The sequence below is a fragment of the Aristolochia californica genome, unplaced genomic scaffold (genome assembly GCF_029961685.1).
Source record: "Aristolochia californica isolate CCGP_79_NKW_82.1479 unplaced genomic scaffold, dmAriCali1.0.hap1 SCAF_15, whole genome shotgun sequence".
Classification (NCBI taxonomy): Eukaryota; Viridiplantae; Streptophyta; class Magnoliopsida; order Piperales; family Aristolochiaceae; genus Aristolochia; species Aristolochia californica.
Genome location: NW_027181826.1, coordinates 25,782,312 through 25,854,400, shown reverse-complemented (window position 1 = coordinate 25,854,400; position 72,089 = coordinate 25,782,312). Strand labels below are relative to the sequence as shown.

Below are 72,089 nucleotides of genomic sequence, written 5' to 3'. Positions count from 1 at the left end.
ATATAGCTTGATTACATAAAGGTCAGTAAATCTGTATGGCTCGACTACATGATGTACTATAAAATATTTTTTATGTTTTCCACGTTAGTATAACTCTATTCCAAGACGTCTAAATGATGTTTTATTTGTGTAGGAGCATAAAGATGCTGAGAAGTACAGACGTGAAGGCTGCCCCTTGTATGACAAATTAGTTGTGGTGGTGGGAAACACAATAGCGGTAGGGTCAGGAGCTGCAACCTTTATAGATCAGGGCGATGATGTGATCCGTGAATCGGAACATGTCCTGATAGATGAGCCAGAGGATGTTGATATAGTTAGGGATACTCTATCACCATTGTTAAGCATGGATGAGTCTCTAGGAAATCAATCTGAAAGAAGTAAACGGTCATCTTCAAGTCGTCGTAGAAAGAGAACCGAAATGCCCGATAATGACACTAGTAGAGGAATCTTTGATGCAATAGATCGAATTGCTAAGACATTTGAGAATTTCATGATGAAAGACGATATTGTAAGAGAATGGGTCAAAGCCCTCAGGGAAATCCCAAACTTGCCTACAGAATTGAAGTATCGTGCTCCTTCATGGTTGGATACACCAACTAAGAAGGTCATGTTTACGGAAATGACAGTGGAAGAGCGGGTCGAGTGGCTTAGATTTTGTTTTGAAAACTAATTGTAATGCGTTATAAATACACTATTTTTTGGAATATTATTATGTAGTAGGCTTGATATTTGAATTATGACGTTGCAAGACTTATTAGTATAGTTTGTATTTAAATTTCATATGTTGTTGTGTTTATATATTGCATAGATGAATATGGTGTTTTGAGTATGGATGTGGAATGTGGATGAATGTAGGATGTGATTGAATGTAGGATGTGGAATGTAGATGAATGTAGGATGCGGAATGTGGATGAATGTAGGATGAGATTGAATGTAGGATGTGGGAATGTGGATGAATGTAGGATGTGATTGAATGTAGGATGTGGATGAATGTAGGATGTGGAATGTGGATGAATGTAGGATGTGATTGAATGTAGGATGTGGGAATGTGGATGAATGTAGGATGTGGGAATATGGATGAATATGGTTGTTTATAGGTGTGATTGCAAATAGGTTATGATTGAAGATTGATGTTTACTTGTGTTTATGAATTTTAGGCGATTGAATTTGTGGATTTCCATGGATACTATGAAAGACGATGAAAAGGTTGCAACTATGGTTGCATTCATAACTTTGTTGATCGCCATGGAAAGATACTATTTGTACCATTGCAACAGACGTGTACCATGTTCTTGTGGGATGAATGGTCCATTGTATTTGCAAAAGGCACTAGACAAATCTCCAGTTAAATTTCGGAAAGTTTACAGGATGAACCAATTGGTATTTCACAAATTCGCAGATATACTTACTAGTAAAGGGTTTTTATCAGCCACAAAGACCATCTCAGTTGAAGAACAACTTGCATATTTCCTCCTAACTGTTGGTCAAGGACGAGTGTATAGTGTCACAACAGAGATGTTTGATAGATCAAACTGGACGATAAGTAAGTATTTCAACAAAGTGTTGGATGCAATCCTGAAACTTCACTCTGAATACGTCAAACGGCCTTCGGAACACACACACTCGAAGATTTTAACAAATTCAATGTTTTATCCCTACTTCAAGGTAATCACTTCCTATAACTAAATAATTTTAGATTAATATACAAAGTTAGTAAATAATAATTAAAAAAGTATAATTAATGGAGCTATTGATGAAACTCATATCAAAGCCAACATTCCACTTGAAGATCAACCAAGGTTTTAGAATAGAAAAGGTTATCTCCCACAAAATGTGATGGCAGCATGTTCATTTGATATGCAATTCACTTATGTACTTGCTGGATGCGAGGGGTCAGCAGCCGATTCCCGTGTACTGAAGGATGCATTGACTCGTCGAGAAAAAATCTTTGTACCTAAAGGTAAGTAATATATTTTTATGCAGTAATTTTTTATCTATTTTATCTTCAATTATTTTATGTGGTATATAATTTTTATTATAGGAAAATATCATCTAGTCGATGCTGGTTATGCAAATCTTCCAGGATTTTTGGCTCCATATCGAGGAACCCGATATCATCTGCAAGAATTTGGAGATAATATTCCTAGAAATGAAAAAAAATTATTCAACCGAAGACAATCATCTTTACGGAATATTATTGAACGAACTTTGGTGCTTTAAAAGCTCAATTTCAAATGTTAAAAGGCACTCCTCCATTTTCTTTTAAGATCCAGGTGAAAATTGTACATGCTTGTTGCATATTGCACAATTACATACGTGCAGAAGATTATGATGATATATTTGAAGATGATGATTCGGGTGGCGAGCTCGGTGGAGGAGGTGATGTGGTCCAATTAGGTGCAATGGATGATACAGACAGTGACGATTGCAATGATCTTGAGGATGTGGGTAGCCAAGTAACAAGCATTCGGAGGCAGAGTGCATTAGAATCCACATGAGCCGCACAATTTCGAGATGCCATATCGACTTCCATGTGGAACGATAAATGATAGTTTACTCTTATTACTTTTGAACATGCGTAATTTATATTTTATAAACTTGTAACTCGTTGATTGTAATATTAAAGGTACGAACTCGTTATTTGAATAATTTTTTTTAGGTTATTTTCAAAGTCGTATATGTATTTATTTATTATTATTTTTAATTTTATTACTATATTAAACTTCATATTTAAGTCTCTGGTAAAAAAAATATAATTAAAGTAATCATTTGATTAATTATTACTTTTAATTTTGTCAAAATATATTATTAATTAATACAATGCAAATCTATCTTATGTTATTAATATAATACTTTTTATTCATTAATCATAATTTTTTTTATTTACTCTATTGTATTAGTGATTTAATAGTGGTAATTAAAATATTGTTAATTCAAACACTTGGTTTAATTAGCTTATTTTTATAATTAATAAAATCAATGATTTTAAATTTCTAAGATGAAGTTGTCCACACTAACACCCTATTTCAAAGATTTCGAAGATGAAGTTGTCCACACTAACACCCATTTCGAAGATAAAGATCCTGTAGATACATAAGATGAAGATGAAGATCAAATTTTCATTTTGTTGACTAACCCCCCCAAGTGCGAAGAGGATCTTCATGTACATGACTGACATGATCTTCATGTTGGACATGAACTTGAACTTCAAAAATCCATTTGGGGGACTAACCCCCCCTAAAGGTTAATTGTATAAAGACTTTATCACTTCATCTACTATAAATAGAGGTGTTGTAATTCGGAATTAATCAAGTTCTACAATTCATTCTTGAGTAAATCTCTCTCTCTCTCTCTTTGTTTGGCGCACACCTTTCTTCTCGTCTTTTCTTCTCTCTACCCGAGAGCTTTCTTCCCATTTTCTTCTTCTTCTTTCTCTCTTCTCTTACTCAGAATATTGGAAAAGGGATCCTAAATTCAACATGGTATCAAAACATTAAATTTAGGATCCCCACGTCAAAAGGAATGCTCTAAGAAGATATGATCAACACCACTCATAGAAAACTCCTAGTGAAGAAAGATCCTAAATTCTTTCAAAAGTGCTTTAGAGTGAAGGAAAGTCACATTCTTTGAAAATTCCACATTTCTTTCATCCCATCTTTGCATTCATATAGTCTAACTCCTTCAATCATTTCACATTGTGCTGCTAAGGAAGAGGAAGTTTGAATCTCTCAGGGAGAAAAATATCTGCAAGTAAGGGTGTACTTTTTTTCTTTCTTTTTAATTAATTTTTTTTGTAAGGTTCATCTAGAACAATTAGAATCTAGATAGAAAGGGTCAGCTGGAGATAAAATCTAGCAGCAATCTCTTAGAGAGATTAGTGTTAAGAAAAGTGTGCATTGAGCTACACATGGCTTAAAGAGAGTGAAAATCTATTTAAGTAATTTTAATTATTAGAGGTTTTTTAAATAGTGGAATTTCCCAAGCAAAGGTTCTCGGGTGGTAGATACCACTAGCGAAACGTCGATAACAAAAATTCTTTGTCTCATTTGATATGTGCATGTTTTAATTTACTTTGAATAACTTTTATGCATGATTTTTTATTACAAGCACAACTCAATTTTAACTTGATAATCTCAATTCACCACCCTCTTGAGAAGCCACATGGGCCAACATCATTACCTTCTTTATTTATTATTATCACTATTTTGTTTGAAATTCTTTGAGGTTGGTTTCGACTCCTACTTTATCACCCATGTTTTTAATTTTTGAGAGTTTGTGTCCAATTGAGTACTTATCCTTGGGACACCTTGATGGAGGAGATAACTGCTACAACTATTATTTTTTCAAGGTAGGACCATTAGCACTATCTTCCAACTTGAGGGGTAGAATAAAAGGAGAAGTATGACGGATGGGGTTGGTGACAAAATCTAAAATGAAGGATTTTACAAGCTGAATCAAGTCAGGTCATATTCATTACTCTATTGATTTGATATACATTTTCTTCTTATTTTATTTTCGTGTCAGAATTCATATTAGAAGTTGAGTGTTGCAGTAGTTGTGCCTCCTTCCGAAATTCACGTTTAGAAGAACAAATACATGAAAGAGGTTACCAAACATGAAGAATTCCACATGTTGTGCTATTCAAATTTTATGTGAGTAGAATATTCAAGTTAATGGAAGAGAATATTAGAACAAGATAAAGACTACAAGCAAGATGCGAACAAGAAGATGAATCCAACCAAGGCAATCAAGTTTTTTTAAGCCACACAAGATAGGAATATTTTTTCAATCACACAAGTTTCTTGACCAAAATTATTTTCAAAGTGGAATTACAAACACCAGCTTGAGGGGGAGTGTTAAAAAACACTCACGTGTGTACATGTGGCATGACTAGTAACTAGGGAGAACTTTTATAGAGACGGAATAGACTTTTAATTATGCAAATTGGTGTATATCCTCTTATGTCTTTTTCCTTTTGAAGGATGAGAAAGTTTGCCAGAAAATACCGATTAGCAAACTTCTTTTTGAGTGGGAAAGTAGACTCAGAGGGTTTTCCATCAATATATAATGTTCAATATGAAAAGTTTAGTATGGAGGTGCAAACACAAATAAAAAAATGGGTACTAGGATAGGAAAAAAAGAAAGAAAAGTAGAATACGAACCAAAAGTATTAGAGATGATAAATCAGAAAAGGATCACATTTTCTTTGTGAGTTGACCGAGTCTACTCAAAGAACTCGCTCTAATACGATGCTGATTTTATTAAAAAAGATAAATATTTCACTAACTTGATATAATTTGAGTACATAAGCGATTATTTATAATTGAGGAAATAAGAAAAATTGAATTACTATCAAAGAGAAGTGAGTGGTTGATCACTCTCCTCAATTGAACATCAAGAAGTTGCTAGATCCCTTTCATAAAGAGGGATGTTCCTTTTTTAAGGACACAAGTTGAATTTTCTCACCCCAAATCAACTTGAGGAGGATGTTACGAATAATATTGGCTTTGTGTTTATAACTAAATTTGTAATTATTCAATTTATAAAATAAGAAAATCTAATGATACAATGATTGCATGAAAAATCTCTTGTTTTTCCCATTCAACTTCGATCAATGAATTAATTACATAAAATCAACAAAATTTGGATCCTTGAATAAAGATGTGAATTTAGCCCTTCCTTACCTTATAAATAGATATATGATTGATGTAAAACTTACTCTAGATCAATAAAAAATTCTCCTTCCCCCTTCCCATTTGTGGAATAAGCTTCTTCATATTATTCATCTTGCACTTAATTTCATTTCCACATATTTTCTTCAGCAAATGGCCTACACTAGATATGAAATAAGAGAAAAGTATAAATGAAATTAGAAACGGATATTTAAAACTTCTTCTAATCTAACGGTATAGGGCTTCCATCCGTTAAAAAAGTGAGAACGCAGCCTATCCAGGATCCCTTGCTTGTGCGAAGTTAAATAAATGTTTCCCTGTATTGCTATTCATTTGCTCTCATTTAATAGTTGAATCTTTATAGGCAGGCAATTACCTGGCTTGACAAGGTGCAGTAACTATTCGTCTTGTCGTGGGTTTAAATTTGGAAATCCAGCTAAGTGCATGAGGTGCAGTAACTATTCGTCTTGTCGTGGGTTTAAATTTGGAAATCCACCTATGTGCATGCTGAGTTTTAAGGCCAGAGAAGATTCATTCTGAATCAGCTATAAATCAGACCTCTGTAGTCAGTCGATTCATTCTGAATCTGCTACTTTTGCCTTTTGTGTTGGGGGAGATGGGATTGAACCCGTGACCTTGACTTTGTTTGTTCGTTCTCGACGTCAAGGTCAGGGTTGTTTCCCATCTTGCCAAACACAAAAACGATGAAACGATCTCAGCCTGCTGGGAAGGCCATTTAGTTACCAAAGAGGCGTTTCCATCACTTCTCCTACAGTCCTATTTCTTCATCAACAGGCCATTCTTCACCAGCTTTCATCCCTTGCCGGATGCGCTCTTGTTTGCGAGAAGATAGGCGGAACAAAAAAGGCCATCTTCTTCTCCCTCATTCTTTAGCTGTGGTAAAGAATTCGAATATTCTTTCAATATGTACAATATATACAACTATTTTCATTGCCTCTTTACAAGAGAGTTTTTTAAGATTTTTGGCTTAACAAACATAACAAGATAATATCCTAGAATTCTTCTAGATCCATCTTGAAGTGGAATATGGCAAGATTACAAGTTTCACGTTTTAAAAAAAATCATATTGTAAGAGAGTACTTAAATCAGGAAATTAGGGAGAACTATTATCGGTAAGGATTATATCACCCATATAAACAAGTAAATAGATTGATCCTAAAGGAATAGTAAGTAAATGATTCTACTTACTATGAAAACCAATGTAAATAGAAAAGAACATAATCATTCAAACCAAGATCTTGGAGCTTGCTTAAGACCGTAGGGAGCCTTTTTTAACTGACAAACATGAATGAAAAAAGATGAATTTTCATAATCTAGTGGATTTTTTTACAGAAACATTTTCTTGAATAAAACTATTATTAATGTCAAAATGAAGGAGAGGCAAGTCCGTTACTATGGGCAAGGTGAAAACAACCCAAATAGTTTGGAACGGTAGACTATAGAATTGAATGATTTCTCTTAGTTTAAACCTGCAAGTTGATGAAAACTTTAAGCTACCAATCTAGCTTTAAGCTTATCATGGGTTCTGTCTAATTTTGATTTAGATTGGAATACTCATTTACAGCCTACTACTTCATGAAACAGGTTTAGGAACAAGTTCCCAAGTTTCATTCAGGAGGCATTGTATTTTTCAAACGTGGCTTGTTTGCAACGAGGTATGGAGAGGGCGTTTTTATAGCTTTTGAGGTTCCTAAAGTGGTAAAGCATGCAAGGCAAGTGGAGACGATTGCCTACTCGTTGCCCTAGTAAACATTGGATGGATCTACTTCAAATTTGTCATGAGGCCCAATAAGACAGTTGGGTGGAACGTTAGAATCTGTCATGAGGAGAAGGGGCGGATGTAGAGGAACAAGTAGCCAAGGGAGTGGAGGAGAGGGAGTGGGTTCATTTGACAAAGAAACGATAGATTGGGTAGGGTTGGGTAGGGCTGGGTAGGGCTGTTTTGAGATGTATTTTCTTGAGATTCCCATGGTAGGGTAATAATAAAGCAGAAAGGGCTTTGCTATGGAACAATACAGAAAGATTAATGTGTTTGTGTTTTCTTATGTCACGTCATTTTGTTGTGGAGTATAAGGAGAAGAAACACAGTGTTTAACGCCACACTCATCTAGAAAATGAGGAATTTTATGAGACATAAACTCCCACCATTACTGCAATGCAAGGATTTAACCTTGAAAGAAAACTAAAGTTCTTCCATATATTTAAAGGATACAAAAACATGCAACACTTCAAAAAAAAAAAAAAAAAAACAAATATTAAGAGCTAAGGCCATGTATATTGAGAATATTCATTTGTAAGAAGATATAATATTTATAACCATGAATAGATGAAACTTGGATTTGACACCAAACATGACTTTGATTAATTCAAGAGGATGTTTGGCATCTCTACTACTATGAAGTGTTTATTTCTAGGGCATTCTTCAAATAATTATAAGGGAAGAGAGAAGTGGTCAAAAGAGGGGAGAAAAAGGATATTGATTGAGTGTTGACTCCCTTCTTGATTTTGATGATAACAAAACTTAATTGAGTTAACAATTACAATGCTAGCATTTCAAACATATTTCCTTCAAGAGGCACAAAACTCAAAAGACTAAACAATGAATCAATACAATCTTCTCAAAGACCTTGAGCTCCACGGAATGTCAAAGTGTTCTTGAAGAAGCACCCTCATAAAGAAGAGGTAAATTAAAGACTAGGAAGTATTGAAAAATGTCAAAACTCATTCTATGTAAGAGAGCAGACCAATCTTTCCAAAACTTGAGGCACAATTTAAATTTTGGAGGTTTAGGACAAATTTGCATTCAAACATGTTTTTACCAAAGCATATAAATATTTCACAAAAATTAGAATCATTAGGATCACAAAATTCCATGCTTTAAAATTCATATAGTGAACAAGCACTTCAATGATTGATCAACCAGAAGTACATTGGTTGAAAATATAAAACATGATCGATCAACCAAGGTCGATTGTTCGTGAGAAAATTTAAGCCACCAAGAATGAGTGAACGAGTGAGTGTAGGAATGATAGAGCTTCAAGACATTCAAGACCAAAACCCACGAGAGAGAGACAACCACGGCAAGGGGTGAATTTTTTATGTGTATTGAATGAATTATAGAATGATTAAAGGGGTAATCTAGGTTTTTCAAAAAGCTTAAAGGAGAAATAAATCACAAGGACTTCCTCTTACAAGTCGTAATCTAGGTGTCTTTACATAATTACATGAATCAATCCAAAATAGAATTCAACCATTTCTTTCCTCTTCCTTTGATTTTGGATCTTGCTTTCCATGATTGATTTTTCCTTGTTCTTCTTCATTTGATTGAGTAATTTGTCTCCTTGATTGGTTTGATCATGATTTGTAGAAGATCCTTGAGTTGGATGTAGTGGGACCCACATTGAGATATTGAGGGGATTGAATTCTCTAGAACAATGCACCAGGGTGTCCTCTTTTGAGTGGATGAGGTGGACTTCACCCTTGCATGGTTTTGCATGGGTGATTTGTCCCTCTTTGCCTCTTATGCCATCTTTAACTGAGCATGGTTTTCCTTTGTAGTGAAGGGCTTTGGTATATCTTAGAATAAATCATATTCTTTTAGTTGTCTTTGTATGTTCATATTTCTTTGTTGCTTTTCATTAACCCTCATGATGAACTGAGAGGTTGACCAAACATTCAACTTGGTGATAATTTGTCAAAGTCGGTTATAAGAGACCGGTTTGGTGAAAATGTTTGCAAGCTAGTGGACAGATGGAATATGGCAAACTTCAAGACATCCCATTACAACTCTCTCACAAAAAATGATAGTCTATAACAATATGTTTACTACGAGAGTGAAAAGCAGGGTTGTGAGCCAAGTAAGCAGCACTCAAGTTGTCACAAAGAAGAGAAGGAGGTCGACTTGAGTATGTGTAAATCTTTTAGAAGATGCTGAAGCGAAGTGATTTCAGCACTTGTAGAAGCCATGGCTCTGTATTCGGGTTCAGTAGTGGAGTGAGATATTGTTTGTTGTTTCTTTGCAAACCAAGAGACAATTTTGGGACCTATGAAGACTGCATAACCTGTGGTAGATCACCTTGTTAGTAGGCAACTACCCAAATCTGCATAAAAAAAGGTAAGGATATCTAGTGATGAGGGTTTTGAAAAGACTAATCCACAATCTATGGTACCTTTAAGATATCGAATAATTCTTTTAACTAGTGTAAAGTGAAAAGTAGTGGGGGAGTGCATATATCGGGCTACAAGTTTGACCGAGTAAGATATATTAGGTATGTTAATGTTAAATATTAAAGGGCTCTAATAAGACTTCTATAGTGAGTAGAGTTAGAATAAGGAGAACTTTGAAAATAAAGTTTTGTGTTGGTGACAAGAGGAGTTGTCACAAGTGTACAAGATTCTATCACTGCTCAAGTTAATATATCTTTTAGGTATTGAGTTTGATAAAGAAAAAGATTGGTGGGACTTTTATGTACTTGAATGCTTGATAAAATATCTAGAGGGTCTAGACTTTTTATAGAGAAAGTATCACTTAGTGCAATTTCAAAAGTTTGAAGAAGCGAGGTGTTATTCCCAGTGAGAATAATGTCATCCACATAAAGACGTCAGGTATAACTGGTTAGATAAAGAATGATAACAAAATAGTGAGGAATCTACTTTATTGAATTGAAACCTAAAGTGAAGTAGGAAGTTGCTAAATTTAGCATATCAGGCACGAGGGGCTTGTTTGAGGTCATAGATAGCTTTCTTGAGCCTATATACATAGTTTGGAAAGGTGGAACTTTCAAAACAAGGTGGTTATCTCATTAAAAAAAATTCATTGAAAGAGTCATGAAGAAAATCATTATTAACATCAAATTGAACCAATCTCCAATTATAATGAAGAGATAGGATGAGTACTACTCAAATTGTTTGAGGCTGGATAACAAGATTGAATGTTTGATCATAGTCGATCCCATGAAGTTGACGATGTTCTTGAGCAACAAGATGAACTTTGTATTTTTGGATAGATCCATCAGTTTTGAACTTGGTTCTAAAAAAACCATTGAGACCCTACGAAATGCATATAGGGTCAAGTTCCCTGGTATTGTTTTGTTGAAGTGCATTGTACTCATCTTGTATAACATCATACCATTGAGGAAGTGTAAGAGCTAGTTTATAGGACGTAGGCTCAAATATATGTGTATTGAGTCAATTGACTTATTCTTTGCTCTAATCATCATAGGATTGGTATTAATGGGAGAAGGTGGAATAGATCAAATTTGACCATTATCTTAAGGAAGATTGTGAGGAAGTATAGAACTTGATTGGAGGTGTTGTGGCAAAATCGATGGATAAGATTGGAGGATTTTGATATAAATGTCATCAAAGGTTGAAAGAGAAGGTGAAGTTGTAGGTGTTTTTTGTAATTTGTCAAAAAACATTGTACACAGAGTAAGTGGAGGCATAATTTTAATATTTTTTTATCATGAATAAGGGAAACGTGAATAGTCTAACACAACATGCCTAGTGATAAAGACTTTGTTTAAAGATGGAAAAAAATATTGATAACCTTAATAAGAATCATGAAATCCTAGAAAAACATAGTGTGTAGATTGTGGTTCAAACTTGGTTTTGTTGTGAGGTCGTAAACAGGGAAAACATAGACATCCAAAAACGTGAATATGATTGTAAGTACGATAGGCATTTAGAAGTAAAGTGTAAGGAGCTTTACTCTGTAAGGTAACAATAGGAACCCAATTAATCAAATATAGTGCAGTTTGAAAAACTACAACCCAAAAACTAGTTGGAATATTACTCTTATAAAACAATGGTAATCCCGTTTCAACTACGTGTCTATGTTTTCTTTCAACTATTACATTTTGTTTTGGAGTATAAGGACAAAAGAGATGATGAAGAATTCCATATTGAATCAAATAATTTTTAAAAAGAGAGTTTATGTACTCACCTCTTCCATCTGAATGAAATAAATTGATCCTACAAGAAAATTGATTTTCCACCATATTTCAAAAAATTTTAAATGTTCCAAAGGCTTTGTTATTAGCCTTTAGAGGATACATTGAAACCTATTCTAATCATAAAAAAATAATATAATATTTGAATCCAAATTTTGAAATTAATGGTGAAGGTCCCCACAAATCAGAAAGAACCAGCTCAAGTGGTTTAGTAGCTTTATGTTCAGTACGATCAAAAGGCAATTTAGTTTGGTTTTTCATCCAACAACTAACACAAGTGTCCAATGTTAGATTTAGGATCCCATGAGGTTTGTGGTAAATGAACTAGGTTAAGAGAGAAGAGTGTAGCAAGAGGGATAGACAAGGGAGAGATGCACGAGTAGAAGGAGAAGGAGAGAGTGAAAAGAAGAGGGCTCGGCCAAGAGAGAGTGTGAGAGAAAGAGGGAAAGAGGATTAGGTTAAGTGACTCCTAATCCTCCCCCTCAACATGTATTTATAACATTTTACATCTTAAAAATTACATCAATGCCCTTTTACCCCTAGAGGAGAGGAAAAGGGTCAAGAAATGAAGACATTTTACATCATTGCCACTACAGGTTACATCTTTAACACCCCCCCTCTCTCTCAAGCTGGGAGAGAACATATCATAAATACCGAACTTGTTGCATATAGTTGTCTGTATATTGGATGTGACTTGTTTCATGAGTATATTTGTCGCTTGTCCTTGAAATGAAACATGTTTGAGAGATATAATGCAAGTTTGAAAATTTTCTCTTATGAAATGACAATCTACCTCAATATGTTTTGTTTTCTTGTGAAATACTAGAAGTAATGTGGAAGGCTGCCAGGTTGTCATGATAGAGTTTTGTTGGAAAATGGGCCCAAGCCCATAACACCAAGGAAAGCCCACACATCCAAGAGATGTAGAAGATGGGTTCAAAGCCCATATATCAAAAAGAAGGCCCACAGGCCCATAAAGTAATGGCAGGATGGTAAATAAAGAGTCATCTCATAGAGATGACATTGATATAATTAGATTAAAGTTTTAGGGTTAAAACCCTAAACCCTAAGTTCAAGGGTATTATTATAATATAATAGTTTCATTAATCTATAAATAAAGTTTTAGGGGGAGGGTTAGGAAATCAAGTCCATAACCCTTTTTCCTCTGGTTTTCACCCAATGGGTCTCTCTCCCTTTTTCTCCATGAGCTGAATCCATGGAGTCCTAAATATCAACATGGTATCAGAGTATTGATTTTCAGGACTCACACCTATGGTTTTTTAGGATTCAAAAAACCCGTTATTTTCCTTTTCTCGTGCTGATTTTTTTATAGTTACCGAAATTCATTATTTTAGATTTTGTTGCAATCTCTGGTTCGTCATTGCTCTCTGCTTTACAACACAGCTTATGTGATCAGAAATAATCATCTTCCTTGGTGGACTATTGTGATAGCGGGCCGGCACCCGCCTCATTCGAGCCTCCACTGGTCTGCAAAACCAGTGCATGACAAAACACCCATCTAAGCTCACCGGCGGAGCCCCCATAGTGAGGATCATTAGTGCTTATCCGAGATGAAATCACCAGCAAAATGTGAAAGAGCATATTAAGGGCTTACTTCTGTCAACTTCAATTCCACAACAGACTTTGCAGTTAATCAGAGTCATATAACCATTACAGGTTGGAAAATTTTCTGTTGAAAGAATAGAATGTGTTGTTGTTGGTTCTGCCAAATGAAGTCCTCGAGGTTGGAGAAGAAATTACTCTATCTCCTGAAAGAAACTTTCTCGCGAAAGGGATGAACTAAGGGAGTAGCTGCAGAAGTTACTCACCAAGTTTTGTCAAACAAAGCCATGTAATCTTCTTCTGAATCTCCAGTCCGAATGCCCACCCATCAGATTTTCGAAAGTAACTACCAGCAGCACAGATTCTGACTGATGATCTGCTATGATTCGAGACATTGCTGATTTCTCGGCAGCTTGGATCGCTGCTCCATCACTAGTTCTTCATTGGTTCTTCGTTGGTTCATCGCTAGACCTCTGTTATGAACTCGATAGCGAGCCGTGTAACTTAGCGGCACCGTGGCTGAGTCACTGAGTACAGAGTCCCTTAGTTTTATATTTCTGCATTTTATATCAGTTTAGGAGTAAATATGCCTCATGGGCATTGTTGTAATTTTTGCCCTAAACTATGGTTGGCATCAAGCTTATGTAGGAGGGAAGATGGAAGACGAAGAGGCAAGTATTATTTTGGCAAAAAACAGGATCCCTAGTTCTCCTTGACGAGCTCAGGGTTGGAGTTCCCCATTGAGCTCTAATTATCCCTTTGATCTGTTTTTCTTCCCCCCATCCCTTTTCCGTTTTACAAAGTTCAGCCGATAACAGCAGCACTAACCCGTTCACTGGTTTCAGGTGTTGTTGTTGGGTTTGTAGTCGAGCAGAGTAGGGAGCTTACCATTCCATTCCAACGAGCACAGTGGTGGGTTGTTGTTCAATTTTAGTCGAACAGAGCAAGGAGATTACAACCCCTTCCAGCAAGCAGCATTGTGTTGTTGTTCGTTTTGAACCAGCATAACAGTGGGTGCTGCCTAGTTCCCACCAAGAACAACAGGGTATTGTTGTTCAAATCCTGCCAAGCCCAGCAGTCTATTGTTGTTCTATAATCGAGCATAACAGTGGTGGCTACCCTGTTCCCGCCGAGAGCAACAATGTATTGTTGTCCTGTTATGCATGCAATAACATTATTGAGTTATTTAGAGTCTAATTAATTATTTTTCTTTAATTTACTTTATTTTATTTTAGTTAAAGAACTAATAAGCCACAAGGGTATTTTTGTAATATTTTATTTTAAACCTTGTAAGGGTGAACCCTATTTAAAGGGTAAGAGTAATGAGAAAAAACAAGTATTAATAAGTATGAGCTCCTAGATAAAGAGGGTGCGTAAATCATCATAACAATTGAGTCGATGTAATGTTAATCAGAGACACTATGACAAAACAAGGTAGAGATGATGTGTGAGTGATGAAAGACTAGTTTTGGGTTTTTTGCTTCATTTTTCTCAAAGTTTACTATTAGAGCTATAAAGAGTTTGCGTTTCTATCCTAATTTAACTTTTTTGTGGACAAGATGAATAAAGAAAAAATTTCAATCCCCTACAACCGGTAGAACTGAAACTTTGTATTTGTATTTGTATTTGTGTTTAAACTTTTTTTTTTTTTTTCATTTAGCTTTGAGGTGGATGAAAAGTTTCACAATCATATGGCCTCAAGTGCTTAGGCTACTTATTATAAGGGAAGAGTTGTTTGTTCTAGAAAAATAACCATGCATTTATTATAGTCTTGAGTGATTTGGTTGGAAAAAAGAAGCCTTTAAATTTGGGTCCTAACATTGGGGAAGACTTGAACCTCACTCAACCTGTTATTAGAGTAGGGTAGATCCTAAACTATCTGTCTTTATGTTCTTTCCTCCTCTATTCCTTTCTCTTTCTATTTGTTGTTTTAGATCTGCTATAGACAAATACTAATTTTTGAGAAGTATGCAGAAATCCCACTTCTCTTTTACTTCATTCATGTGAAATATCCTTGCAAGGTTGATGTGGGCGAAATTCTTCCATGACAGGGTCGAATTTTGGAAGAATCTCATGCGCAATCTCGGTGCCACATTTCTCTGGAAGTAGATGAGTCCTTTTTAGCTTTATCTTAGCTCCAGAGACTTAAGTACTTCTGGTGCTGATAATTATGCTACATCTAAGGATGATATTGCTTTGATTGGATTTTCCATTGACCGAGGCCGTCAAGGGAATTTTTAGATAGGCTAAGGTGGAGAATCAGGGAGAGCTAGTGGCCGAGCCAAGGCCAGGGTAAGTTTTGGGGAGTTTCCCACAAATAAAGAAATAAGACTGTTTCCTCATCCAATAAAGAATTCACTAGTTAAATCAATTCAATATTTTAAACAGCCATCTAAAGAAGAACATAATAAAATAACTATAAATAGAAATTCAACAAGAATCAAGAGATCAAGAGTAGAAGAATAGAAAGTACCAGATAGACAGAGCCCAACCTATCCTCCTGGTAAGAGTAACCCATCAAGTAATTAAGGTACAATCTCGGCTTCATGTACAACAAAAACAAATAGAGGTAAGCCAGGAAACAGATTCCTCCTCTATCCTATGTTCTTTTTGTTATCTTAAAGTCGTCGAGCCACTTTTGGCAGAAATGTTAACGATTGGAAAGATCCACTTTTTGGCAGAAATATTTAACGATTGGAAAAATTCCTGCAGCAATTCTCTTCCTCTTTGATTTCTCTTACTGTGGCTCACCCGAAGTCCCAACAACCACGCAGCAGAGTTTGCAACCATAATATTCTCCTTTTCTTTTTCAGGTCTCAATTTTCACTGCAACTACACTCGGCAATCATCATTGAGATAATCAATCATTGATAAACATAAAGATGTCACACAATCCACACCAACAGCACCCCTCTTCTTTATTGAATCCAAACTTGGTCTACACCTTGGTTTTTCAACTGCATTGTTAAGCCATCTAGCAATTCAAAAATAGGCAATCCTTCTAAATGGAATCTATCTTCAACAGTGAACACATGAACCTTGCCATCAACTCGAACAACACTCTGGCCTGGGAGTTTTTTTACTCCCTTATCTTTCATTGTGGACCGAATTCTTGCCATACTTGCCCATTTCCTCTCTGCAGCATAGAGATTAGCCATTGCCACATATGGTACAGCATTGAAAGGATCAAGTTTAGAGAGCTGATCCACAGCATACTCACCTACCTCAACGTTTTTATGGATGCCACAAGCACTAAGCAAAGAGCCCCAAATTCCAGCGTCAGGTTTCATTGGTATGTTCAGCACGAACTCCAGTGCTTCTATTACTTTTCCTCCCCGGCCAAGAAGATCTGCCATACAGGCATAATGTTCAATTCTTGGTTTTAACAGATGCACCTTTTTCATTAAATCAAAGAATTCCCACCCTTTCTCCAATAAACCTGCATGGACACAAGCTTGGAGAACAGCCAAATATGTGAGGTGATTAGGTTCTAAACCCAAATTCAGCATTTTCAAAAACAGGTTTAAAGCTTCTTCTGATTTCCCATTCAATGCATAGCCGGCAATTAAAGTAGTCCAAGAAACTACAGTTCTTGCACGCATGGAGTCAAAAACTATTTGAGCATCATGGACACTCCCACATTTAGCATACATGTCAATTAATGCATTCAAAATCATCATATTCTTCCCAAACCCTTTTTCCATCACATACCTATTAATCCACCTACCAACCTCAAGATCTCCAGCGTGGCTACATGCAGATAGTAATGCAACAACTGTAACTTCATCAGGCTTCTCATTGGTGGTCTCCATCTCATTAAAAAGAGATAATGCCTCATCAAGGTCCCCCTTCTGGGCAAACCCTCCAATCATGGCTGTCCATGAGACAGAAGTCCGATGGCACATGCTATTGAACAAGAGACGAGAAGAGGTAACATCTCCACATTTAGAATACATAGATATTAGAGTGTTCAGTAATGAAATATCAGAATTAAAACCACCTTTGATGACGTGAGAATGGATTTGTTTACCATACGAAAGAGCTTTCTCATTGGCACATGATGGAAGTAAGCAAAGAAATGTGCCCAAATCAGGTTTAGCAGTGTCACGGCGCATCTGGCAGAAACAAGAAATTGCTTCGGTGGGTCTCTCAAAATGGCCATATCCAGAAATTAGAGCATTCCACGATATAACAGTTCTCGTCTCACTAGGAATCCCACTGAAGACATTTTCAGCTGAGACCAAATCATCGCACTTAGCATATGAAGCAACCCACGTATTGGTCACACAGACATCAGCATCAAGTCCTGTTCGAACACCCAAACAATGGACAGATTTTATCATATTCAAGTTTCTAGAGTTAGTGCTTGCATGGGTCAAGCTTATTATTGTGATACAATCAGGGCTGTGATCTTCTAGTCTCATCTGGTGAAGAACAGCTGAAACCTTTTCACTATGACCAAATTGAGAGCAACCCATCAATATCACATTCCACGAAGTGACATCCCGCTGAGGCATTTCATCGAAGAGCTTGTGAGCCAAATTCAAGTGATTGCATTTGATATACATATCGACCATAGCGGTTTGTACAAAGATATCTGATGAGAACGGCAATTTAATGAGGTGGGCGTGGATAATTTGGGAGTTACGGATATTGGCACTCTGCGCACAAGCTTTAGCCACAAAGGGGAAGGTCAAATTGTTGGGCTTGACACCTGATTGTGTCATCTGGAGGAAGAGAAGAAGAGCATCTTGGTAAAAACCACATTGGACGCTCAATCTAATAGCAGAGTTCCAACGGCCAGCGGTTAAGAAATATGAAAAAGAGTTGAAGATTTTGCTACAGACCATTACATAGTAAGAAAATTTGGTCAAGTGATGCAATCAGTGAGAACAGATATAACCGTAGAGTTCCGCGGGAGAGGTCCGCCCGACTCTTGCTGGCTTGCCGCATGTAGAGGGAGCTGAAATAAAGTAGAATATTATGTAATACATTTTCTGTGTTTGACCGAGTACCGCGGGAGAGGTCCGACCGACCCCAAGTATTTGGTTTATGAAAACAATAATACTCTACCAAAAAAATAAAAATTACATGATAAAGAAAAACTAACTCCCTTTAGATTTGTGGAGAGACAACCTTCTCTTGAAATGTCAAACCCTCCAGCCTTTGATACACAGTAGGATGGATAGGAGCTTGACTATAAGGTATGCAAGAAGTGTTATTTGAGAAATGGATGGAATGGATTTGCAAATAATGATCTTTCTTTCTCAAAAAGGACATAGGCAGGAATTTTCAAGAGATGGAGAATAGTATGTAGTAGGTATACCAATAAATACTCATTAACTTCTCAAAATGACGTTTGGTGAGTTATTTATAAGTTCTCCAAGCCAAACAAGTCAGTTTTTACATGTTGGCAAAATGCTGACATTATATTGATCGATCAATCGTATGTAACGACTATATTTTTTTCAGAAAATAACTTATTAACCGATGATATGATAGATCAATATCCTTCAGTTGGGTCTGACAATTAATTTGATCGATCAATATCCAGGGTATGATCAATCAGTTAGAATTTCTAGTAGCAATGCATAACAAGTATGGTCAATCAATGACTTTACTATGATCGATCAAGCTTAGTGTCCGTGGGTGGCAAAGTTATGTATGAACGATCAATCAACATGATTTTATATTGCCTAGACAACATTGATCGATCAATCCTCTTGGGTTGATCGATCATGCTTTATAGCACAATTTGGCCATGTTCAGGTTGTTCAATGAATCGACCATGATTAATCGATGATGCTTTAAATTTTTGGCATGTGCACTTCTTGTAGATGTTGATCGATTAATCCAGTGCCAGTTCACTAAGTGTATTTTTAAAGCATGAATAAAAATGATACTAAGTGACTTTAAAAGTGTTTGAAATGTGTGAATGCTTCGTAAAACATATAAAATACAAAATATGACCCAAAGCTCCAAAAGTTTTCATCCTACCTCAAGTTTGGAATGTTTGGGGCTACTCTCTTACATAGACTAAGTTTTGTGATTTTCATGACATCCTAAATTCTAGTCTTTAATGTTTTGCTTCTTTTTTCTGAAGGTGCTTCTTCAAGAACACTTTGACATTGTTGTGAAGCTTGAGGTCTTAGAGAAATTTGTGCTCGTTCTTTGCATAGACCTCTGATTTTTTTCTCTTGAAAGAAATGCATATGAAATGCTTGAATTTCAATTGTTAGATCAATTAAGTTTTTTTACCTTCAAAATCAAGAAGGAAGTCAATGCTCGATCAACAATTGACTCTTGTAGTAATTAAATGAACCAGTTAAACCCCATTTCCTTTCAAATAATGCCCGAATTACTTCACAAAAAGGTGACTATCAGTGCATGCATTATTGGAAGTCTTAATGAAGTGCACAATGAGTAGTTTAAGATTTCTATCACTGTTGAACCGCTAGATTTTTAGTTAGCGGTACCCAAGGGCATTAGTATACTTAAGATGCCTGCCACTGCTCGGGCTAGATGATTGTTTTGAACAACATTACTTATGATTTCATTAATGGTTTCTAAGGTAATAGAGCGGCTTTCAACTAGTTGGAATCCTCCACACACCCATGCTAATTAGAAAGAGGATTGGTTATGCTTGTAGATGTTTTATGTTTGTCTATTGCATAAGAGGTTTCTCCCATATCAGTTGTCAAATGTTCTAACTTATTCATGAGCTAAGTGATTTAGGCCTCTTTGGTTCGTATCACTCCATCGTTGCATGATGGAGATCATCGATCTGCTCTTGAGGCATTTTTGTCTCTCGTCATAATTGCAATAACTTTGATTAAAAATGATGCAATGGGTTGCAATAACTTTGATTAAAGTGATGCAATGGGTGAAACAACCTTTGAGGGGGATGGAAGACTTTGATTCACTAACTAGAGAAGAAAAATTATTGTGCTTCTCAAAATGTTTGATCATTTCAAGCACTATAGTTGTACTTATATAGAATGAAGTTGCACATTTGACGAACTCATGAGAGGGATTTATGTTGGTGACGGTTCCAATATGCTTGAGTAACTTTGTCATCCTTGAGTCTCTTTTAGAGAGAAGACAATGCTTTGGTTGTTGTCTCTTCTCCTAAAATCAAAGATTCCAAATAAGGTGTAACCTCCAATTTAGTCCTCTGATTTGATCTCCATACATGAATTTGATTCATTCTTTGTTTACTTTAACGTGTTCAAACTTCCTTGGTTGATTACACTTGATTTTTAACTAACGTCCACTCGGTGCTTGACAAGAAGATTTGATCTCTTATTAAATATAGTTGCTTAAAAGATGGTAACAAAATAACAGAATGGAATTTTGTTGCTAAGAATCTTAAAGGCATCAAATTAACTTGAAAGAGACAATTTGAGCTCTTTTTCTCTCACGGCTGAAATTTTGGCGTACTTGAAACTTCAGAAAATTCTCTAGCAAATTCTCTATAAAGTTCTTCCAAGAGTTTCTCCAAGAGATCTCTCAATGCCCCCTAAAGCTTAAGATATAGTTTTATATATAAGGTGGTAGAGGTAGTTAAACCATCCCACTTTTTTCTCTCCATTATCTTCTCTTCACTCCCTTGACTAGGTATACATACAAGGGAACAAAGTCACACGACACCACATGTCGCCTATCTAAAACTTCGATCTCGATAATGTCGATGATTTGGATGATTTATCCAACTTATATTAAAATTTCATGTTTACATAAATAATATCTTATTTCTTAAAAATAAACCTAAAGTATGTATTTACTATATTTGAAAGAGTTCACCTCTTAAAATACACCAAATACTAGTGAGGACTTATTTACACCCTTCATTCATTCGTCATTACTAAAAAATAATGTAGGAGTAAAACATTTACCAAAACTGTACACGCACCCAAAGCTCTCTCGTGGGTAGCTCCTTTTCAAATGAAATAAAAATCAACATCACCTACTCATCCTACATACCCAACATAACCTTGGAACGAAACTGATAATAATCTGTGGCAACGATAAGATGAAACACATATATCCTTCATAGTTAAAAAAAGAAAAAAACATTCTCCATTTTTAGTGCTCACAAGTCTGTAAAGCTTACTACATCCCCAGTTGGTTTTTCTTATTCTCAGCCTCATTGGCTGCTTCCACCTGCATCTTCTCCGCCTCCAGTTCTGCTTTACTCGCTTCCTTCTCGTCTGTCGCTTTTGCTTTCTTCACCTACACTCACAACTCTCCAACAAAATCTTAAGACTTCTTGCTCACATTCATTCGTTCATCATTTCACTTCCAATTGATCTTCCTTATTATTTTTCAAGAAGCCCAAAACCCAAAATCTTCCTCATCGACTTTATTAGCTTTAATTGCAATATTACTCTGAAAGCAAACTATGAAAGACATACCTGGCCGATTACGGTAGCCTTGATGTACTGCAGACGTTCCTGCAAAGAGGTGAAGAAGGAGGTGCATCTCTTCCTGGCTTTGAACCAGAAAGAAAGCTCATCTCCTGGGCTCGCACCCCTTGAGTCCCCTTCTCTTTCCATTCTCCTCTGTCGACAACCTCAACATCTGCATGTAAATGGGGAAGAGGGGTATGAGAGAAGCGAGACAATGAGTCAGAACTATTCAAGTCTAAGGCTCAACCACGTGTCCACAGACTTGATACGTGGTCGATCTTCATCTAAAGGAGTTTCTTGTTCGTCAAAAACTATTTGAACTCAATAATAGAGAATGAACAGTGACATGGTCACGATCATGGTGTGAAGTCGGCTCCGTCAAAGCGGCTCTCACGGGTTTGATCGCAGTTGAGGCTAGGGCTGCCCTCAGACTTGTTTCTGTCCAATCTCGTCGAACCGTCTCAATAGAGTAGATAATGAGGGCCAATTATCGGGTACATGTAAAGGAATTAGGGATTTTGCTAACTTTTATATCTTATAATGCATTTACTAAATCACCTTCACAATTAGAAGCAGTAGCATAGCTCCAAGGATAATATCAAGAAGAAGAACCTGTGTCTCGGTAGATACAGAAGAACACTTTTAGGATAGGCTCTAAGAATCCTGTTCAACGTTAAACAACTACTTTATACATATCTCATTCAGAGTCATGCTAAAATTAGGAGAGTTAAAATTAAATTTTACACAAAAAGAAAAAACTTTTCACAAGTCAAACTGTCATCAATGAAACTAAGAAACTAGTGAGTTTCTATGGATTAAATCTATTCTAACTGAATTCGGATTTTACGAAGAAGGCCTTATGGAACTCTATTGTGATAATATAGGAGCAATCCATATTGCTTCCAACCCAGTATTTCATGAGAGAACTAAGCATATCAAAGTGGACTGCCACTTTGAGAAAAGTGGCAAACAGAAATCATTAGTCTTAAACATGTCTCAACTCATAAACAACTTGTTGATATATTCACGAAGTCAGTTAACTTCAAAATTCTCTCCATTGCATGTACCAAACTGGGGTTATACGATGTTTTTCACCGCCATCTTGAGGAGTGTTGTTTTTCAGGACTCCATGGATTTAGCTCATGGAGAAAAAGAAAGAGGAACTCATTGGGAGAAAACATAAAAAGAAAAGGGTTTTGGACTTATGTCCTAACCCTCCCCTTGAGGCTCAATTTATAGATAAATAAGATTATAATATTACACTAATAGTCATGAAACTTAAATTAATTACATCAATGTCTTCTTTATGAGATGGCTCTTTATTTACTATCATAACACCACATGTAGGTTTCTTCCTTGGTCTGTGAATTTGAGCTCATCTTCCACCTCTCTTGGATGTGTAGACCTTCCTTGGTCTTGAGTCTAGCTTCCACACACTTGGACTTGTGGGTCTTCCTTGGTCGTGTGGACTTGGGCCCATCTTCCAATAAGGGAGAGTATTAAATTTCATAAACAAGTTTAGGTAGCATTATTGTAAATATCTTATATTCTCTCTTTTCTTCAATCTCTCTAGGGTAAAGGGTATACTTATAATTTATGTACTTTTAATATCTATAAGTAAAGGTTAGGGGTGAGGGTTTTGATATCTTCCACAACCCTTATTTTCCCCTTTCTTCTCTCTTTACGTGACCATCTCTCTCTCTCTCTCTCTCTCTCTCTCTCTTTATGTCACATTTGTTCTTCTCTCTCTACCTGCACGTCACTTCACTTCTTCTCCTCCTTTCATCTTACCTCGTACACTCTACATTTAAGACCTTAATATTATGGAATCCTGAAATCAACATTGCTCAATCACACATGGTTTTGCATAGCCAATAGGATCAATACATAATCAATCGGTCTAGATGAACTAATCGGTCAACTTAAAATTTCTAATCTACTAGATAGACATTGATCAATTATTGGATCAACCAATCATCCTAAAGTCTGACAAAAATATAGTTGTTACATATGTTTGATCGATCATTAGTTTTCACTGATCGATGATTGTGTTGTCAACTTCTTGCAAACAACCAAATAACAAATAGTTTAGCTAGGGAAACTTATAAATACCCCCACCGAACATGCCTTAGAGAAGTTACTAAGCATTTATTTGCAAACCTACCATATTCAAAGCATTCAACACTTTAAATTTATTTCAAAGTCCATTTTGACAGAAAAAAAAACTAACTACTTTGTAAGATTTCCATCTCTCTCAAAATTCTCTTTGCACTACATTTAATCAAGCTCCAGATTTATTTTCATTTGTGTTTCAAAGTTGGAGACTTGGAGATTCCAAAGGAGCAGGTTGTCTCTTCACCGAATTCAAAGGGTGTAAGATTTTCTTCTTTTGTAATTTTTACATTTATATTTATAGATTGATCTATGAATTTAATTCTAGATAGAAGAGTTTGCTAGAGCTAAAATCTAACTGAAAATATTAGGAGAGATTGTTGTAGTCATGTATTTAAGCATACACATGGCTTTAAATTTTAGCTAATAGAGCTAATTAGTAGAATTTCTAAAGCAAGGGTTCTTGAGCAGTGAATACCACTAGAGGAACATCCATAATAAAACATTTTTGTGTTGATTGAAGTATGTGCATATTTTACTTTACAATTACTTTAAAATTTAAATTAGTATACTTGCTTTAAAATTATAAAAAACTCAATTCACTGTCCCCATTTTTGAGAAGCCACCCAGGCTAACAAAAGTATACAGAAATGACCACAATGATATGATGATATGGAAGCTTAGGAAGATTCTCGTGAAGGGTCATAGTGTGCATGTTCATGTTGATATGGAATAAAATACAACACCAGGTCATAGGTTCCAAGTAGATCCCCATATGGGAAGACTTCTTTCTTTTGAGTTTTTTATATTTGAATATTGTGATTAGTATTACTGTTCACTAATTGAGTATTGTAACATTATTTTGTTCTTTTGTTCTATTATGGTGTATCTATTATCAAATTGCATACGTTTCAAGTCTTCTTTCTAAAGAATTTTCTTTTCCGTGTTATGTTAACAGAGACTCTTCTTGTTCCAAAATACGGGGACTCAGGCAACGTCTTACAGAACAGAATCTGCACATAAAAACGTTTGAAGATGATGACGAAGAACGAAACTAAGCTAGCTTCAACATGTTCAAGCTTATAATCTATACACATTAAAATGAAGGAAAACGAGGAAAAGGTAATTTCGATGCAAAAATACTGAATTGTGTGTACAAGGTAATAAACTTAGACAAAATAAAAATTTAAAATAGTAAATCCGAAACAGAATGAAGCGTCATTATACAAACACAAACTAGAAAAACATGGATGCAGAAATCAGAACTAATTTTTCTTTTTCTGCTTCCTGGAGTAGACCATGCCCCGGATGCCGTCAGGATCAGTCGCAAAGCCAAGTGGCCTGTAAAATCCCAGAACTTTGGGCTCCGAGTAAAGAGCGATATTAGTGATACCCTTTTGTAGCAGCTCGGCCACGAGCCTCTCCATTATGACCTTACCCAATCCGATCCCCTGATACGATGGGTCCACGACAACGTCCCAGATGATGGCGTTGAAGACTCCATCGCCGGTGGCGCGCGCAAAGGCCACCGGCTTCTGCGTCTTGGTGTGCTCAATCCAGAGGAGGCTGGGGGTGTGGTCAAGCGCGACGCGGATCTTCTCCGGGTCCCGCCGTGGGAAGCCGACGGCGACGAAGATAGAATTGAGGTGGTCAAGGTCGAGGCCGGTGGCGGAGCGGTGGAGGTTGAATCCCCGGGAAGCGAGGACGTCGTCGGAGAAGGAGAATTTGGGATTCGGGTTGGGGCTTTGGGAGACCATGGAGAGAACCTGACGACTCGCGGGTCGTCGCAAGCGCGTGGTCGGAGTCGGAGGAGATTTGAAAGTAGGGAGTGAAGAAGATGTAGCATAAACGGCGGCGGTGCCGTGGAACTGCATTCTTTTTCACTTTTCAGAAGGAAAGAAAATGGGATAATAGTGGAAGAAAAGAGGAGGACATGATCGCTGATTTAGATCAGCTCTTTAGAAGTAGATGAAGAGAATACGTATTCTTAAAACTTCATTTTAAGATGTATATAAAAAGTGTACCGTATTTTAAAATATTCCCAACCTAATTGCTTACTTGAGTTAGGGGAACCCTTCTTAAATACCGTATTTTTAAATGTAGTTAAACTTTAAATACAAAAATTGAAATCCATTAATATTTTAACTTTCTATTATATATATTAGAAAAACATGGAGAGAAATACTCCCTCAACTGCTCTCCCGCTACTCCATTACATAGAGCAAAGAGGAGGGATCTCGATTCTCTTTATTAAGGAAGCCACTCCCTTCAGAAACAAGAATAAGGGCCACACCCACACCCTCACAAGCAATATTCTCTCTATTTGAGCAAAATAGAGAGAACGAGAGGGGAGGTTACCCTTCTCTTCCGTTTTTTCTTTTCCTCCTAAGTGACCGCACCTTCTTACAATCTTATTAAAAAGTTTATTTAGACAGAAAATAAATTCTTACTGGACCTGGAATAGCTTCTTCAGATCGAACAAGCCTAATCGGCTCACTAGTGTATTCAGGCTCATTTGCAAAGAAAGAGACAAGCTCATCATGAGCGTCATTTGATTGAACCAGCACAATAAATGCAAGAAGGCAAATTCTGCTGTACATCTGGCAGATTTAGGAGAGGAACGAATGAGAAAACCTTATTCGGGTCAACAAGGAGAATCTATGCTCTGGAGGTACATTATATTAGTCAACAAACCGTTTCAAAAAGAGTCAAGTCATCTTCCTTTTGGAGATGCAGATCTGAGACATGCAAGACCTGCAAGTTGGAAAGTTTCTTCTCATCTTCACTATTTTTCTCAGAACAGAATTCCAAGTGAAGAGTAGAACCAAGGCGAAACAGAAATTTCTCACATTCCATTTATACATCAGATGGAAACAAAGACAAGCCATACTCTTGACTTCTCTCATTTGCCACCACACACAAATATAAGCCCAAGCCTTCTTCTTTACTTCCCCATCCCTGTGCTAGAGACAGAAGACAGCTATTCAGTGAGCCACATCCCACTAATTTCCCACTGACATGTAGCTTGGAAGGGTTTATTTTCATCAAAGTTGTAAACGTTTCCAATGTAGCTAGGAGAATTTCTGGGTCAGTGGAAGCCAGCAGTAGCTTGAAATGCTATATGTGTGACACAGAGAGAGAGAGAGAGAGAGAGAGAGAGGTCAGGCAAACACAAAGAATACAGAAGTACATGAAGCCAAGAAGCTCGGAGCAAGTAATAATAAAAACAGTGCAAACCATAGGTGCATACCTCAAGACCACCAAATGCACTCTTGTTGTGACGATTCTCTAAGATTGTCTGCATTACCCTAAGAATTTGAAGTACAGCATGGCTCGGAAAGGAACCACTATCATCAGTAAAGTTATCTGTCAAGAGAAGATCTTTTCTACAAGAAAGGTACGTCTTGAAGTATGTATCAAAATGTAAAAACAGAGGTCTCCAGTGATGAAAATTTCCCTGAAACATGAGGGTCACAAATTTAAATTGAAAAAAAAAAAGTTGGCAGCATAAAAGATAATTTCTTAGTCAATTAATATCATGCCACACACCTTATTATACTCCCAACGAAAATCTGAGAGCGGTATTGATGTATCTTGTATAGGGCTCTTGATCACCCTATCGATGAAGGCTTTAATCTCTGGAGGCTGCAGAATCCAACAAGTCAGAAATACTCTTCTTCCCAATTTTTTTGCAAGGAAAATTGCAAGAAAAAGAAGAAGTTGACGATGGAATAGCACACATCAGCCTGCACCTCTATGCCAAGGAAGCAAGACCCTCAACCAATGTCTGACAGAAGAACATAGATTATTACGGTACCCATATCCAAGGTAAAGAATTTGGCCTAGTAAATCCATCTTGAAACACCAGTCAGTAGTTATATTTAGTACACCAGCAGACTGATGGCAGAGAGCTAGCCTTGCTACAATCTTTCTCCCAATTTCAATACCATGCATTGGATTTGACAGTTTAGACCATATTGAAATACTTAATATCCTTAAAGAGCATATCAAATCATGCATAGTAGCAGCTAGGATCTTTCTTTGGTTACTAACGTGAGCTCCCTTAAAGCGAAAGCACACTTCCATGTTGTCACTAAGTGGAGAGAATGTGACATCTCAATGAAATTGAGCGAAGGAGGCCTGCAACTCCAGGTTACCACATTATATTAAGGATCATTAGAATGACCATTCCATCCCTCCAAACAGTGATCTACAAGGCAGACTCCTCCCTAGTTTCCACCAAAATATGTTTCAAGTAAATCTTATTTTTTTCTGGAATATTAAGAGTCATCTGAAAATAGGTATACTTCTTCTAGTTTAAGCTGCCACACAAGAAAACATCATCTTCACCACTTAGTTCATGTAAAATGTCTTTCTAGACTTAATGGAGCACTAAAATGGCACCAAACTTGTCTGTTCGTTCATTCTAAGTGGTTAAGAGTATCATCTTGCTTCTTCAACTAAGATATCAGAAAATAACTAGCTGGATTTTGGCAACATGAAAAAAAAGGACTACACTGTAAAACACTACACTGTCTACAGCAACGTCATCAGTGTGAACTAACATATCAAGCAGAATTAATTAAAAAAGAGTTAAGAACTCACATAATTTGCAATTAACTTAAAAGAGATGAATTATGCCGAAAAACAAAACAAAAACAAAAAAAAAGACTCCATCTTAACAATTACAAAGTAGCTGAACTTCAATCAAATTGTTTCCATTAATATTAACAAAAAATTCAGAAAACCACAACAGTCTATGACAATGAACATATATTAAAAACCTTCAAAAATTGTAAACATATTAGAAAGCACAAAACAAACAAAAACAAACAATAAAAAGTAAACTCAAAATACAAGAAGACACCCCAATAAATACTTAACAGTTTCAGACTCCAACTTGAGAGAGGGCCCAATGGCTTCATCACCAGATAAAAGCTGCCAGAGCCGCAGTGGCAAGCTCAGTCTTAGGGCAGCCATTCCACTCGAACCAGCTTTCCTACTTGCTCAAACTAGATACATCGAAACAGAAGAAAGAAAAAAACACTCAATAGATAAAAAGATTGATACGTTAAAGAAATAAAAAAAAAAAAAAGCAATGTGATACCTATTGATTAGGGTTTCCGATGGCGAGAACAAAGGGCTGAAGATGATGTGTATTCATCGAAAGTTCGACCGCACACACAAAACCCCAAAATAAAAGAAAAGCTAATGGTAGCTTCTCTATTTCCTTTTCTTGTTATTTTCTTCTTTTAAACTCTGCAAAGGAGAAGAACAAAGATGCTGGAAAGCAGAGCCAAGAAAATTATACAGGTGCCGAGAGTTGTGAGTGAAGGGATCTCACTAAACTACGTAATACGCACATCCGGTGGCCTTTGCTAAATTTCACGAGCGGCCTCCTAGAGATTTAACAGGATCCGTGTTCTCCTGCGCACAAAGAACTGCGGTTTTTGAGAAGTTTGATTTGTTTTTCTTAGTCTAAACTTCTTTTCAAAGTCTATCATGCAATAGCTTGTCTGGACTTTGTATCGAGGCATTTGCTACATAGCTTTTGTTAGCCTCGTTCAAGACAACAAACTCTTTCTTGAGCATTATAATTTTGTGCAATTGAGTATTGCATTTTTCTTTGTAGTTGTTTAGATTATGAATAGACTTTTGTAATTCAAGCTCAGTTTCATAATCCGACTCACTTACCTCTTCAAAAGTAGTAGACTCGTTATCATTGTCTTTAATTTCCATTAGTCCAACATCATTTTCTTCTTCTTCCGAATAACTAGACTCTTCATTCATTGTATCCTAAGTTGAGATCAAGACCTCCTTCTAGGTCTTGTTGTAGAAGTTAGGACCCCATGAGAATGACTCTAGGTTAACGTGGAAGAAGAAGGAGAGGACAGAGAAGAGGGAGAAAGGAGAAGGACGTTAAAGAGGAGAGTTTGGATTTAAGGGAAGGAGAGAATGCGTCAAGAGAGGAGAGGGTGGCTGGACGTTTTTCGAAAGAGAGGAAAAGGCTTGAATGCCTTACCTCTGAGCCAATGCTCTTATTTATAGTGTTACAAAGCCCTTAGGGTTACAACTCAATAGATTAAAAGACATACTAAGACAATGTATTTACATCTTCATGCCATCCTTATGGAACATACCATAAATAACCACTTTGCCACTCCTTTGACGTGTGGGCTTCTAGCCTTGAGCTTGTGAGGTTGAGCCCATCTTCCAACACTCCCCCTCAAGCTGGAGGAGAAAATATATCATAAATACCCAGCTTGCCACCTATATAAGATAGAATTTTGGATGTTACCGGTTTGGTGAGGATATCAGCCAATTGCTCTTGAGATGAAACATGCTTAAGAGAAATTATTCCTACTTGAAACTTTTCCCGTATAAAATGACAATCCACTTCAATATGTTTAGTTCTTTCATGAAAGACTGGATTTGACGTAATGTGAATAGCTGTTTGATTATCCCAATGTAGGCCCATACTGCCTCCTTTATAAAATCCCAATTCAGTAAGAAGAGTCTTTATCCATAAAAGTTCACTTACAGTATGGGTCATAGCTCGGTATTCTGCTTCAGCACTAGATCTTGCAACCACGTTTTGATTTTTGCTTTTCCATGTGACCAAGTTTCCCTCAACAAGGGTACAATAAACAGACGTAGATTTTCTATCATCGGGTGATCCAGCCCAATCTGCATCTGAGAAGCCTTCTATATTGAAATGACCATGTTGTTTATATAGCAATCCTCTTCCTGGAGCACCTTTTAAGTATTGTAGTATTCTCTCCAACGCTTGCCAGTGAGTAATTTGTGGTTTGTGCATGAATTGACTTACCACACTCACAGCATATGATATATTTGGCCTGGTTACCGTGAGATAGATCAATTTTCCCACAAGTCTTTGATATTTGCCGGTGTCAACATCTTCTCCTGTTGTGGCACACAATTTTTCATTCGCATCCATGGGTGTATCAACTGGTCTACAACCCTTCATTCTTGTTTCTTCAAGAAGATCCAAGACGTATTTTCTTTGCGACAATACTATTCCATGATTTGACTGAAGGACTTCTATACCCAAAAAATATTTGAGCTTACCCAAATCTTTAGTCTGGAACTCTTTACATATCATATTCTTCATTTCTTGTATACTATGAGCATCATTTCCAGTCAAGATAATATCATCAACATACACGGCCAATAATATCTTCCCTTTGATAGTATCTTTAACATAGATCAACCGAGCACCAATGAAAGCCAAATCGTAAAAGCGCTTGACTGAATTTATCAAACTAGGCCGGAGGAGACAGTTTAAGCCCATATAAAAATTTCTTTAACCGGCATACAGACTCCCCCTCAACCACATATCCTGGTGGTTGGACCATATAAATTTCTTCGCGTATATCACCATTTAAAAATGCATTTTTTACATCGAGCTGATATACTGGCCAAGATGAGTTAGCAGCAATAGAGAGGATGATACATATCGAGTTCAGTTTTGCAACTGGAGAGAAAGTTTCTTCATAATCTATCCCATAACACTGAATATAACCTTTTGCAACCAGACGACCCATCTGGGTTGTGTTTCACCGAAAAAACCCATGCAACCAACCAATCTTTTCCCTTTTGGGAGCGATGCCAATGTCCATGTTTGATTTTCATATAATGCATGCATTTCTTCATCCATAACCGCCTTCCATCCTTGATGCTTCAATGGCCTCCTGATAGGATTGTGGTATGGAAACAGACGAATGGGCATATCATCCAACAAATCTACTCCAAAGGTGCGGAAGATAGTGGTGATCTCTTTGGAAAATTGGAGGTCTTTAGCTCGAGTACTAGTAGCTATGTCCAACATACACCTTCCCATAATGTAGCCATAATCCAGTGGAATCCTCTTGATAATGGACCAAATACATAAGATGTCGGCTAAGGCCAGAGAATGTGCCTTTCCTCGGATTGAGGAAATGGGTCACAATCTACATGCTTAAGTCTTTTATCTTAACCTCGTAGGAGCTACCACAAGTTTGCCCAAGTGATATTTGAATTGCATCTCGGAGATTTTGAGGGCAGTCTGGATGAAGATCCGTAGGCCAGCTCTCTTTGACAAATTTGGTAAGTCTCATAGACGTCATCTTAACCTAAGTGCTAAGGTCACTAGTCTCAATAGATATGCAAGGATTCTTGACATAGCTCGTGAGGCAGAGGTTGCTCAAGGAGAGTTCTTCTACCTGCACATTGGTGTAGAAGACCTTCACAAGATTGGGTAAATGTCTTCTTCACATTCCAATGTGCTTGTGTAAGCATTAAAGATATTCTCAAAATCAGCAATCTCTCGTGTGCAGAAGGAGAGACCGAGCTTACTAGGCTCAACTATACTCTTTAAGGCGAAGTGTTGGACATACTTATCTCGTTGAGTTTGTGTGAGGAAATGCTCCTTTCAATTTGGTATTTCCTCATAAGTATGTTTCTCCTTGCTCGGTGTCTTCTTCTTTACAATGAACTTGGTTCACCTCATGTTGCTCGGTTCAGTTTATAGAGAGAAAGTGATGACATGAGAGTTTATAACCACGGATTTGAAGAGGAATCTCCCAAAAACAAAAGTGAAGTAGGGATTTCAGGTTATTGGAGCTCTAGAAAATCGTTGGAATGGGTTTTGGAATAATTTGTGATGAAGAGATGGGTTAAAAATTCAAATGTGGCTCTTCATCTTCTCTGTTTGTGCCATAAATGATCGATCATTTTGTTTTGATTAATCAATCAATCACTTAAAGTTGATTAATCAACCGACATGCATTGATCGATCAATGACCTTAACAGAGTGACTGAAATGTGATCTTTTGACTTCCATTTCACTCTTTTGACACAATAACCATGTGATGTGTTCATTAAGCTCAAATTTTTCAGCCAAAGTGAATCAAGGTGGGTTCCTCATGCCTAGCTCTCCTCGAAGCTTAGAGAAATGGTCAAGTCCGTGTTGGATTTAGGATCCCATGACAAGGTCTTCAACCAAGGTAGCAAGAGAGGAGAGGAAGAAGAAGAGGAGAAGAAAAGAGAGGAAGAGATGGAATGAGGTAAAGAGGAGAGACTACTAGAGAGATGGAGAGAGACAGCTTGGGAGAAGAGAAAAAGCTAGGGACGATTTTGAGAGAAGAGTAGAGATTTAATGCTCTAACCCAAGCCTTGAGCCTCTATTCCATATAAGCACCTTTATTGAAACCCAATTCAGTAATGTTGGAAGATGGGCTCAAGCCCACACGACCAAGGAAGTCCCACACGTTCAAGAGTGGTGGCCTCATTGTAAATAAGAAGATTTCTCATATAGATGGCACAAAGATATAATTAGTCAAGGAGGAACATGTCTACTTATGTCTTTTCCTATGTAAAGCTTGTAGCCCTAAGGGCATTATGGACATTGTAAAATTCTCTCAAAAACTATAAATAGTGGCCCTTGTCTTGGGGTTGAGCATTCAAGCTCTCTCTCTCCCTTTCTCTCTTCTCTTCTCCTTTTATTTTCTTCTCCTCTCCCTCTCTTACTTTGCTCGAGGTTGTAGATCGGATCCTAAATTCAACATGGCATCAAGGTGAGGAAAGATCTAAGATGGGACAGGAGAAGAAGACGGAGAAGAAACGGAGGAAGAAGAAGAAGAAGACAAAGAAAAAGAAACAAGAGGAGTTTCTCATTTTTTCTTTAGACTTCTTTCCCAATTCATTTATTTCATTGGATTTTTAACTCTCTTAACATATGTTTAATATAGAAAATTATATATCATTGGAAATATATTTGAGTCTAGTTTCCAACTCAAAATGAATCGTTGAGATCAGATTTTTTTGGAAAGAGAAATCAACATCTAAAGCAACAAGGTTAAAGAGCAGAGAAGTTTCGTGCAGCTGAAGAGAACTTCAACTTTCAAGCCATTTTATGCCATCAAGAACGAGACTTTACATGAAGAATTATCTATAAAATGAAAGATTTGTAAGTCTATTTTCTTACTTTTACAACCAATTCTCATTCTGAGTATTTTTATATGGAGATATCGATCTAGGAACAGTCAATAGTCATGCTAACCAAAGGAGAAAGAGTACCTAGTTCAGACAGATTACTTAGATAACACATATCCAAACTTTATGTTTTATAATCATGAGAACATAAATAGTTTAAAATAAAGAAGAGATATTAAGAGTTTCTAAAAGAAATTACGGAAGTCCTTCAAGACACATGCGTCCAACAAGTGACCTACCTACCCAAGTATTTGGTGGCATTGGATGGCACAATAACTTAAATTCCATGACCATGGGTCACGACATAGTACTACAATGCATACTTAACTAAGAACTTCACCATGTAACATCAACCAGGTAGTATTGGTGATTGATTTGACATCTAGAATCACAAAGAAGATGCAAATAGATTGAGATTCTGAAGAATAAATGGATTTTCCAGTTGGGATCTTTGTCATTGTTTGTCCAAGAATTCATTGTATCTAGCGGCATTGATCAAACGGATGTAAGCATCACAAACTTGGAAGGGATAACATCCCATGCAACTGTACAGATCTCCACCCAACTAGTAAATCCATTCCCTTCTTCAAAACCTCAATCCATATTTCAATCTCCTATGCACCCACAAGTCTTCCATAACCACATTGCCTTGTTGAAATTGCATCGTTTCCAATAAGAAAATGTCTGAAAAAATCTAACCTCGTAGTAAAGCTTGCAAGACGAATACGCTGCAAAGTTTGCACATTGCCTCCACCTGGATGACATCCGAGTTAACGTCCATAAGCCTATGAATCAGACTACGTTTAATCAAGCTCTTTTGTAATATATATTGATCCAAATTAATCTCCTAAAGTGAAAAACTACTTACACTCACCCCTTTGATGTTACGGTTTTGAAGTTTGCACAGATTCACCACGCCCAAGAGCTCGCTTACCTTGATAACACAATTCCTAACTTCATGTTTCATAATCACGAGAACATAAATAGTTTAAAATAAAGAAGATATATTCATAGTTTCTAAAAGGAATTTCAGAAGTCCTTCAAGACGCATGTGTTTGACTAGTAACCTACCTAGCCATAACTTAAATTCCATGACCATGGGCCATGATAGAGTACTACAATGCATAACTAACTAAGCACTTCACCATGCAACTTCGACCAGGTAGTAAAGGTGATTGATTTGACGTCTAGAAACACAAAGAAGATGCAAATAGATTGAGATTTTGATGAACAAGTGATTTCCAGTTGGTCTTTGTCAGAGTTTCTATTAGAATTCAGTGTATATACCGGCACTGATCAAATGGATGTAACCATCACGAACTGAGTAGGGATAACGTCCGATGCAACTATCCAGATCTTCGCCCAACTATTAAATTCATTTATTTCTTAAGAACCTCAATCCTTATTTCAATCTCCTAAGCACCCTCAAGTCTTCCATAACCACATTGCCTTGTCAAAATTGAATCGTTTCCAAGAAGAAAATGTCTGAAAAAATCTAACCTTGTAGTAAAGCTTGGAAGTTGAGTACGATGCAAAGTTTGCACAATGCCTCCACTAGGATGACATCCGAGCAGAGGTCTATAAGCCTATGAATGACACTACGTTTAATCAAGCTCTTTTGTAATTTCTAATGATCCAAATTAAACTCCTAAAGTCAAAAACTACTTACACTCACCTTTGGTGTTACGGTTTTGAAGTTTGCACAGATTCACCACACCTAAGAGCACGCTTACCTAGATAACACAAATCCAAACTTCATGTTCTATAATCATGAGAACATAAATAGTTTAAAATAAAGAAGATATATTCAGAGTTTGTAAAAAAAATTACAGTAAGTCCTTCAAGACGCATGCGTCCGACAAATGACCTACCTAGCCAAGTATCTAGTGGCAATAGATGGCACAATAACTTAAATTCCTCGACCATGGGTCACAACAGAGTACTACAATGCATAATTAACTAAGCACTTCACGAAGCAACATCAACCAGGTAGTAATGATGATTGATTTGACATCTAGAAACCTAAGAAGTTGCAAATAGATTGAGATTATGAAGAACAAATGGATTTTCCAGTTGGGATCTTGGTCATAGTTTCTCGTATAATTCACTGTATATAGCGGCACTGATCAAACGGATGTAACCATTACGACCTGGGAAGGAATAACGTCCGATCCAACTGTCCAGATCTCCGCCCAACTAGTAAATTCATTTGTTTCTTCAGAACCTCAATCCATATTTATATCTCCTATGCACCCACAAGTCTTCCATAACCACATTGCCTTGTCGATATTGCAATGTTTCCAAGAAGAAAATGTCCGAAAAAAATCAACCCTCGTAGTAAAGCTTGGTAGTCGAGTATGCTGCAAAGTTTGCACACTGCCTCCACCAGGATGACATCCGAACAGAGGTCCATAAGCCTACGAATGAAACTACGTTTAATCAAGCTCTTTTGTAATTTCTAATCATCCAAATTAAACTGCTAAAGTCAAAAAGTACTTACACGCACCTTTGGTGTTACGGTTTTGATGTTTGCACAGATTCACCACACCCAAGAGCTTGCTAACCTAGATAACACATATTTAAACTTCATGTTTTATAATCATGAGGACAAAAATAGTTTAAAATAAGGAAGATATATTCAGAGTTTCTAAAAGAAATTACAAAAGTCCTTCTAGACGCATGCGTCCGACAAGTGACTTACCTAACCATCTTTCTGGTGGCGTTGGATGACACAATAACTTAAATTCCATGACCATGGGTCACGATATTGTACTACAATGCATAGTTAACTATGCACTTCACCATGCAACTTTGACTAGGTAGTAATGGTGATTGATTTGACATCTAGAAACACAAAGAAGATGCAAATAGATTGAGATTCTAAAGCACAAATGGATTTTCCATGTGGGATCATTGTCATAGTTTCTCCTCGAATTCACTGTATATAGTGGCATTGATGAAAAGGATGTAACCATCACAAACTTGGAAGGGATAACGTCCGATGCAACTGTCCAGATCTCCGCCCAACTAGTAAATTCATTTGTTTCTTTAGAACCTCAATTCATATTTCAATCTCCTATGAAACCACAAGTCTTCCATAACCACATTGCCTTGTCAAAATTGCATCTTTTCCAAGAAGAAAATGTCTGAAAAAATCTAACCTCATAGTAAAGACTGGAAGACGATACACTACAAAGTTTGCACACTGCCTCCACCAAGATGACATCCGAGGAAAGGTCCATAAGCCTATGAATGACACTACGTTTAATCAAGCTCTTTTGTAATTTCTAATGATCCAAATTAAACTCCTGAAGTCAAAAACTACTTACACTCATCCCTTTGGTGTTACGGTTTTGAAGTTTGCACAGATTCACCACACCATATAGCTCGCTTACCTAGATAACACAATTCCAAACTTCATCTTTTATAATCACGAGAACAAAAATAGTTTTAAAAAAAAAAGATATATTCAGAGTTTCTAAAAGAAATTGTAGAAGTCCTTAAAGACGCATGCGTCCTACTAGTGACCTACCTAGCCAAGTATCTGGTGGCATTGGATGGTACAATAACTTAAATTCCATGACCATGGGTCACGATAGAGTGCAAAAATGCATAATTAACTAAGCCCTTCGCCATGCAACTTCAACCAGGTAGTAAAGGTGATTGATTTGACTAACTAGAAACACAAACACGATGCAAATAGAATGAAATTCTGAAGAACAAATGGATTTTCGAGCAGGAATCTTTGTCATAGTTTCTCCAAGAATTCAGTATATATACCGGCAGTTATCAAATGGATATAACCATCACGAACTGGGAATGGATAACATCCAATCCAACTGTCCAGATCTCCGCCTAACTAGTAAATTCATTTGTTTCTTCAGAACCTCAATCCATATTTCAATCTCCTATGCACCCACAAGTCTTCCATAACCACATTCCCTTGTCGATATTGCAATGTTTCAAACAAGAAAATGTCAGAAAAAATCTACCCTCGTAGTAAAGCTTGGTAGTCGAGTACACTGCAAAGTTTGCACACTACCTCCACCAAGATGATATCCGAGCAAAGGTCCATAAGCCTACGAATTACACTAAATTAAATCAAACTCTTTTGTAATTTCAAATGATCCAAATTAAACTCCTAATGTCAAAAACTACTTACACGCACCTCCGGAGTTACGGTTTTGATGTTTGCACAGATTCACCACACCCATGAGCTTGCTTACCAAGATAACACTTATCCAAACTTCATGTTTTATAATCATCAGAACATAAATAGCTTAAAAGTAAAGAAGATATAATCAGTGTTTCTAAAAGAAATTACCCAAGTCCATCTAGACGCATGCGTCCGAAAAGTGACTAACCTAGCCATCTTTCTGGTGGCGTTAGATGTCACAATAACTTAAATTCGATGACCATGGGTCATGACAGAGTACTACAATGCATAATTAAGTAAGCACTTCACCATGCAACATCGACAAGGTAGTAATGGTGATAGATTTGACATCTAGAAACACAAGAAGATGCCAATAGATTGAGATTCTGAAAAACAAATGGATTTTCCAGTTGGGATCTTCGTCATAGTTTCTCCTACAATCCACTGTATATAGTGGCACTGATCAAACAGATGTAACCATCACGAACTACAAAGGGATAACGTCCGATGCAACTGTCCAGATCTCCGCCCAACTAGTAAATTCATTGTTTCTTCAAAACCTCAATCCATATTTCAATCTCCTATGCACCCACAAGTCTTCCATAACCACATTGCCTTGTCGATATTGCAATGTTTCAAACAAGAAACTGTTTTTTTCTACCATCGTAGTAAAGCTTGGTAGTCGAGTACGCTGCAAAGTTTGCACACTAGGATGATATCAGAGCAGAGGTCCATAAGCCTACGAATTACACTAAATTTAATCAAGCTCTTTTGTAATTTCTAATAATCCAAATTAAACTCCTAATGTCAAAAACTACTTACACGCACCTCCGGTGTTACGGTTTTGATGTTTGCACCGATTCACCACACCCATCAGCTAGCGTACCTAGATAACACATATCCAAACTTCATGTTTTATAATCATGAGAACATAAACAGCTTAAAAGTAAAGAAGATATAATCAGAGTTTCTAAAAGAAATTACCGAAGTCCTTCTAGACACATGCGTCTGACAAGTGACTTACCTAGCCATCTTTTTGGTGGCGTTGGATGACACAGTAACTTAAATTCCATTACCATGGGTAACGATATTGTACTATAATGCAAAATTAACTATGCACTTCACCATGCAACTTCGACAAGGTAGTAATGGTGATTGATTTGACATCTAAAAACAAAAAGAAGATGCAAATAGATTGGGGTTCATGCAGAACAAATGGATTTTCCAGTTGGTATCTTTGTCATAGTTTCTCCTAAAATTCGGATACATAGCGGCACTAATCAATAGGATGTAACCATCACGAACTTGGAAGGGATAACATCCGATGCAACAGTCCATATTTCCGCCCAACTAGTAAATTCATTTGTTTCTTCAGAACATCAATCCATATTTCAATCACCTATGCACTCACAAGACTTCCATAACCACAGTGCCTTGTCGAAATTGCATCGTTTCCAAGAAGAAAATGTTTGAAAAATCTACCCTCGTAGTAAAGCTTGGAAGTCGAGTACGCTGCAAAGTTTGCTCACTGCCTCCACCAAGATGACATCCGAGCAGAGGTCCTTAAGCCTATGAATGACACTACGTTAAATCAAGCTCTTTTGAAATTTCTAATCATCCAAATTTAACGCCTAAAGTCAAAACTACTAACACTCACCTTTGGTGTTACAATTTTGTAGTTTCCAAAAATTCACCACACCTAAGAGCTCGCTTACATCGATAACACTATCCAAACTTCATGTTTTATAATGATGAGAACATAAATAGATTAAAATGAACAAGATATATTAAGAGTTTGTAAAAGAAATTACAGAAGTCCTTCTAAACGCATGAGTCTGACTAATGACCAACCTAGCCAAGTATCTGGCGGCATTGGATGACACAATAACTTAAATACCATGACCATGGGTCACGACAGAGTACAACAATGCATAATTAAGCAAGCACTTTACCATGCAACATCGACAAGGTAGTAATGGGGAATGATTTGACATCTAGAAACACAAAGAAGATGCAAATAGATTGAGATTTTGAAGAACAAATGGATTTTCCAGTTGGGATCTTCGTCATAGTTTCTCCTACAATTCACTGCATATAGTGGCACTGATCAAACGGATGTAACCATCACGAACTACGAAGGGATAACGTCCGATGCAACTGTCCAGAACTCCGCCCAACTAGTAAATTCATTTGTTTCTTCAAAACCTCAATCCATATTTCAATCTCCTATGCACCCACGTCTTCCATAACCACATTGCCTTGTCGATATTGCAATGTTTCAAACAAGAAAATGTCAGAAAAAATCTACCCTTGTAGTAAAGCTTGGTAGTCGAGTACGCTGCAAAGTTTGCACACTACCTCCACCAGGATGATATCCGAGCAAAGGTCCATAAGCCTACGAATTACACTAAATTTAATCAAGCTCTTTTGTAATTTCTAATGATCCAAATTAAACTCCAAGTGTCAAAAACTACTTACACGCACCTCCGGTGTTACGGTTTTGATTTTTGCACAGATTCACCACACCCATCAACTTGCTTACTTAGATAACACATATCCAAACTTCATTTTTTATAATCATGAGAACATAAATAGCTTAAAAATAAACAAGATATATTCAGAGTTTCTAAAAGAAATTACCGAAGTCCTTCTAGACGCATGCGTCCAACAAGTGACTTACCTAGCCATCTTTTTGGTGGCGTTGGATGTCACAATAACTTAAATTCCTTGACCATGGGTAACGATATTGGACTACAATGCATAATTAACTATGTACTTCACCATGCAACTTCGACAAGGTAGTAATGGTGATTGATTTGACATCTAAAAACAAACAGAAGATGCAAATAGATTGGGGTTCTTGCAGAACAAATGGATTTTCCAGTTGGGATCTTCGTCATAGTTTCTCCAACAATTCACTATACATAGCGGCATTGATTAATAGGATGTAACCATCACGAACTTGGAAGGGATAACATCTGATGCAACTGTCCAGATTTCCGCCCAACTAGTAAATTCATTTCTTTCTTCAGAACCACAATCCATATTTCAATCACCTATGCAACCACAAGACTTTCATAACCACAGTGTCTTGTCGAAATTGCATCGTTTCCAAGAAGAAAATGTCTGAAAAATCTACCCTCGTAGTAAAGCTTGGAAGTCGAGTACGCTGCAAGGTTTGCTAACTGCCTCCACCAAGATGACATCCGAGCAGAGGTCCATAAGCCTATGAATGACACTACATTAAAGCACGCTCTTTTGTAATTTCCAATCATCCAAATTTAACTCCTAAAGTCAAAACTACTTACACTCACCTTTGGTGTTACGATTTTGTAGTTTGCAAAAATTCACCACAACTAAGAGCTCGCTTACATCGATAACACTATCCAAACTTCATGTTTTATATCATGAGAACATAAATACTTTAAAATGAAGAAGATATATTCGGGGTTTGTAAAAGAAATTACAGAAGTCCTACAAGACACATGAGTCCGACTAATTACCTACCTAGCCAAGTATCTGGAGGCATTGGATGGGACAATAACTTAAACACCATGACCATGGGTCACGACAAAGTACTACAATGCATAACTAAGTAAGCACTTCACCACGCAACATCGACAAGGTAGTAATGGTGATTGATTTGACATCTAGAAACACAAAGAAGATGCAAATAGATTGAGATTTTGAAGAACAAATGGATTTTCTAGTTTGGATCGTCGTCGTAGTTTCTCCTACAATTCATTGTACATAGTGGCAATGATCAAACGGATGTAACCATCACGAACTACGAAGGGATAACGTCCGATCCAACTGTCAAGATCTCCGCCCAACTAGTAAATTCATTTGTTTCTTCACAACCACAATCCATATTTCAATCTCCTATGCACCCACAAGTCTTCCATAACCACATTCCCTTGTCGATATTGCAATGTTTCAAACAAGAAAATATCAGAAAAAATCTACCCTCGTAGTAAAGTTTGATAGTCGAGTACGCTGCAAAGTTTGCACACTACCTCCACCAGGACGATATCCGAGCAAAGGTCCATAAGCCTACGAATTACACTAAAATTAATCAAGCTCTTTGTAATTTCTAATGATCCAAATTAAACTCCTAATGTCAAAAACTACTTACACACAACTCCGGTGTCACGGTTTTGATGTTTGCACAGATTCACCACACCCATTAGCTTGCTCACCTAGATAACACATATCCAAACTTCATGTTCTATAATCATGAGAACATAAATAGATTAAAAATAAAGAAGATATATTCAGAGTTTCTAAAAGAAATTACCGAAGTCCTTCTAGACGCATGCGTCCGACAAGTGACTTACCTAGCCATCTTTTTGGTGGCGTTGGATGTCACAATAACTTAAATTCCATGACAGTGGGTCACGATATTGTACTACAATGCATAATTAACTATGCACTTCACCATGCAACTTCGACAAGGTAGTAATGGTGATTGATTTGACATCTAAAAACAAAAAAAAAGATGCAAATAGATTGGGGTTCTTGCAAAACAAATGGATTTTCCAGTTGGGATCTTTGTCATAGTTTCCCCTACAATTCACTATACATAGCGGCATTGATTAATAGGATGTAACCATCACGAACTTGGAAGGGATAACATCCGATGCAACTGTCCAAATTTCTGCCCAACTAGTAAATTCATTTCTTTCTTCAGAACCTCAATCCAAATTTCAATCACCTATGCACCCACAAGACTTTCATAACCACAGTGCCTTGTCGAAATTGCATCGTTTCCAAGAAGAAAATGTCGAAAAAATCTACCCTCGTAGTAAAGCTTGGAAGTCGAGTACGATGCAAAGTTTGCTCATTGCCTCCACCAAGATGACATCCGAGCAGAGGTCCTTAAGCCTATGAATGACACTACGTTAAATCAAGCTCATTTGTAATTACAAATCATCCAAATTTAACTCCTAAAGTCAAAAATACTTACACTCACCTTCGGTGTTATGATTTTGTAGTTTGCAAAAATTCACCACACCTAAGAGCTCGCTTACATCGATAACACTATCCAAACTTCATGTTTTATAATCATGAGAACATAAATACTTTAAAATGAAGAAGATATATTCAGGGTTTGTAAAAGAAATTCCAGAAGTCCTTCAAGACGCATGAGTCCGACTAATGACCTACCTAGCCAAGTATCTGGCGGCATTGGATGGCACAATAACTTAAATACCATGACCATGGGTCTCGACAAAGTACTACAATGCATATTTAAATAAGCACTTCACCATGCAACATCGACAAGGTAGTAATGGTGATTGATTTGACATCAAGAAACACAAAGAAGAAGCAAATAGATTGAGATTTTGAATAATAAATGGATTTTCCAGTTGGGATCTACGTCATAGTTTCTCCTACAATTCACTGTATATAGTGGCACTGATCAAACGGATGTAACCATCACGAACTACGAAGGGATAACGTCTGATGCAACTGTCCAGAACTCCGCCCAACTAGTAAATTCATTTGTTTCTTCAAAACCTCAATCCATATTTCAATCTCCTATGCACCCACAAGTCTTCCATAACCACATTGCCTTGTCGATATTGCAATGTTTCAAACAAGAAAATGTCAGAAAAAATCTACCCTCGTAGTAAAGCTTGGTAGTCGAGTACGCTGCAAAGTTTGCACACTACCTCCACCAGGATGATATCCGAGCAGAGGTCCATAAGCCTACGAATTACACTAAATTTAATCAAGCTCTTTTGTAATTTCTAATGATCCATATTAAACTCCTAATGTCAAAAACTACTTACACGCACCTCCGGTGTTACGGTTTTGATGTTTGCACATATTCACCACACCCATCAGCTTGCTTACCTAGATAACACATACTCAAACTTCATGTTTTATAATCATGAGAACATAAATAGCTTAAAAGTAAAGAAGATATAATCATAGTTTCTAAAAGAAATTACCGAAGTCCTAGACGCATGCGTCCGACAAGTGACTTACCTAGCCATCTTTTTGGTGGCGTTGGATGTCACAATAACTTAAATTCCATGACCATGGGTCACGATATTGTATTAAAATGCATAATTAACTATGCACTTCACCATGTAACTTCGACAAGGTAGTAATGGTGATTGATTTGACATCAAAAAACAAAAAGAAGATGCAAATAGATTGGGGTTCTTGCAGAACAAATGGATTTTTCAGTTGGGATCTTTGTCATAGTTTCACCTACAATTCGGATGCATAGCGGCACTGATCAATAGGATGTAACTATCACGAATTTGGAAGGGATAACATCCGATGCAACTGTCCATATTTCCGCCCAACAAGTAAATTCATTTCTTTCTTCAGAACCTCAATCCATATTTCAATCTCCTATGCACCCACAAGACTTCCATACCCACAATGCCTTGTCAAAATTGCATCATTTCCAAGAAGAAAATGTCTAAAAAAATTACCTTTGTAGAAAAGCTTGGAAGTCGAGTACGCTGCAAAGTTTCCTCACTGCCTCCACCAAGATGACATGCGAGCAGAGCTCCTTGAGCCCATGAATGACACTACGTTAAATCAAGCTCTTTTGTAATTTCTAATCATCCAAATTTAACTCCTAAAGTCAAAACTACTAACACTCACCTTCGGTGTTACGATTTTGTAGTTTCCAAAAATTCACCACACCTAAGAGCTCGCTTACATCGATAACACTATCCAAACTTCATGTTTTATAATCATGAGAACATAAATACTTTAAAATGAAGAAGATATATTAAGAGTTTGTAAAAGAAATTACAGAAGTCCTTCAAGACGCATGAGTCCGACCAATGACCTACCTAGCCAAGTATCTGGCGGCATTGGATGCCACAATAACTTAAATTCCATGACCATGGGTCACGATAGAGTACTACAATACATAATTAAGTAAGCACTTCACCATGCAACATCGACAAGGTAGTAATGGTTATTGATTTGACATCTAGAAACACAAAGAAGATGCAAATAGATTGAGATTCTGAAGAACAAATGGATTTTCCAGTTGGGATCTTCATCATGGTTTCTCCTACAATTCACTGTATATAGTGGCACTGATCAAACGGATGTAACCATCATGAACTACGAAGGGATAACGTCCGATGCAACTGTCCAAATATCCGCCCAACTAGTAAATTCATTTGTTTCTTCAGAACCACAATCCATATTTCAATCTCCTATGCACCCACAAGTCTTCCATAACCACATTGCCATGTCGATATTGCAATGTTTCAAACAAGAAAATATCAGAAAAAATCTACCCTCGTAGTAAAGCTTGGTAGTCGAGTACGCTGCAAAGTTTGCACACTACCTCCACCAGGATGATATCCGAGTAAACGTCCATCAGCCTACGAATTACACTAAATTTAATAAAGCTCTTTTGAAATTTCTAATGATCCAAATTAATCTCCTAATGTCAAAAACTACTTACACGCACCTCCGGTGTCACGGTTATGATGTTTGCACATATTCACCACACCCATCAGCTTGCTTACCTAGATAACACATATCCAAACTTCATGTTTTATAATCATGAGAACATAAATAGCTTAAAAATAAAGAAGATATATTCAGAGTATCTAAAAGAAATTACCGAAGTCCTTCTAGACGCATGCGTCCGACAAGTGATTTACCTAGCCATCTTTTTGGTGGCATTGGATGTCACAATAACTTAAATTCCATGACCATGGGTCACGATATTATACTACAATGCATAATTAACTATGCACTTCACCATGCAACTTCAACAAGGTAGTAATGGTGATTGATTTGACATCTAAAAACAAAAAGAAGATGCAAATAGATTGGGGTTCTTGCAGAACAAATGGATTTTCCAGTTGGGATCTTTGTCATAGTTTCTTCTACAATTCACTATAGATAGCGGCATTGATTAATAGGATGTAACCATCACGCACTTGGAAGTGATAACATCCGATGCAACTGTCCAGATTTCTGCCCAACTAGTAAATTCATTTCTTTCTTCAGAACCTCAATCTAAATTTCAATCACCTATGCACCCACAAGACTTTCATAACCACAGTGCCTTGTCAAAATTGCATCGTTTCCAAGAAGAAAATGTCGGAAAAATCTACCCTCGTAGTAAAGCTTGGAAGTCGAGTACGCTGCAAAGTTTGCTCACTGCCTCCACCAAGATGACATCCGAGCAGAGGTCCTTAAGCCTATGAATGACACTACGTTAAATCAAGCTCTTTTGTAATTACAAATCATCCAAATTTAACTCCTAAAGTCAAAACTACTTACACTCACCTTTGGTGTTATGATTTTGTTGTTTGCAAAAATTCACCACACCTAAGAGCTCGCTTACATCGATAACACTATCCAAACTTCATGTTTTATAATCATGAGAACATAAATACTTTAAAATGAAGAAGATATATTCAGGGTTTGTAAAAGAAATTACAGAAGTCCTTCAAGACGCATGAGTCCGACTAATGACCTACCTAGCCAAGTAACTGGCGGCATTGGATGGCACAATAACTTAAATACCATGACCATGGGTCACGATAGAGTACTACAATGCACAATTAAGTAAGCACTTCACCATGCAACATCGACAAGGTAGTAATGGTGATTGATTTGACATCTAGAAACACAAAGATGACGCAAATAGATTGAGATTCTGAAGAACAAAAGGATTTTCCAGTTGGGATCCTCGTCATGGTTTCTCCTACAATTCACTGTATCTAGTGGCATTGATCAAACGGATGTAACCATCACGAACTACGAAGGGATAACGTTTGATGCAACAGTCCAGATCTCCGCCCAACTAGTAAATTCATTTGTTTCTTTAGAACCACAATCCAAATTTCAATCTCCTATGCACCCACAAGTCTTCCATAACCACATTGCCTTGTCGATATTGCAATGTTTCAAACAAGAAAATGTCAGAAAAAATCAACCCTCGTAGTAAAGCTTGGTAGTCGAGTACGCTGCAAAGTTTGCACACTACCTCCACCAGGATGATATCCGAGTAAAGGTCCATAAGCTTACGAATTACACTAAATTTAATCAAGCTCTTTTGTAATTTCTAATGATCCAAATTAAACTCCTAATGTCAAAAACAACTTACACGCACCTCCGGTGTTACGGTTTTGATGTTTGCACAGATTCACCACACCCATCAGCTTGCTTACCTAGATAACCAATATCCAAAACTTCATATTTTATAATCATGAGAACATAAATAGATTAAAAATAAAAAAGATAAATTCAGAATTTCTAAAAGAAATTACCGAAGTCCTTCTAGACGCATGCGCCCAACAAGTCACTTACCTAGCCATCTTTCTGGTGGAGTTGGATGACACAATAACTTAAATTCCCTGACCATGGGTCACGATATTGTACTACAATGCAAAATTAACTATTCACTTCACCACGCAACTTCGACAAGGTAGTAATGGTGATTGATTTGACATCTAAAAAAAATAAAAAAAGATGCAAATAGATTGGGGTTCTTGCAGAACAAATGTATTTTCCAGTTGGGATCTTTGTCATAGTTTTTCCAACATTTCACTATACATAGCGGCTCTGATCAATAGGATGTAACCATCACGAACTTGGAAGGGATAACATCCGATGCAACTATCCAGATTTCCGCCCAACTAGTAAATTCATTTGTTTCTTCAAAACCTCAATCCATATTTCAATCTCCTATGCACCCACATATCTTCCATAACCACATTGCCTTGTCGATATTGCAATGTTTCAAACAAGAAAATGTCAGAAAAAATCTACCCTTACAGTAAAGCTTGGTAGTCGAGTACACTGCAAAGTTTGCACACTAACTCCACTAGGATGATATCCGAGCAAAGGTCCATAAGCCTACGAATTACACTAAATTAAATCAAACTCTTTTGTAATTTCAAATTATCCAAATTAAACTCCTAATGTCAAAAACTACTTACACGCACCTCCGGAGTTACGGTTTTGATGTTTGCACAGATTCACCACACCCATGAGCTTGCTTACCAAGATAACACTTATCCAAACTTCATGTTTTATAATCATCAGAACATAAATAGCTTAAAAGTAAAGAAGATATAATCAGTGTTTCTAAAAGAAATTACCCAAGTCCATCTAGACGCATGCGTCCGACAAGTGACTAACCTAGGCCATCTTTCTGGTGGCGTTGGATGTCACAATAACTTAAATTCGTTGACCATGGGTCACGACAGAGTACTACAATGCATAATTAAGTAAGCACTTCACCATGCAACATCGACAAGGTAGTAATGGTGATAGATTTGACATCTAGAAACATAAAGAAGATGCCAATAGATTGAGATTCTGAAAAACAAATGGATTTTCCAGTTGGGATCTTCGTCATAGTTTCTCCTACAATCCACTGTATATAGTGGCACTGATCAAACGGATGTAACCATCACGAACTACAAAGGGATAACGTCCGATGCAACTGTCCAGATCTCCGCCCAACTAGTAAATTTATTTGTTTCTTCAAAACCTCAATCCATATTTCAATCTCCTATGCACCCACAAGTCTTCCATAACCACATTGCCTTGTCGATATTGCAATGTTTCAAACAAGAAAATGTTTTTTTCTACCATCGTAGTAAAGCTTGGTAGTCGAGTACGCTGCAAAGTTTGCACACTAGGATGATATCCTAGCAGAGGTCCATAAGCCTACGAATTACACTAAATTTAATCAAGCTCTTTTGTAATTACTAATAATCCAAATTAAACTCCTAATGTCAAAAACTACTTACACGCACCTCCGGTGTTACGGTTTTGATGTTTGCACAAATTCACTACACCCATCAGCTTGCTTACCTAGATAACACATATCCAAACTTCATGCTTTATAATCATGAGAACATAAACAGCTTAAAAGTAAAGAAGATATAATCAGAGTTTCTAAAAGAAATTACCGAAGTCCTTCTAGACGCATGCGTCCGACAAGTGACTTACCTAGCCATCTTTTTGGTGGCGTTGGATGTCACAATAACTTAAATTCCATGACCATGGGTAACGATATTGTACTATAATGCAAAATTAACTATGCACTTCACCATGCAACTTCGACAAGGTAGTAATGGTGATTGATTTGACATCAAGAAACAAAAAGAAGATGCAAATAGATTGGGGTTCTTACAGAACAAATGAATTTTACAGTTGGGATCTTTGTCATAGTTTCTCCTAAAATTCGGATACAAAGCGGCACTGATCAATAGGATGTAACCATCACGAACTTGGAAGGGATAACATCCGATGCAACAGTCCATATTTCCGCCCAACTAGTAAATTCATTTGTTTCTTCAGAACCTCAATCCGTATTTCAATCACCTATGCACCCACAAAACTTCCATAACCACAGTGCCTTGTCGAAATTGCATCGTTTCCAAGAAGAAAATGTCTGAAAAATCTACCCTCGTAGTAAAGCTTGGAAGTCGAGTACGCTGCAAAGTTTGCTCACTGCCTCCACCAAGATGACATCCGAGCAGAGGTCCTTAAGCCTATGAATGACACTACGTTAAATCAAGCTCTTTTGTAATTACTAATCATCCAAATTTAACTCCTAAAGTCAAAACTACTAACACTCACCTTCGGTGTTACGATTTTGTAGTTTCCAAAAATTCACCACACCTAAGAGCTCGCTTACATCGATAACACTATCCAAACTTCATGTTTTATAATGATGAGAACATAAATAGATTAAAATGAACAAGATATATTCAGAGTTTGTAAAAGAAATTACAGAAGTCCTTCTAAACGCATGAGTCTGACTAATGACCAACCTAGCCAAGTATCTGGCGGCATTGGATGCCACAATAACTTAAATACCGTGACCATGGGTCACGATAGAGTACTACAATGCATAATTAAGTAAGCACTTCACCATGCAACATCGACAAGGTAGTAATGGTGATTGATTTGACATCTAGAAACACAAAGAAGACGCAAATAGATTGAGATTTTGAAGAACAAATGGATTTTCCAGTTGGGATCCTCGTCATGGTTTCTCCTACAATTCACTGTATCTACTGGTATTGATCAAATGGATGTAACCATCACGAACTACAAAGGGATAATGTCCGATGCAACTGTCCAGATCTCCGCCCAACTAGTAAATTCATTTGTTTCTTCAGAACCACAATCCATATTTCAATCTCCTATGCACCCACAAGTCTTCCATAACCACATTGCCTTGGCGATATTGCAATGTTTCAAACAAGAAAATATCAGAAAAAATCTACCCTCGTAATAAAGCTTGGTGGTCGAGTACGCTGCAAACTTTGCACACTACCTCCACCAGGATGATATCCGAGAAAAGGTCCGTAAGCTTACGAATTACACTAAATTTAATCAAGCTCTTTTGTAATTTCTAATGATCAAAATTAAACTCCTAATGTCAAAACTACTTACACGCAACTCCGGCGTCACGGTTTTGATGTTTGCACAGAAGCACCACACCCATCAGCTTGCTTACCAAGATAACACATATCCAAACTTCATGTTTTATAATCATGAGAACATAAATAGCTTAAAAATAAAAAAGATATATTCAGAGTATCTAAAAGAAATTACCGAAGTCCTTCTAGACGCATGCGTCCGACAAGTGACTTACCTAGCCATCTTTTTGGTGGCGTTGGATGTCACAATAACTTAAATTCCATGACCATGGGTCACGATATTGTACTACAATGCATAATTAACTATGCACTTCACCATGCAACTTCAACAAGGTAGTAATGGTGATTGATTTGACATCTAAAAACAAAAAGAAGATGCAAATAGATTGGGGTTCTTGCAGAACAAATGGATTTTCCAGTTGGGATCTTTGTCATAGTTTCTCCAACAATTCACTATACATAGCGGCATTGATTAATAGGATGTAACCATCATGAACTTGGAAGGGATAACATCCGATGCAACTGTCCAGATTTCCGCCCAACTAGTAAATTCATTTCTTTCTTCAGAACCTCAATCTAAATTTCAATCACCTATGCACCCACAAGACTTTCATAACCACGGTGCCTTGTCGAAATTGCATCGTTTCCAAGAAGAAAATTTCTGAAAAATCTAACCTCGTAGAAAAGCATGGAAGTCGAGTACGCTGCAAAGTTTGCTCACTGCCTCCACCAAGATGACATCCGAGCAGAGGTCCTTAAGCCTATGAATGACACTACGTTAAATCAAGCTCTTTTGTAATTACTAATCATCCAAATTTAACTCCTAAAGTCAAAACTACTTACACTCACCTTTGGTGATACGATTTTGTAGTTTGCAAAAATTCACCACACCTAAGAGCTCGCTTACATCGATAACACTATCCAAACTTCATGTTTTATAATCATGAGAAAATAAATACTTTAAAATGAAGAAGATATATTCAAGGTTTGTAAAAGAAATTACAGAAGTCCTTCAAGACGCATGAGATCGACTAATGACCTACCTAGCAGAGTATCTGGCACCATTGGATGACACAATAACTTAAATACCATGACCATGGGTCACGACAGAGTACTACAATGCATAATTAAGTAAGCACTTCACCATGCAACATCGACAAGGTAGTAATGGTGATTGATTTGACATCTAGAAACACAAAGAAGATGCAAATAGATTGAGATTTTGAAGAACAAATGGATTTTCCAGTTGGGATCTTCGTCATAGTTTCTCCTACAATTCACTGCATATAGTGGCACTGATCAAACGGATGTAACCATCACGAACTACGAAGGGATAACGTCCGATGCAACTGTCCAGATCTCCGCCCAACTAGTAAATTCATTTGTTTCTTCAAAACCTCAATCCATATTTCAATCTCCTATGCACCCACAAGTCTTCCATAACCACATTGCCTTGTCGATATTGCAATGTTTCAAACAAGAAAATGTCAGAAAAAATCTACCCTCGTAGTAAAGCTTGGAAGTCGAGTACGCTGCAAAGTTTGCTCACTGCCTCCACCAAGATGACATCCGAGCAGAGGTCCTTAAGCCTATGAATGACACTACGTTAAATCAAGCTCTTTTGTAATTACTAATCATCCAAATTTAACTCCTAAAGTCAAAACTACTTACACTCACCTTTGGTGATACGATTTTGTAGTTTGCAAAAATTCACCACACCAAAGAGCTCACTTACAACGATAACACTATCCAAACTTCATGTTTTATAATCATGAGAAAATAAATACTTTAAAATGAAGAAGATATATTCAAGGTTTGTAAAAGAAATTACAGAAGTCCTTCAAGACGCATGAGTCCGACTAATGACCTACCTAGCAAAGTATCTGGCAGCATTGGATGACACAATAACTTAAATACCATGACCATGGGTCACGACAGAGTACTACAATGCATAATTAAGTAAGCACTTCACCATGCAACATCGACAAGGTAGTAATGGTGATTGATTTGACATCTAGAAACACAAAGAAGATGCAAATAGATTGAGATTTTGAAGAACAAATGGATTTTCCAGTTGGGATCTTCGTCAGAGTTTCTCCTACAATTCACTGCATATAGTGGCACTGATCAAACGGATGTAACCATCACGAACTACAAAGGGATAACGTCCGATGCAACTGTCCAGATCTCCGCCCAACTAGTAAATTCATTTGTTTCTTCAAAACCTCAATCCATATTTCAATCTCCTATGCACCCACAAGTCTTCCATAACCACATTGCCTTGTCGATATTGCAATGTTTCAAACAAGAAAATGTTTTTTTCTACCATCGTAGTAAAGCTTGGTAGTCGAGTACGCTGCAAAATTTGCACACTAGGATGATATCCGAGCAGAGGTCCATAAGGCTACGAATTACACTAAATTTAATCAAGCTCTTTTGTAATTACTAATGATCCAAATTAAACTCCTAATGTCAAAAACTACTTACACACACCTCCGGTGTTACGGTTTTGATGTGTGCACAGATTCACCACACCCATCAGCTTGCTTAACTAGATAACACATATCCAAACTTCATGTTTTATAATCATGAGAACATAAACAGCTTAAAAGTAAAGAAGATAAAATCAGAGTTTCTAAAAGAAATTACCGAAGTCCTTCGAGACGCATGCGTCCGACAAGTGACTTACCTAGCCATCTTTTTGGTGGCGTTGGATGTCACAATAACTTAAATTCCATGACCATGGGTCACGATATTGTACTACAATGCATAATTAACTATGCACTTCACCATGCAACTTCGACAAGGTAGTAATGGTGATTGATTTGACATCAAGAAACAAAAAGAAGATGCAAATAGATTGGGGTTCTTGCAGAACAAATGGATTTTTCAGTTGGGATCTTTGTCATAGTTTCTCCTACAATTCGGATGCATAGCGGCACTGATCAATAGGATGTAACTATCACGAATTTGGAAGGGATAACATCCGATGCAACTGTCCATATTTCCGCCCAACAAGTAAATTCATTTCTTTCTTCAGAACCTCAATCCATATTTCAATCTCCTATGCACCCACAAGACTTCCATACCCACAGTGCCTTGTCAAAATTGCATCATTTCCAAGAAGAAAATGTCTGAAAAATTTACCTTCGTAGAAAGCTTGGAAGTCGAGTACGCTGCAAAGTTTGCTCACTGCCTCCACAAGGATGACAGCATAGCTCCTTGAGCCTATGAATGACAATACGTTAAATCAAGCTCTTTTGTAATTACTAATCATCCAAATTTAACTCCTAAAGTCAAAACTACTAACACACACCTTTGGTGTTACAATTTTGTAGTTTCCAAAAATTCACCACACCTAAGAGCTCGCTTACATCGATAACACTATCCAAACTTCATGTTTTATAATCATGAGAACATAAATACTTTAAAATGAAGAAGATATATTAAGAGTTTGTAAAAGAAATTACAAAAGTCCTTCAAGACGCATGAGTCCGACTAATGACCTACCTAGCCAAGTATCTGGCGGCATTGGATGCCACAATAACTTAAATTCCATGACCATGGGTCACGATAGAGTACTACAATGCATAATTAAGTAAGCACTTCACCATGCAACATCAACAAGGTAGTAATGGTAATTGATTTGACATCTAGAAACACAAAGAAGATGCAAATAGATTGAGATTCTGAAGAACAAATGGATTTTCCAGTTGGGATCTTCGTCATGGTTTCTCCTACAATTCACTGTATATAGTGGCACTGATCAAACGGATGTAACCATCACGAACTACGAAGGGATAACGTCCGATGCAACTATCCAAATCTCCGCCCAACTAGTAAATTCATTTGTTTCTTCAGAACCACAATCCATATTTCAATCTCCTATGCACCCACAAGTCTTCCATAACCACATTGCCTTGTCGATATTGCAATGTTTCAAACAAGAAAATATCAGAAAAAATCTACCCTCGTAGTAAAGCTTGGTAGTCGAGTACGCTGCAAAGTTTGCACACTACCTCCACCAGGATGATATCCGAGTAAAGGTCCATAAGCCTACGAATTACACTAAATTTAATCAAACTCTTTTGTAATTTCTAATGATCCAAATTAAACTCCTAATGTCAAAAACTACTTACACGCACCTCCGGTGTCACGGTTTTGATGTTTGCACATATTCACCACACCCATCAGCTTGCTTACCTAGATAACACATATCCAAACTTCATGTTTTATAATCATGAGAACATAAATAGCTTAAAAATAAAGAAGATATATTCAGAGTATCTAAAAGAAATTACCGAAGTCCTTCTAGACGCATGCGTCCGACAAGTGACTTACCTAGCCATCTTTTTGGTGGCGTTAGATGTCACAATAACTTAAATTCCATGACCATGGGTCACGATATTATACTACAATGCATAATTAACTATGCACTTCACCATGCAACTTCGACAAGGTAGTAATGGTGATTGATTTGACATCTAAAAATAAAAAGAAGATGCAAATAGATTGGGGTTCTTGCAGAACAAATGGATTTTCCAGTTGGGATCTTTGTCATAGTTTCTCCAACAATTCACTATACATAGCGGCATTGATTAATAGGATGTAACCATCACGAACTTGGAAGGGATAACAACCGATGCAACTGTCCAGATTTACGCCCAACTAGTAAATTCATTTCTTTCTTTAGAACCTCAATCCACATTTCAATCACCTATGCACCCACAAGGCTTTCATAACCACAGTGCCTTGTCGAAATTGCATCGTGTCCAAAAAGAAAATGTCTGAAAAATCTACCGTCATAGTAAAGCTTGAAAGTCGAGTACGCTGCAAAGTTTGCTCACTGCCTCCACCGAGATGACATCTGAGCAGACGTCCTTAAGCCTATGAATGACACTACGTTAAATCAAGCTCTTTTGTAATTACTAATCATCCAAATTTAACTCCTAAAGTCAAAACTACTTACACTCAGCTTTGGTGTTACGATTTTGTAGTTTGCAAAAATTCACCACACCTAAGAGCTCGCTTACATCGATAACACTATCCAAACTTCATGTTTTATAATCATGAGAACATAAATACTTTAAAATGAAGAAGATATATTCAGGGTTTGTAAAAGAAATTACAGAAGTCCTTCAAGACGCATGAGTCCGACTATTGACCTACCTAGCCAAGTATTTGGCGGCATTGGATGGCACAATAACTTAAATACCATGACCATGGGTCACGACAGAGTACTACAATGCATAATTAAGTAAGCACTTCACCATGCAACATCGACAAGGTAGTAATGGTGATTGATTTGACATCTAGAAACACAAAGAAGATGCAAATAGATTGAGATTTTGAAGAACAAATGGATTTTCCAGTTGGGATCTTCGTCATAGTTTCTCCTACAATTCACTGCATATAGTGGCACTGATCAAACGGATGTAACCATCACGAACTACGAAGGGATAACGTCCGATGCAACTGTCCAGATCTCCGCCCAACTAGTAAATTCATTTCTTTCTTCAAAACCTCAATCCATATTTCATTCTCCTATGCACCCACGTCTTCCATAACCACATTACCTTGTCGATATTGCAATGTTTCAAACAAGAAAATGTCAGAAAAAATCAACCCTCGAAATAAAGCTTGGTAGTCGAGTACGCTGCAACGTTTGCACACTACCTCCACCAGGATGATATCCGAGCAAAGGTCCATAAGCCTACGAATTACACTAAATTTAATCAAGCTCTTTTGTAATTTCTAATGATCCAAATTAAACTCCTAATGTCAAAAACAACTTACACGCACCTCCGGTGTTACGGTTTTGATGTTTGCACAGATTCACCACACCCATCAGCTTGCTTACCTAGATAACACATATCCAAAACTTCATGTTTTATAATCATGAGAACATAAATAGCTTAAAAATAAAAAAGATAAATTCAGAATTTCTAAAAGAAATTACCGAAGTCCTTCTAGACGCATGCGTCCAACAAGTGACTTACCTAGCCATCTTTCTGGTGGCGTTGGATGACACAATAACTTAAATTCCATGACCATGGGTCACGATATTGTACTACAATGCATAATTAACTATTCACTTCACCACGCAACTTCGACAAGGTAGTAATGGTGATTGATTTGACATCTAAAAAAAAAAAAGATGCAAATAGATTGGGGTTCTTGCAGAACAAATGTATTTTCTAGTTGGGATCTTTGTCATAGTTTCTGCAACATTTCACTATACATAGCGGCACTGATCAATAGGATGTAACCATCACGAACTTGGAAGGGATAACATCCGATGCAACTATCCAGATTTCCGCCCAACTAGTAAATTCATTTGTTTCTTAAGAACCTCAATCCATATTTCAATCTCCTATGCACCCACAAGACTTCCATAACCACAGTGCCTCTTCAAAATTACATCGTTTCCAAGAAGAAAATGTTTGAAAAATCTACCCTCGTAGTAAAGCTTGGAAGTCGAGTACGCTGCAAAGTTTGCTCACTGCCTCCACCAAGATGAAATCCTAGCAGAGGTCCATAAGCCTATGAATGACACTACGTTAAATCAAGCCCTTTTGTAATTTCTAATCATCCAAATTTAACTCCTAAAGTCAAAACTACTAACACTCACCTTTGGTGTTACGATTTTGTAGTTTCCAAAAATTCACCACACCTAAGAGCTCGCTAACATCGATAACACTATCCAAACTTCATGTTTTATAATCATGAGAACATAGATACTTTAAAATGAAGAAGATATATTAAGAGTTTGTAAAAGAAATTACAGAAGTCCTTCAAGACGCATGAGTCCGACTAATGACCTACCTAGCCAAGTATCTGGCGGCATTGGATGCCACAATAACTTAAATTCCATGACCATGGGTCACGATAGAGTACTACAATGCATAATTAAGTAAGCACTTCAGCATGCCACATCGACAAGGTAGTAATGGTAATTGATTTGACATCTAGAAACACAAAGAAGATGCAAATAGATTGAGATTCTGAATAACAAATGGATTTTCCAGTTGGGATCTTCGTCATGGATTCTCCTACAATTCACTGTATATAGTGGCACTGATCAAACGGATGTAACCATCACGAACTACGAAGGGATAACGTCCGATGCAACTGTCCAGATCTCCGCCCAACTAGTAAATTCATTTGTTTCTTCAGAACCACAATCCATATTTCAATCTCCCATGCACCCACAAGTCTTCCATAACCACATTGCCTTGTCGATATTGCAATGTTTCAAACAAGAAAATATCAGAAAAAATCTACCCTTGTAGTAAAGCTTGGTAGTCGAGTACGCTGCAAAGTTTGCACACTACCTCCACCAGGATGATATCCGAGTAAAGGTCCATAAGCCTACGAATTACACTAAATTTAATCAAGCTCTTTTGTAATTTCTAATGATCCAAATTAAACTGCTAATGTCAAAAACTACTTACACGCACCTCCGGTGTCACGGTTTTGATGTTTGCACATATTCACCACACCCATCAGCTTGCTTACCTAGATAACACATATCCAAACTTCATGTTTTATAATCATGAGAACATAAATAGCTTAAAAATAAAGAAGATATATTCAGAGTATCTAAAAGAAATTACTGAAGTCCTTCTAGACGCATGCGTCCGACAATTGACTTACCTAGCCATCTTTCTGGTGGCGTTGGATGACACAATAACTTAAATTCCATGACCATGGGTAACGATATTGTACTACAATGCATAATTAACTATGCACTTCACCATGCAACTTCGACAAGGTATTAATAGTGATTGATTTGACATCTAGAAACACAAAGAAGATGCAAATAGATTCAGATTATGAAATGGATTTTCCAGTTGGGATCTTTGTCATAGTTTCTCCTACAATTCATTGTACATAACGACACTGATCAATAGGATGTAACCATCACAAACTTGGAAGGGATCACATCAGATACAATGGTCTCCGCCCAAATAGTAAATTAATTTGTTTCTTCAGAACCTCAATCCATATTTTAATCTCCTAGGCATCCACAAATCTTCCATAACCACATTGTCGTGTCGAAATTGAATCGTTTTCAAGAAGAAAATGTCTGAAAAAAACTTCCCTCATAGTAAAGCTTGAAAGTCGATTACGCTGCAAAATTTGCACACTGCCTCCACCTGGATGACATCCGAGTAGAGGTCCATAAGCCTAGGAATGACACTACATTTATCAAGCTCATTTGTAATTTCTAATCATCCAAATTAAACTCCTAAAGACAAAAACTACATACACTCACCTTTGGTGTGACGGTTTTGAGGTTTGCACAGATTCACCACACCTAAGAGCTCACTTACATCGATAACACTATCCAAACTTCATGTTTTATAATCATGAGAACGTAAATACTTTAAAATGAAGAAGATATATTCAGAATTTGTAAAAGAAATTACAAAAGTCCTTCAAGACGCATGAGTCCGACTAATGACCTACCTAGCCAAGTATATGGCGGGCATTGGATGGCACAATAACTTAAATTCCATGACCATGGGTCACGACAGAGTACTACAATGCATAATTAAGTAAGTACTTCACCATGCAACATCGACAAGGTAGTAATTGTGATTTATTTGACATCTAGAAACACAAAGAAGATGCAAATAGATTGAGATTCTAAAGAACAAATGGATTTTCTAGTTGGGATCTTCTTCATAGTTTCTCCTACAATTCATTGTATATAGTGGCACTGATCAAACTGATGTAACCATCACGAACTACGAAGGGATAACGTCCGATGCAACTGTCCTGATCTCCGCCCAACTAGTAAATTCATTTGTTTCTTTAGAACCTCAATCCATATTTCAAATCTCCTATGCACCCACAAGTCTTCCATAACCACATTGCCTTGTCGATATTGCAATGTTTCCAAGAAGAAAATGTCCGAAAAAATCTACCCTCGAAGTAAAGCTTGGTAGTTGAGTACGCTGCAAAGTTTGCACACAACCTCCACCAGGATGACATCCGAGCAGAGGTTCATCAGCCTACGAATTACACTACATTTAATCAAGCTCTTTTGTAATTTCTAATCATCCAAATTAAACTCCTAATGTCAAAAACTACTTACATGCACCTCCGGTGTTACGGTTTTGATGTTTGCACAGATTCACCACACCCATCAGCTTGCTTAACTAGATAACACATATCCAAACTTCATGTTTTATAATCATGAGAACATAAATAGCTTAAAAATAAAGAAGATATATTCAGAGTTTCTAAAAGAAATTACTGAAGTCCTTCTAGACGCATGCGTCCGACAAGTGACTTACCTAGCCATCTTTCTGGTGGCGTTGGATGACACAATAACTTAAATTCCATGACCATGGGTCACGATATTGTACTACAATGCATAATTAACTATGCACTTCACCATGCAACTTCGACAAGGTAGTAATAGTGATTGATTTGACATCTAGAAACACAAAGAAGATGCAAATAAATTGAGATTCTGAAGAACAAATGGATTTTCCAGTTGGGATCTTCGTCATAGTTTCTCCTACAATTCACTGTATATAGTGGCACTGATCAAACGGATGTAACCATCACGAACTAGGAAGTGATAACGTCCAATGCAACTGTCTAGATCTCCGCCCAACTAGTAAATTCATTTGTTTCTTTAGAACTTCAATTCATATTTCAATGTCCTATGCACCCACAAGTCTTCCTTAATCACATTGCCTTGTCGAAATTGGATAGTTTCCAAGAAAAAAATGTCAGAAAAAATTTTCCCTCATAGTAAAGCTTGGAAGTCTAGTACGTTGCAAAGTTTGCACACTGCCTCCACCAAGATGACATCCGAGCAGAGGTCCTTAAGCCTATGAATGACACTACGTTTAATCAAGCTCTTTTGTAATTTCCAATCATGCAAATTAAACTCCTAAAGTCAAAAACTACTTACACTCACCTTTGGTGTTACAGTTTTGAGGTTTGCACAGATTCACCACACCCAAGAGCTCGCGTACATCGATAACACATCCAAATTTCTTGTCTAATAATCATCAAAACATAAATAGTTTACTATGAAGAAGATATATTCAGAGTTTCTAAAAGAAATTACAGAAGTCCTTCAAGACGCATGCGTCTGACTAATGACCTACCTAGTCAAGTATTTGGCGGCATTAGATGGCACAATAACTTAAATTCCATGACCATGGGTCACGACAGAATACTACAATGCATAATTAAGTAAGGACTTCACCATGCAACATCGAACAGGAAGTAATGGTGATGGATTTGACATCTAGAAACACAAAGAAGATGCAAATAAATTGAGATTCTGAAGAACAAATGGATTTTCCAGTTGGGATCTTCGTCATAGTTTCTCCTACAATTCACTGAATATAGTGGCACTAATCAAACGAATGTAACCATCACGAACTACGAAGGGATAACGTCCGATGCAACTGTCCAGATCTCTGCCCAACTAGTAAATTCATTTGTTTCTTCAGAACCTCAATCCATATTTCAATCTCCTATGCAGCCACAAGTCTTCCATAACCACATTGCCTTGTCGATATTGCAATGTTTCCAAGAAGAAAATGTCCGAAAAAATCTACCCTTGTAGTAAAGCTTGGTAGTCGAGTACGCTGCAAAGTTTGCACACTACCTCCACCAGGATGACATCCGAACAGAGGTCCATAAGCCTACGAATTACACTACATTTAATCAAGCTCTTTTGTAATTTCTAATGATCCAAATTAAACTCCTAATGTCAAAAACTACTTACATGCACCTCTGGTGTTACGGTTTTGATGTTTGCACAGATTCACCACACCCAAGAGCTTGCTTACCTAGATAACACATAAAAACTTCATGTTTTATAATCATGAGAACATAAATAGCTTAAAAATAAAGACTATATATTCAGAGTTTCTAAAAGAAATTACTGAAGTCCTTCAAGACGCATGCATCCGACAAGTGACTTACCTAGCCATCTTTCTGGTGGCGTTGCATGACACAATAACTAAACATCCATGACCATGGGTCACGATATTGTACTACAATGCATAATTAACTATGCCCTTCACCATGCAACTTCGACATGGTAGTAATGAGGATTGTTTTGACATCTAGAAACACAAAGAAGATGCAAATAGATTGAGATTCTGAAGAACAAACGGATTTTCCAGTTGGGATATTTGTCATAGTTTCTCCTACAATTCACTGTACATAGCAGCACTGATCAATAGGGTGTAACCATCACGAACTTAGAAGGGATAACATCCGATGCAACTGTCCAGATCTCAGCCCAACTAGTAAATTCATTTGTTTCTTTAGAACCTCAATCCATATTTCAAACTCCTATGCACCCACAAGTCTTCCCCAACCAAATTGCCTTACAAAATTGCATCGTTTCCAAGCAGAAAATATCTGAAAAATCTACCCTCGTAGTAAAGCTTGGAAGTCGAGTACGCTGTAAAGTTTGCTCACTGCCTCCACCAAGATGACATCCGAGGAGAGGTCCATAAGCCTATGAATGACGCTACGTTAAATCAAGCTCTTTTGTAATTTCTAATCATCCAAATTAAACTCCTAAAGTCAATACTACTTACACTCACCTTTGGTGTTACAGTTTTGTAGTTTGCACAGATTCACCACACCTAAGAGCTCGCTTACATCGATAACAATTATCCAAACTTCAGGTTTTATAATCATGAGAACATAAATAGTTGAAAATGAAAAAGATATATTCAAATTTTCTTTTACATAAATAGTTTAAAATGAAAAAGATATATTCAAAAGTTCTAAAAGAAATTACAGAAGTCCTTCAAGACACATGCGTCCAACTAATGACCTACCTAGCCAAGTATCTGGCAGCATTGGATGGCACAATAACTTAAATTCCATGACCATGGGTCACGACAGAGTCCTACAATGCATAATTAAGTATGCATCTCACCATGCAACATCAACAAGGTAGTAATGGTGATTGATTTGACATCTAGAAACACAAAGAAGATGCAAATAGATTGAGATTCTAAAGAACAAATGGATTTTCCAATTGGGATCTTTGTCATAGTTTCTCCTATAATTCACTGTATATAGTGGCACTAATCAAACGGATGTAACCATCACGAACTAGGAAGTGATAACGTCCGATGTAACTGTCCAGATCTCCGCCCAACTAGTAAATTCATTTGTTTCTTCAGAACCTCAATCCATATTTCAATCTCCTATGCACCCACAAGTCTTCCATAACCACATTGCCTTGTAGATATTGCAATGCTTCCAAGAAGAAAATGTCCGAAAAAATCTACCCTCATAGTAATGCTTGGTAGTCGTGTATGCTACAAAGTTTGCACACTACCTCCACCAGGATGACATCCGAGCAGAGGTCCATAAGCCTACGAATGACACTACGTATAATCAAGCTCTTTTGTAATTTCTAATGATCCAAATTAAACTCCTAAAGTCAAAAACTACTTACACTCACCTTTGGTGTTACGGTTTTGAGGTTTGCACAGATTCACCACACCCAAGAGCTCGGTTACCTAGATAACACATATCCAAATTTCTTAAAAAGCGGATCTATCCAGAGTTTCTACAATAAATTACAGAAGTTCTTCAAGATGCATGCGTCCTACTAGTGACCTACCTAGCCAAGTATCTGGTGGCAATGGATGGCAAAAAAACTTAGATTCCATGACTAGGGCTGATAACAGAGTACAATGCCTAATAACTAAGCATTTCACCATGCTACTTCGACGAGGTAGTAATGGTGATCGATTTGACATCTAGAAACAAAAAGAAGATGGTAATAGATTTAGCTTCAAAAGAACAAATGGATTTCTTGGTTGGGATCTTTGTCATAGTTTCTCCTATAATTCATTGAACATAGCAGCAAAGATCAAACGGATGTAACCATCATGAACTAGGAAGGGATAACATCCGATGAAACTGACCAAATCTCCGCCCTACTATTGAATTCATTTGTTTCTTCAGACCCTCCATCCATATTTCAGTCTCCTATGCACCATCAAGTCTTCCATTACCCAAGTGCCATGTCAAAATAGCTTTGTTTCCAACAAGAAAATGTCCATAGAAAAGAATGGATGTCGAGTACGCAACAAAGTTTGCACACTTCCTCCACCAGGATGACATCAGAGCAGAAGTCCATAAGCCTACGAATGACACTACATTTAATCAAGCTCTTTTGTAATTTTTAATGATCCAAATTAAACTCCTAAAGTCAAAAACTACATACACTCACCTTTGGTGTTACGGTTTTGAAGTTTGCACAGATTCACCACACCCAAGAGCTCACTTACCTGGATAACACGTACCCAAACTTCATCTTTTATAATCATGAAAACATAAATAGTTTAAAATAAAGAAGATATATTCAGAGTTTCTAAAAGAAATTACAGAAGTCTTTCAAGACGCATGCGTCCGACTAGTGACCTACCTAGTCAAGCATCCGGTGGTGACAGATGGCACAATAACTTAAATTCCATGACCATGGGTCACAACTGAGTACCACAATGCATAATTAACTAAGCACTTCACCATGCAACTTCAACCAGGTAGTAATGGTGATTGATTTGACATCTAGAAACACAAAGAAGATGGAAATAGATTGAGATTCTGAAGAACAAATGGATTTTCCAGTTGGGATCTTTGTCATAATTTCTCCTAGAATTCATTGTATATAGCCGCAATGATCAAACGGATGTAAACCACGATGAACTGGGAAGGGATAACGTCCGATGCAACTGTCCAGATCTCCGCTCAACAAGTAAATTCATTTGTTTCTTTAGAACCTCCATCCATATTACAATCTCTTATGCAGCAACAAATCTTTCATTACTACAGTGCCTTGTCAAAATAGCATCGTTTCCATCAAGGACCTGTCCGAAAAAATCTGCCCTCGTAGTAAAGAATGGACGTCAAGTACGCAACGAAGTTTGCACACTTTCTCTACAAGGATGAAATCCGAGCAAAGGTCCAGAAGACCACAAATGACTCTCCAACTAATCAAGATTTTTTGTTATTTCTAATGATCGAAATTAAACTCTTGAGTCAAAAACTACATACACTCGGCTTTGGTGTTATGATTTTGACTTGTACATACAACGCATCGTGGCCTTTGTTTTAGAAATGAGATACACTAACTATTAGTAAAAGTTTGCACAGATTCACAACACCCAAGAACTCACTTACCATGAAAACACTTGTCCAAATTTCCAGTATTATAATCATGAGTACATAAATAGTTTAAAAAGAAAAAAAAACAGAGTTTCCGAAAGAAATTACAGAAGTCTTCTAGATGCATGCGTCCGACTAGTGACGTACCTAGAAAATATCTGGTGGCGATGGACAGCACATAAACTAAGATTCCATGACCATGGATGATGACAGAGTACTACCATGCAGACTTAACTAAGCACTTCACCATGCTACTTGGACTAGGTAGTTATGGTGACTGATTTGACATCTAGAAACATAAAGAAGTCCGAAATAGATGGAGATTCAGAAGAACGAACAAATTTCCCTGCTAAGGATATTTGTTGTCATTCCTCTTGGTATTCGCACTATACAGTGACACTAATGAAACGGATGTACCATCGTGAACTGGAACAGGATAACATCTAAGGCACATGTCAATATCTTCGTCCAGCTTTGTAAATTTGTTCATTTCATTTGAACCTCCATCCAATTTTCTATCTTTGATGCATCTAAAAGTCCTCCATCGCCATCACTTATTGAAAAAGCATTATTGCCTGCCAGAAAGAATCCCAAAAATCTCCCCTCCTTAAGCCTGGACGTCATGTACTTAGCGATGTTACTAGACATCATTTACTACCCTAAGATCCATGTAAAGGTCCATTAGCATACAAAGGACTCTATAGATAATCAAGCTCTTCATAGTTTCTACTGATCTGAATTAAACTCCAAAGTTAGAAACCACTTGCACTAGGCTTTGGTGTTATGACATTGACACCAATACTTCCATCACGCCCTATGTTTGCAAACAAATATTTATAATCCACATGTTATAAGATCGTATAAATGCCAAATATACAAAGTTTGGGTCATTGCTTTAGAGGACCATAATAGCAAATAGTTCCACAAAACCACCCAAGACTGCCAAAACAAGCAGAAAGATGGAATATTTGTGGGCGTATAAAGCATACATTCCAAATGTAAATCACTTGTTTTGTAGGTTCAATGATCATTGTAGGCGCCAGAGTGTTGTCATGCCAACTTCACTAAGCACTTCACCGTGCTACTTTGACAAGGTAGTTATGGTGATCGATTTGACCTCTACTTACATAAAGAAGATCGAAATGGATGGAGGATCACAAGAACGAATGGATTTCCCGGTTGTCATAGTTGCTCCTAGTATGCATTGTATAAAGGGACACTGATCAAACGGATAAAACCATCATAGACTGGGAAGGGATAATGTCCAATGCAACTGATGTGATCTTCACCCAACTCGTAAATTGATTCGTTTCTCCTGAACCTCCATCCATATTTCAATATCCTATGAACCCAAAAGTCCTCCATTACCACACTGCCTTATTCAAATTGTATCGTTTCCAACAAGAAAATGTCAAAAAAACTCTACCCTCATAGTAAAGCTTGGACGTCCAATACTCGGCGAAGTTTCCACACATCTTCCACCTGGATGACATCCGAGCAGAGGTCCATATGCCTACGAATTACCTACGGCTAATCAGCATAAAACCAATAACACAAGATTTGATATGGGATACCTTGACCTAGAAAGTCAACCAAATTCTCTGTACAGAGTTGTTCCAATTCTTTAGTAGGCTTATCTTTCTTTAACAATGCTTGGATCAGTTTCTGTCCTGTAAAATACAAACGAAAAGTATCAAGAGCGCTTCTACATAAAATAGGACTCACTTCCATATTGATCATGTCTTGCCATATCAACACCCATTACCACATGCAGTGAATCCCACTTTAGCACTGGATGGCTGAACTACCTCGATTATCCAAACATCAAATAAGACAATTTATTGATCCATCCATCCAATGCTTATAGTCAAATAGACCGAGAGACTAACTTATGGCTATTTAAGCAACTCAAAAAGTAAATTATATGATGCCATAAAAAACAATTGTATTCAAAGATGTTGAAATGAAGTTTCTTATGCCTTTCTTACAATAAAATATTTGTAATTACAAGTCATCACCATTATCATTTTCAAAGAGAGAAAAGAGAAACACAATGACTAAACTTTCAGCCACTAGCTAATAAAGTTGAAGAAGAAACCATATATTTACAATTCTATGAAGAGGGATAGCCAATTGTCACCATCTTGTTCTTCAAAAAATAAAAATAAGAATTTAACAACAGAGAGAGACTCCATAAAGAGCTCAGCCAGAATGTGTAACAGCTAACCCGAATAAATAAAATAAATAAATAATCAAATATCTTTCACTTATTACATATTCAAGAAATCAACTATTTGCGGATTGGGCCTTTGGATCAATGGCTGTCTGGTGAGAGGTCATGTCAAGACACACCACAGTAGAGAGTTGAATATTCAAAAAAAAAATGTTGATTATTCAAAAGAAAATATAAAAAAACAAGCATTTTTTTTCAAAACAGTCAACTATGCATGGGCTAATTGAAGTCCATCAATTCCATGTCCCAGGATAACTAGTTTATGGCTGATGTGCAAATCTTTGACACATATTTGAGTTCAATAAATGAAATCTCCCATGCGCTGTATTTTCTGTTGGTGCATGTTCCACTATAATTGGTTAATGTACAACCAAATAAAAATTAGAGATTTTGTGAGGTAACATATACACATATGACCATGAATTAGGTATGCTTTTAGACTTGACAAGTCTTACACAATCTACTATTACTTATGAACTGAATGTACCTCATGCTCATTTATGAGCATATATAATATACCGCTTATATTCTCATTACCACTTACTCAGATAGTATATATTTTTAAAAGGTATGTTGACTATGAGGCTGATCCTATGGCCATGTCATGGTCTACAGTTTGATTTATTGACTTGGAGGTTTACTTTTATTTAAAGTAACTGCCATTTAGCAATCCAAACCAGTCATAAATTATAAGACAGGGACCTGCCATTTCCCTCTATACTAAAGCATAGACAAGCTGCTCTTATGACCTTTCTCACCATAAATCCATAACTGTAATATCCTCTAATTCTATCTATCTATCGATCTATAATTTTAATTATCAACCTCAAATTAAATCATAAAACGCCACTTATATAAATTATGAGAAGAAAAAAAATGTCAACTATATTAACAAACTCTAGGTAGCCAGATAGCAAAAACCAGGACTGTCATTTTCTTGTAACACGCTCTACATACAACATCAAATTTCAGAGCTTAACCACTATTACCTCACTTCCTAGAACTTCAACTCAAGATGTTATAGAGTAAGAAAGAGGCTAAATCCCAAGTAAACAGGCGCTTCTTGTGGAATAAGGGGTGTGGGGAATCACTCTATTAAATGACTCAGTATGTCCTCTTATATTCTTGTTTCCACTATTTTATATTTTTATATTTTTAATTCAATCATTCGGAGATAGTAATATGTCCATGAAGCACAGAAACAAGAACGCACTAAACAAGAACCGCAGCGCGCTGTTTCACTTCTAATTTGATAAAGAAAACCAGGAACCAATAAAAGAATAGAAGAAACTATATGAAAGGAATGTTCAAGAAATGCCAAAAAGACTAGGAAGAAAAGAATGAACGAATATCACTTACGAGGGTTCGAGATTCTTCACGAGATATCTAGTTAAAGAAGATTCCTCAAATTTCATATCTCCAATCATCACTCTTCATCGCCGTCGGAGTTGAAGGGGACGAACCGCAAGGGAAACGAATGGCAGAAAGAAATTAAAAATCTGTCGAAGACTAACTGCAAAAACTGTTCCGAGTAGTGTGGTAGGGCTTTTCGCGTCAGAAGATTTCTTCCTGTTCGACCGTGAAGGGAATACGAAGAAAAAATCGATAAAGAGACGAAGCCAGACAACTCAGAAATTAAATACCTATCAACTACTACCACCGGGAGCTCTTCCAGGTGGGGTGGTGGTGGGGTTTTTCCGCATGAGAAGATCTCTCCCTGTTCGACCGCCAAGAACCTTGAAGGAAATTCGAAGAAAATTTCGATAGAGAGAAAAGAAGCGTGAGTACCAGACTCGGAAAAGATTATGAATGATACCTAGACGACCTTGAAATTTGATTTGTTGAGTACCGGCTCTTGTTGGTCCATCTTGGACGGTCGATGTTGCCTTCGCTCGGTTCCCTCCTCACCGTCACGTGCTTTTCAGGGGCTGTAACCCATATGAAAGGATCGGGATACGTTCTATCATATATTATTGTTTATTTACTGATCAAGGTATAATGGATAATTAGGTAAATAAATAAATAAATAATAATTTGAAATTTTATAAAATCATCAAAATATAAAAATCAGATTATAATATACACATAAGCCTAAGAATAAATTCATTGTGAAATATAATAAAATTATGAAATGAATATTATACAATTCTTAGAAAAAAGACATGAATAATCAAATTCAGAGTGACCCTTAACTAATTTTATTTTATTTGCCTAATTTGGTAAGGGGAAGTCTAGTTGTTTGGAGTCCAAACCCAAAGCAGGATTTGTCGATATAAAGCCTCTAAAATAAGACATCAAAATCTTTCACTTTTTTTATTTCAACAAATTTGAACCCCAAACAATCATGTTCATATACATACTAAGGACCTCAAGAAATTAAAATAAAATATTACTAATAAAAATCACTTAAATATTTTTAATTTACTTTTTTCAAAAGTTTTGATCGAACACTTACTTTCTTTTTAGATCCTTTTTAACATTAAACAAAAATGAATCGAAATTTTCTTATCTGAAATATAACATGATCATTACAAAATTTGGTCACCTACCAAAATTTTCACTAAACATGTTTCCTCTATTTTTCCAACTTTATGGGAAGGTTTTATAAGGAGTCTACACTAGCAATTCTACAAGATCAAGGAGGTATGGCAAAAACAATGTCACTCAACATAGTGAAGCCTTGAAGGATCGATTAGGATCAATAACAATAGATAAAAATTTGTACCTAAACAAATTTGATGAACAAATGTACCATCAACAATTACCTTCCAAACCAACCTTTCTGTAGTTGGACCTCCCCATCATTCATCGATTTGTCCAGCATGATATTTAGGTTGACTGACTGTCCATTCTCAGTCAATCTCCTCTTTGTCGCCTTTAGCGGATCCCTTGAGAACCCCATTGTTGTCACCTTATCAACCACATCATCTACAGGGACTTTATTACCACTTCCACCAATTGTAGAGCCACTACCAACCCTAGATGCAGTGGGAATGGCTTGGGGTAAAAGCTATAAAGTTGGAAGCCATTAATAACCACTTCCACCAAGAGCAAATGGTGAAAAGTGACCTTGTTGTTTCAAATAATCTCCATTGGGAGTTCTATTGTAAGGGTACGAGTCACTAAAATTGGGGCTAGGTGGTGGTGGCCCATACCCATTTTGAAATGGTGCTTGCCTTGATCCAAAATGATTTCCTGACGATTCATATATGTGGTTGTTATGTCTGTAAAATTGTTGGGATAGAGGTGTTACGTACATAGCCAATACATACCAAAAGACTGATATATTTGGTAGCGTAAAGCCAAATACATAACCTAGGAACATAACAATACTCCTACCGTTATGAGTCAACAACCACGGCGGCCTAACTCTAGCAACGTTGGCCCACTGTTACGTGTTGGGACGACGAGATCGCCCACACCAGGATTCGAACTCGCAATGTGGTGCCCGCTCTGATACCTAATATTACACACCTAGCCAATACATATTAAAAGACCGATCTATTTGTTAGAGGAAAACGAAGTAAATAACCTAGGATCATAACAGGAGGTGATCGACTTGGTGGTTGTTACTATGGAGCAGGGGGGGGGGGGGGGGGGGGCAGGGGGGGGACATTTTAGGAGGATAACTTGGAAGTTGTGGGGCCATATACGCATGTTCATCAGTATGATCACTCAACTTAGGCTGAAGTGGTGGATTGTCGTTGTGGGGGCAGCTGAGAATGTTGTACGGAATCAAAAGTCCTCCATTACTACACTACCTTGTTCAAATAACATCATTTCTTACAACAAAATGTCCCAAAAAATCTACCCTAGTAGTAAAGCTTGGACGTCGAGTACTCGACGAAGTTTCCACACATCTTCCACCAGGATGACATCCGAACAGAAGTCCATAAGCCTACGAATGACTCTACGGCTAATCAAGTTTTTTTGTAATTTTTGATGATCCGAATTAAACTCCTAAGTCAAAAACTACTTACACTCGGCTTTGTTTTAGAAATTAGATACACTAACCGTTACTATAAGTTAGCACAAATTCACCACACGCCAGAGCTCGCTTACCTAGAAAACACTTGTCCAAATATCAAGTTTTGATAATCACGAGAGCATAAATAGTTTAAAATAGAGAAGATGTATTCACAGTTTTCAAAAGAAATTACGTTAGTCCTTCTACACGCACGCGTCTGACTAGTAACCTACCTAGACAAGTATATGGTGGCGATGGACGATACAGAAGCTTAGATTCCATGACCATGGGTGACGACAGAGTACTTCCATGCATATTTCACCATGCTACTTCGACCAGGTAGTTTTGGTGATCGATTTAACATATAGATACACAAAGAAGATCGAAATAGACGGAGATTGAGAAGAATTAACGAATTTCCCAGTTGTTGATTTTTAGGACTCCATGGATTTAGCTCATAAAGAAAATAAATAGAAACACCATTGGGAGAAAATATGCTCCTCTATTCATCTTTTATCACCTGTGAAATAATGTACTTAATATCAGCATCTATTAAATCTGTACCATTCTAGATTTAGTGGAGGAGATAGAGAGAGAAAGGAGAAGAAAGTAAGAGAAGAAGAGGGACTTTGGAAAGTTGTAGTAGGAAAAATGAGAAAGCAGATTGACCCCTAAACCCTATCACATAAGTAAAAAAGAATATAATGTCACAATAATGCCCCTTTTCTTTCCAATATACATACTACTGCATAATTCTTCCATGCAAATAATAACGTCAAACATGATACATAGTTAGATAGAGAGATAGAGATATAGACATAGAGATAGAGAGAAAGAGATGGTGAGAACAGGGAGATACAGAGATAAAATGCAAAGTGCTGAACTATCGAGCTGGTCTTTGTTGATGTCAAAGAAGAATGCCAAACCCCAATACCACAACAATTCATTACGTTTTTTTTTTCAATGAACGAAACCAGGTAGAAAATGGAATACAAAAGAGAAAAATGAAAAAAAAAATCAAGTGTTAGGTCAGCAGCGAAAAAACAACAACAGAAGATTAAGATAAAACAACTTACCTTTTTCCATCGGACCATCACTTTCGTCGATGAGGAAGAACTTCGAATGCAGAAATCGAAGAGGAAGAAGATAAGAGATGAAGAAATCGCAGATGAAGATATCGAAGACGACGGAGACCGAGAGTGAGGAATCGAAAGGGATAAGAAGCCCAAAACCCCCCATTTTTTATGAATTGCCACCCAACAAATGGTGTTTTTGATCCCTAAACCCTGAGACAAAATGAAAGAGAGGATTTTGAATCGCTAGTGCCAAAGATGAAATGGAAGAGAGGATGAAACCCCTGCTCCCGTGGTGCTCTTTTCCTGTTTCCCGACTCCTTGACTCTTTGAATTCCGGGCTGTTTGTTAA

At 37.1% G+C, this 72,089-nt stretch overlaps 4 protein-coding genes across 14 annotated transcripts; all 4 read right to left on the bottom strand.

Annotated features, from left to right (window-relative positions):
• Positions 1-15,627: 15,627 nt before the first annotated feature.
• LOC137952243 (pentatricopeptide repeat-containing protein At4g19191, mitochondrial-like) lies at positions 15,628-18,083 on the bottom strand. The gene is made up of 2 exons (XM_068799342.1): positions 17,238-18,083; positions 15,628-17,113 (listed from the first exon to the last, which is right to left on the bottom strand). Exon 2 carries the CDS (start codon positions 17,110-17,112, stop codon positions 16,126-16,128), a length of 987 nt encoding a protein of 328 aa, XP_068655443.1. The 5' UTR covers position 17,113; positions 17,238-18,083; the 3' UTR covers positions 15,628-16,125.
• Positions 17,114-18,057, bottom strand: LOC137951316 (pentatricopeptide repeat-containing protein At4g19191, mitochondrial-like). Its single transcript, XM_068797899.1, has 2 exons — positions 17,243-18,057; positions 17,114-17,144 (listed from the first exon to the last, which is right to left on the bottom strand). The coding sequence occupies exons 1-2, from the start codon at positions 18,055-18,057 to the stop codon at positions 17,114-17,116; spliced, it is 846 nt and encodes a 281-aa protein (XP_068654000.1).
• A 6,765-nt stretch (positions 18,084-24,848) lies between the features above and the next one.
• On the bottom strand, positions 24,849-25,718 carry LOC137952313 (GCN5-related N-acetyltransferase 1, chloroplastic). The gene has a single exon (XM_068799443.1). The coding sequence runs from the start codon at positions 25,599-25,601 to the stop codon at positions 24,993-24,995; it is 609 nt and encodes a 202-aa protein (XP_068655544.1). The 5' UTR covers positions 25,602-25,718; the 3' UTR covers positions 24,849-24,992.
• Positions 25,719-26,314: 596 nt separating this feature from the next.
• LOC137951975 (E3 ubiquitin-protein ligase UPL1-like) lies at positions 26,315-68,577 on the bottom strand. Of its 11 annotated transcripts, none has more exons than XM_068798990.1 (10): positions 68,523-68,577; positions 68,057-68,433; positions 66,039-66,134; positions 34,420-34,654; positions 29,091-29,154; positions 28,835-28,986; positions 28,612-28,739; positions 27,277-27,372; positions 26,978-27,184; positions 26,315-26,844 (listed from the first exon to the last, which is right to left on the bottom strand). In XM_068798990.1, exons 7-10 carry the CDS (start codon positions 28,705-28,707, stop codon positions 26,584-26,586), a joined length of 660 nt encoding a protein of 219 aa, XP_068655091.1. In that variant the 5' UTR covers positions 28,708-28,739; positions 28,835-28,986; positions 29,091-29,154; positions 34,420-34,654; positions 66,039-66,134; positions 68,057-68,433; positions 68,523-68,577; the 3' UTR covers positions 26,315-26,583. The 11 variants fall into 11 exon arrangements, with proteins under 11 accessions (XP_068655091.1, XP_068655088.1, XP_068655090.1 ...); XM_068798987.1 differs by lacking the exon at positions 68,523-68,577 and having other exon boundaries at positions 34,420-34,505; positions 34,595-34,654; positions 68,057-68,482; XM_068798989.1 differs by lacking the exon at positions 68,523-68,577 and having other exon boundaries at positions 34,420-34,474; positions 34,595-34,654; positions 68,057-68,482.
• Between the last annotated feature and the right edge of the window lie 3,512 nt (positions 68,578-72,089).

What these genes read in the sequence shown, in the direction of transcription:
- LOC137952243 (XM_068799342.1), bottom strand. Translation starts at nt 17,112, where the DNA reads ATGTGCCATCGGACTTCTGTCTCATGGACAGCCATGATTGGAGGGTTT.
- LOC137951316 (XM_068797899.1), bottom strand. Translation starts at nt 18,057, where the DNA reads ATGGTCTGTAGCAAAATCTTCAACTCTTTTTCATATTTCTTAACCGCT. An exon ending in GCCAATGAGAAAGCTCTTTC is followed by an intron (nt 17,145 to 17,242) that starts GTATGGTAAACA and finishes CTAAATGTGGAG; the next exon opens with ATGTTACCTCTTCTCGTCTC.
- LOC137952313 (XM_068799443.1), bottom strand. Translation starts at nt 25,601, where the DNA reads ATGCAGTTCCACGGCACCGCCGCCGTTTATGCTACATCTTCTTCACTC.
- LOC137951975 (XM_068798990.1), bottom strand. Translation starts at nt 28,707, where the DNA reads ATGGCTGCCCTAAGACTGAGCTTGCCACTGCGGCTCTGGCAGCTTTTA. An exon ending in TCAAGTTGGAGTCTGAAACT is followed by an intron (nt 27,373 to 28,611) that starts GTTAAGTATTTA and finishes TGGATTCTGCAG; the next exon opens with CCTCCAGAGATTAAAGCCTT. An exon ending in TTCGTTGGGAGTATAATAAG is followed by an intron (nt 27,185 to 27,276) that starts GTGTGTGGCATG and finishes CTCATGTTTCAG; the next exon opens with GGAAATTTTCATCACTGGAG.